Genomic DNA, 69159 nt, shown 5'->3' with positions numbered 1-69159 from the left:
CCTTCAATTTTGCAAAGGCGCCTCCCCTTTACGGAATTCCTGGATCCGCCCCTGTACGTATATATACACTCAACCAAAAAAGTAAGATCTCCCCTAGCATTTTTGGATATATCTCAAAAAGTATTTTACCGATTTTCATAATTCAAACGGGAATGGATAGGGAATTGTATTACTCATAAAATGAATGGCATATTATTGCCACCAGATATCATTATTGGTGTAAAAAAATGCATTTTATGTCAAAATGCATGAAAAAAAAGTTGCACTTTAGAGATTTGCATTGACTTTTACACAAATAGTTGGTCGGCAACTTCTTGGCAGATCTTTGACCTCTCCAGTTTCCTGAAACTTTGCTGTAAGTTTCCTTATGGCATTGGGCGAAACCCCTAGTCTCCTGGCCACCTCCTTAACCGGAACCCCAGCTTCAAGGAAAGCTGTAGCTCTCCCTCTTTCAAAAATTTGCAGACGCGGCATGATGCAAAATGGCCATAAGCACATTAATGTGATCAACCCAAATTGGAATTAAAAAGCACATGGCTTCGACCAACATTTTCATATTGAAAAGGCCTATTGTTTAAAAAGTATGCATAACATCTGTTTAATAGGGAAGCACTTTGTACCTGAAGAAATTCCTGAGAATTAATAACAATTCAAAAAGGTCATTTGCTAACTTGCATAGGAAGTGTACACAATATGCTTCATATAACCTTAAGTGCAACTTTTTTCCATGCATTTTGACATAAAATGCATTTTTTCACACCAATAATGATATCTGGTGGCAATGATATGCCATTCATGTTATGAGTAATAAAATTCCCTATATCCACTTCCGTTTGAATTATGAAAATCAGTAAAAAAAAAAATTGAGATATATCCAAAAATGCTGGGGGGGGGACTTACTTTTTTGGTTGAGTGTATATATATATATATATATATATATATATATATATATATATATACATATATATATATATATATATATATATATATATATATGTATATATGTGTGTGTGTGTGTGTGTGTGTGTGTGTGTGCTGTAGAAACGAATTTTAAGGTTTTAGCATCAAAATCACATCCTGGCCGCTGCTGGAGAATGTGATTACTAATCTGTTTGTATAGCTTTTTCATTTTGCTCTTAAACGGCAAGGTGGTGGGTTTTAATGTCATTAAATAGGTTTTGATCACACACGTATTGATAAATGAATAAATGAATGTAGTGTGTGCACATACATACACACATAGATACATATATGACAATGTAGTGTGTATCTGGCATGTTTACATCTACTTAAGATGGGTCTATACAAAGACTACAGGTTTTCAGTATGTGTAATGTCACATGATAAAATATCGTCGCCTATGGTGTCTGCATTTTTTTATAAGCATGGTCCTTTCAACGTTGGATTCTTGAAATTAACAAGACGAACCGCAGACATAGATGAACACAATGCGTCACAGGGCACCACACTTTTCATTTGGTTTGAAAGTATCCGGTCCATCGACCATGTTTCACCCGCAATCAGTCGATACGTATTGTTTTAAAGTCGGCAATACGCTGGCTCCAGATCTCTGGAGATTTCGCAAGACGAAATGTTGAATTGTGCCTCATTCAACAGAGAAAAATTAGACATGATTTACTTACCTACCAGTCAACAGGAAGTAGATTTTAATAGAGACTTGCGTTTGTATTTTACATCATTTTACATCTATAACAGTACAATACCATAATCCCATTTTGATCGAAGATAACTTGAACTAATCTCATGGACAATAAAATAGTCCACGGAGGAATACAAAGTGTTTAATTCTAACATGACAGATGAAATCGAAGAATTTGATAAGGATCGTTTCTTATAAAGATCATCAAATTCTTGCCGGATAGGTGAACAGAACAGGCCTGCAGGTTGCATTGTATTTAAAAATGAACACGGCGAAAAGCAAACAAACCACAATTGCGGTTTGTTTATGTTTGCTTGCTATGCTGTCCATGTTTGTTTGCATTCGAAGCATCAGACAGGAAAATTGAAAATCGTAAATGTTAAATCCCTAGGAGTAGAAACATCAAGGGTTTTGCGAAACATAGGCATCAAACAAGTTAGCGACGGTAACAATATTATTTCCCACTTTGTTGGGGGGGGGGGGGGGGGGGGTAGCGATCTTTACAATGAGAAGAATATAATACAGTATGTACTATTTTTAGTATTTAAAAGTAATGGAAATTCTGAACTCACGCTGCCGACAACGGAGAAGGGAGCAACACGACAATATGTACATGTGTAATTATGTATATTATATGTATGTATATATAATATATATATATATATATATATATATATATATATATACTATATATATATATATACATAACATATAATGTAAATATATAACATATAATGTATATATATATAATATATATACATATATATAACATATATATAATGATGTATATATATATATATATATATATATGTTGATAAGGTAGTCCACGTGTTGGCAAGATAAAAAGATAAGTAACAAAGCTGCAACAAAGTTCATGCTGTATTCACCAACGGTTTATTTCTTCACATGAAGAAATAAACCGTTGGTGAATACAGCATGAACTTTGTTGCAGCTTTGTTACTTATCTTTTTATATATATATATATATATATATATATATATATATATATATATATATATATATATATATAAGTGCATATAGTGAGAGAGAGAGAGAGAGAGAGAAAGAGAGAGAGAATGGAACAGATATATTGATGATTATAGTAAGCGAATAAAGTAAAGGCCGGTACATCCAATGACCTGGTTTTCCGCATCACTTTATTTTCCGAAGCTTTTAGCCTAATCCGCCTTGATCGCGACTGTGCTTGCCGCAATAAACGAAATCACGAGAAATCAGAATCCGAACATGAAATACTTATTCATATCCCCGACCAGGGCCGATAAGTCTGAAAGATTGGGAAAGTGTAGCGTGGAGAAAGCCACTTCGTTGGACGCATCGGACCTTATTTCCTCACTACATGTTGTACAGTATACTAATCACCTCCAGCCTACGAGTATAAGGGGACGTTGGCACACCTCACATATATAATCATATCTGGCGGTCTTCTTTCGTTATAGCCTAACAAATAAAGTACGTAAAGATACATAGAATATGATGATTTTGGACGTGAATTTTTACTTCGTTGTATATGAAATTTGTTATAACCGTGTTTGTTATAAAGGGAGTGCACTGTACACTAACTGAAAAGATAGACTGCATGAAGACAGAAAGATAGATAGATACTGCTTTAATAGGGATAAATGTGTAAGTTTATTGTCTTAAGGTATATAAGTGTGGTAAAATCATTATCATTGAGTAGCATTGCCATCAACACAAAATGACCGTCGATAGCTTAATCACTGATCATCGTCAGCGTTAATGACAAACCGAGGTAGAATAAGTGACCATCACTCCGTTTCACACAACTCAAATGGCACGTAGTGCGTGCTGCACGGTAAGAAGGCAAATGGGCACCAGATCAAGTTGGCAGATTAAAAAAAAAATAAAATAAAAAATAAAAAGGGCGTAACAAACTCAATCAAACAATAAATGATTAGCATAATTGCACCATCACAAATTGAAAGGTCTCATAATTATAATATTAATCATATAAGCAACGCTCGATAGAAGACCGAAGAAAATGAAACATTTTCACAGAGGATGACATTAGAGAGATAAATCTCAGAGATCCTATAAGATCGAGGGGGGGGGGGGGGGGAGGAGAGACAGAGGGGGGTGGAGACGGCGGGAACCATTCAAATGGGAGAAAGGGGAGATTACTACTCACTATAGTCATACATTGATTAGTACGCTCCTGGTTTATGTACCTCAGTGAAACTAACATGATTGTTAAATTAATCATTATCACAAAATGCAATTCAGACATCCTTCCAGACAAGGTTTTACCATCATCAGACAGGGCGCCGCGGTCAGGCTTCAGGTGAACACATTTCTTGAGTCTTAATGTACTAACGTAGACAAACTCCTTGTCTGTTACATTATCATATTATTCATCTACAGATAATCTCTTTAAGCAGGTAACTGGCACAGAGGATACAGGTCCGTGATTTCAATGAGGCGAACATTGTTTGCTACTAAGCTTTAATAGCATTAAGAGCACTATGAGTTTAATACCTACGATTCCATCTTTTTTCCATTTAGATGTGATATGTAAATGGAAAATGAATGAATAAATAAAAAATCTGGACGCTTTCGCAGGTGGGCGAAACGATCAAGCGTTGGAAGCCATTTGTAAATCATACTTTTTCAACTAGCAGGTAGTAGATGTAGCAGCTTATAATTTATTGGCGAAGTTATAAATAAACGTTTACTTTTGCTGACAAGAGTGTAGATTCAAAAGCTTAAGACAAGCATCTAGTATACATACACAGAAGATAAAAAGCGTTTTGGTATGTTGTATGATGAAAACAGTGCAGAATCACTCACATGAAATGGAGTGAAAGCAACGATAGTTTACTGTGCCATGGTCAGTGGTAATTAAAGAGCTTGCACTGATTTGTCTTGCTTTTAGGTGTTTTTTTTGTAATTACACTTATATCATTTGTTCCGTTTTTTCTCTAACACTGACAGCTTGTGCTTTTACAGCTTTAACTCTGATAACGTATTTCGATTTGAAGCCTATAGAAATCTCATAGAAATAGAATTGCTTACATCCGACCGATACAGGAAGAGCTGTCATAAGAATCGGAGAAGCTGAGTATAAAGCACTAGCCAACATCACCATAAAACAAGAAACGGGAGAAAAATTGATGACCCGCTAGCTATAGGGGAAAAGGACGTTATCCCTGCCATCTATTTCCTACCATTACTTGTATTACGATGGCGACAAGTGAGATCACGAATACTAGAAAACGATTCTCACGGATCCCCGGCTACTAAGAACGATCTTTGTTTGAAATGGGAATCTGGCGCGAAACCGAAGTCAGGCTACGTATACATCAGGTGAGAATAAAGGCACTCAACGGAAACAAGATGCTTTTAGAATGCATTACTGCAAAGGCAAGTGTATAATAATGGGATTTACGGATTTGTAGGAGAGGAAATTCGCATTCTCGTCTTTCCTCTACTTCCTATCCCAAGGAAAATCGAACAAGAAAAATACAAATCTTATGATATCACACACACACACACACACACACACACACACACACACACACACACACACATTCATTATGTATCCTATTCCTCAGTATATTTGACAAATTTTGACAACACAGCATTTATTTGACAGCACAAAGATAGATTCTCAAGAACAACAATCTTGCTTCGCTGGCCATGATGATTGTCAAGTGCGATACGAGAACAACAAACAAGCGATACAAAAGCATAACATATACAACGCTTACAGACTATAATCATCTTGATACAGGAAATAATTTATGTAATACTTATTTTCATCTTTTTGTCAACTTGTAGAGTGACATACTTACCATCATCAACCATATCATAATACTGAAGTGAACGCTAGGTGACAAATCAACTCTTTACCTGTATCACAATCAAGGTGTCGCTTCTTAAGTTTTAAGCAACATTCACACATTGGTTCAAAGTACTGCGTCAATTTTCTCAGTGAGGTGGTGGTTAAGGTCTAAGAATGTGCCTTATGCATGAAGTGTTGAACCACCTTGACTGACGAGTGTATAATAACATTTATTTATATGCACACAACTGATACCTCAAAAGCGTTTCTTGTGCAGCAAAATTTATGCATATAATACACAGAGAACATGGACACAATACTGTGACATCAGTGTTTTTTTGCACATTGTAGATGAGCTAAAAAGAGAACATTTCGTGCAACATTCATCTCACTGTCAACTTGTGAGGACTGTTCTACAGTAGGCCAACCACCCCATAGACATTTTAAGCTCACAACTGAGTGACAAAGGTGAAAAATAAGTGTAAAAGGTTTCGAATAACGATAAGGCTTCATGAATGACAGTCCACAGATTGCATTAACGCTGCTTAATGTATATGCGGGTAACAAAAATTCCTATATGACGGTCGCTAAGGAGTACATAATGACGCACTTCCGATACGGGCTCCAGCGTCATGCATCAACGCAACAGTCTCCGCAACCAGGGAGATGGGCTTTCGATCTCGTAGAATCTCCTCCTGAGGATACACACGAAGATCTTCTTAAAGAGTGGGTGCCTCCAGCCGTAGATGATGGGGTTGATCGCACAGTTTGCGCTGAGGATGATCACAACGTACGCCTCTGACAGGGTGCAGCCGGCATTCGCGACAGACTGAACGATGGACACAAATATGATTATCGGCAGGATGCACACCAGAAAGGCGACTACCACCAGGAACATGTTTGTCGTGATCTTAGACTCGATGTCGTTCCTGCCGAAGCGGAAGCGATGTCGCTCGTGAGGGGGATTCATCATCGTTGAGGTAGAGGAAGTGGTCTGCTGCATGAAGGTGAGGTCAATGAGTGAGGTTGGCGTGGGACACTGGGGATTCCCCACCCCATCTCGGCCACGTGCTACCGCGTTTGAAAGTGTTTGCACGCCGAATGGGTGTCCCTCGAGCCTGGAGTCTGCGTGCGCTGTAGATTCAGACGAGACCTGTTCTGTTTGTGACGGCATTGCTGTGCCAGAGCGCAAGGTCACACTGATTCGGCTTTCCGAATTGATGGTGGCGTGCGCCATGAGCGCAGTGTCACTCACGGAAGAGCAGCAGGCTGCGTCAGCTGCACGAGTGACGAACCCGTGACGACGGGGTAATACCGCTGAAGACGGATGCAGGGTCGTTCTACCTTGTGACGATGTTGGCTGTGGAAGGCCTCGCCTGAAGTTTCTCATTGATGGAGAACTGGAGGCGCAGTAGCGGAGTTCAAGCATCTCGGATGAGGAGCAGGCGTTTGCATTGTTCTCGCAGGAAATGTTTACAGCAACCGTCTGAAAGTGACTTCGGAGATGAAAGAAGACTAAAGTGTACATGATGAGGGTGGCAATGACGACGGTAAGAATAAAAGACACTACAAACACGTCAAAGATTTGACCGGTAACGGTACAGGTATTGACGTCTGATATGTGCGGTGGACAGAGTCCGCTCTTTGCCCCTCCAAAGAGGTGAGCGAGGAGAGTCGAGAGGAACGGCAACCCGTATGAAGTTACAATTGCAAAGGCCACAAAGCGAGTCCCGAAGTGCTGCTGATATGTCTGCGACTTCCTGGTGACGCGTATGAACCGGTTGAAGGCGATGGCCGCTAGGAGCATGACGTTGGCTCCGATGAAGACGTAGCTTGAGGCCGCGGCGACCGCGCAAAAGCGCAGAAACGTGCGAGACGATGCCCCAAGGAGCGCCGCACTCTGGATCGGCAGCGTGGTGCTCGTGATAAGGTCACTGACACTCAGCGCCACAACAAGGGCATTAGCCCGAGTCTGCACCTTCTTGGACATGCTGACGGCGAGGATGACCAGCGAATTCCCTCCGATACCAATTACAGCTATCACCATGTACAGGAGCGCTGCGATCACTTTGCCGACGCTCATCTGCTGGACATATGTCTCGCTGCTTGTTTGTGTTGGAATCGGAATGGTGTAATTGAATTCCTCCAAAAGATATGAAGTCGAATTCATAGTCGGTCAGTTGTCTAACAAGTCGGAGAAAACTTGAAGTAAGAGTGAAGATTATGAAGCAATGTTAGAATTATTTTATCTCCACAGCGCCGCACTGTCTTGGGCCGAGTCCGTGAATGCACTGTGAAGTATTGAGAGAGGGAAATAATGAATATTACAACAGTGACACGCCTATAAGCGTATCCAAGTAAATCATGCAAACCCAAGACACGGGCACGTATGTAGATTAAAGGGTGTGTAAAGTTCTGGTTGAGGTGAGGATTTAGCTTTTAACGTTTTGCGAGATATTCAGAAACCCCTCTATGAGATGTCAAAGAACATGCAATTCTAAGGGGTATCAAAAGTTTATTTGATGAAAATTGGTTTTGAAATGGCTGAGATATACAAAAACAAGGTGAAACAAAGAGATCCTAATAAAAGGCGTGGCTTGTCGCCTTTTATTATTATCACTTTTTTGGATATCTCAGCCATTTGGAGACCAAATTTCATCAAATAAACGTTGAATTCTTCTTTGAATTACATGCTCTTTCATATTTCATAGGAGGTTTCTCATTATCTCACTTAGGAATGTTCAAAACATGAATCCCCACCTCAACCAGTACTGTACAGTCCCTTTAACACTCTCTCAATAGGTGCTAAGACAGCCTGAACGTCTCCCTACAGCAAAAGGTCCTATATTATTGTTTCTAAAGTAAAGACATGGCATAAACATGCCATAAACGATGATGCAAATAACATGATACTCGAGCGTCGACCGACCTAATAGTAAGGATAAAAAAAACCACAGGAGACATAAGCGGTGAGAGATAAGCTAAACTATGAGTGAGAATAAGACTGAGATACAGTAAATTGTAAGGGCTATGGTGTCAGTGTGACCATTTTCCAGTATGTTTTCTATTGTGTTCTTGTAAAACGTCAATGGTGCCGTCTTAATCACGCGCTTGGGACATTAATAAGTAGAACTCCTCATTTGGTTTTAGTTCTCGGGACCGAAATACCAAATTCCGTTATATTTCATTCGTTCTTTATCTCTCTCGCTCTCTCCAAGCCTGAATCAACTCTGCGAGGGTGATTTTAAGTAAACTTATGTCTCTCTAAACCATTTCGCGTAGTTTCGTGGCAAATAATTGACTAAACAATAATGAGCGTAGTTTGTGACAATTCAATGAGATAAAAAAGACAAACATGTTATTCAAACAAACCTGACCAATGTTCACAGTCACATGACCACAGTGCTCACTTCGAGATGACGCCATGTCACGTGACACACTGTCATGCCTTACTATTGGTCACATGTTACTGAAATTTTGATCTGATTCCTCGCGAAAATTGGCTCTTTTTTTACCTCGAGTTTTACTGTTTTCGAGCAAAGCAAGCATTTTCTCTGAAAGACAGTCTTACTCCGATAAGACTGTCTAACAACGGAACGTGTTTTACAACGGAACGTGTCGATTCAAGACAACGCTGCAATCATTTTTGACCATGAAAAATTGAAGTACCTCTTGAATAATACAATATTTAATCTGTTCTAATATTCCAATAACTTTGTCACCGGACTCTACATGACCTACATGTGAAAATAGTTTCAGAAAACACGCCATTTCAAAGGTCTTTCCTTTTAACTTCAAGACGTTGATGTTTTCTTGTGCACCACAGGACAATCGGTGCCAATTTACGTTGACGAGGAACAATTTGTCAATCAGTTGCAATCAGAGTTTGATTAAATACGCAGTACCCGTTGCATGCTGAAATTATAAAAGCCGGCATGTCACATCAAGGCTGTCAGGCGGAAGAGCGGAAGTCTAGTGGATACAACGCCTGTCTAGTAATCAGGAGATGGTGGTTTCAATTCCGACCCGAATATATGCAAATTATTATTTTTTCTATAATAGTTACTACTAAAACATTGAATAATTGGTTTATTTACGTCAATGAAGGGCACTTTGTCAATCAGTTGCATCAAAAAATAACGTTTCACACAAAGTTAACCTTAGCTATCTCTTTTATAACATCCAGTACCTTTTAATTCACTTAGTTTTGTTTTTGTTTTTGTTTTTATAATTCCTTTGCGTTTCAATCAAGCAAAACACATCACTTTGGTTGCAGCTTGGCCGTGCCTCTGAGTACGCAGAAGACACTGTAAGCTTTGAAACCAGCTGCAGTCATCGAAGGCATTTTTGTCCCACACCTTCAATCATACGTTCAGCTGTAAGCTTGCCTGCTTCTTACCTCGCATAGAATTGAAGCTCAATTTCCCTGTCCAATCACACCAGCTACCATTTGCTTAATTGCGTCTCGAGTAAGACAATTTCCACTCTCTTTGGCAGACCACTGCTTGCTCTCACCTACACGAAGCCTAGCGTTGTCTTGGAGTAAACGTTTGCGACGGAGTCACATAGATTGAGCTCAGGAATTGAATGGATTGTCTGACGATCGTCCATTGACCATCAGGAAATCTTAAGGCGTCTGGGCGAGAGTGTCTCGCGACTAAATTGATCTGCCAAGTGTTCAAACATTTCGTATTCTCAAGTTCGATTGATGTTGCCGACCCATCGTATCTAGCATATCGCCCTCTCTTGTCCAACAACATCATCTGACTGTTTCTTTCTCATTCTCTCTCTCCTCTGTCTTCCAAGCAGCGACACACTGTGGTCTTTATTTGTATCATCATTTTCCTTTTTTTTTTTGTTGTTGTTGTTGTTGTAATACGTGCACCTCAGCGTATGTCCGGTGATATCAGATGTGTTACAAAGCAGTCTTTTCTTTCTTTCTTTCCTTCATTCTTTCATTCAGTCATTCATTCATTTTTTTTTGAGGATTCGGAAATACGCTGTATTGGACATAATGATATAGAAGATGATGTATGTAGGCCTATGTATTATCATACAGATAATGATGCACAGGTCAGAGTGGGTTGGTGAGAATTGGATGCGCGAGTTTAACTTTGGAATTATTTAAACTCCCGAGCGCAGGGAGTGGGTTCAGACTGTTTCCAAAATTAAAGGAGAGCATCCAATTCTCACCGATCCACGAAATACGCACGTGCATCATTCGTTTAGTAATGGGCCCGTAAATTCACAAAATTCAACCCTTTTCCCCGGCCGTCATGAGTCCGGTATACCTACAACACTATGCAGGGCTTGGGCCATGCGTTTCGATTTTACCGGACGTATGGCACAGTGTGGATCAATAAAAATTATTGTATGATAGTTGACCAATCAGATTGCAGAGATTCTAAAACCCATTATAAAATTGATGTGTATGATGGGGAGATGAAGAATGTGGTATGTGTTTATGCACATATTCGTTTCATTTTCTCAATTTTTCTCAGGGGAATCGTACTTCCCTCACCAGCGTCCTCCGTGTTGCGTCTTTTATTCCGATTCTCATTTGCCGTCTTGCAAGAATGAGCCAAAACAAGAAATTTTTGAAATGATAGGATTTATATGTCTGTAAAATATAGTGCCACAGTGTTTCTATTTCTTCCTAGTATGCGTAATCCTACTCAAACAGAAACGACAGAGGAGACAAGTGTGATCTTCTAAGCAATGGAAGAGAATGCTCCTGTTAAAAGATTCATAAGCAAATAATATCCCACAAAGCTTACTTACTGAAAAGCGAAAAGTAACTGCAATTGGGAAAAAAAAGACATCGATACAATTTATTGGCAGTGGACATTTTTCGTCATATACCTCGGTGTACCTCAAAGACACTTTTCTCACTGCTCACTATCTCATAAGCTGTTTGGTATACCCATACCATTAGGAAATCTCTGTATGACAAGTACGCAATGATATGGATTATCTTCGCATTCACTTCAGCAAAGTATCGTCATGTCGATGCAGGTCGATGCAACATCACACAAAAAAATATTTTGGGTGGGTATGGAGATAAAATTATACTCTCTCCTCATCGAATTACTTAATAAATGTCCAATGCCAAAACATTCGAAATCTCTCTTTTATTTAATGGTAATTCAGTCATAATATGATGGTAAAATTTATTCTTTTCTAGATGATCATGGATGCCTCTTTCCACCCATCCCTAGAAATGCTGCAATTAAGACAGAGTATAATAACATCGTATTATCTCTATCATATCATGAGCTAATCATAATCTCCCGCCAAGATCACTTCACGAGTAAATGATCGTCTGAAAAACTGCAGGTGAAAACAATGTATATATGCGACCCCCTCCCCCTTTTTTGAAATTCTATGCAATCTTGTTGAGTCCTAAAGTCAACTTGCAAAAAAAAAAAAAATAGCTTTAACCAACACGCTCAGAAAAGTAAGAATAACTTATAATGCATGATGAGGATGCTTAAACTGTAATGAGAGTTGATGGGAGGGGGGTCGAGAAATACATGCTAAAGCTTTATTAAGTGCATACAGGAACTATTTACAAGTAATGTAATGACATGGCTGCAATGTCCGGGAGGAATTGGACTGTGAACTAATGTTATGATTAGCACAATTGCCTCCTCGGTGAAGTCAATAGAGCGTGAAAATTAGTATCTTGCGGGCCATTAGCTATGATCACGTGACGAGAGCTCTGGCAGGAAAGTCACCCAGTATGATCTCCATCCCCTCCCCTCTCTGGTCCTCCCCCTTTCCTCTCTTTCTTTTCACACACACACACACACACACACACACACACACACTCTCTCTCTCTCTCTCTCTCTCTCTCTCTCTCTCTCTGTTTGTTTGTTTGTTTGTTTGTTTGTTTGTTTATAATTTGTTTGTTTTTTATTTCCATCTGCGAGAATGGCTGGATATAGCCCATATTTAGCTGCAATAGCGAGTCTTTCATAGGGTCCATTTGGATATGAGGATGTGACACTTCAACGGGTTAACCACCCTGCTCTTTGCGATGAATAAAATCAATGAAGCGGGATCTTTTCCGTGCATGAGTTGTGACTCTCTCACACACGGGACCTCCATTTTATGTCCTATCCGAAGACAGTGGGACCCGGGAATAGAACCGGGGTCCTCTGAATCGTGAGGCAGACGCGCTACCGCCTCAGCTAACTCACCACCCTCTCTCTCTCTCTGTTTCATTTTCTTTCTTTCTCGCCCCATCCCTCTCCTTTTCTCCTTCTCCCTCTCTCTCTCACTCACTCTCTCATTCACAATAACATACTCCGTTAAAGGGGAGTGAAACCCAAATATATATGTGAATTGAATGAATGCAGCAGTGTTTAGCAGAACACGTCATTAAACGTTTGAGGAAAATCGGACAATCCGTTCTAAAGTTATGAATTTTACAATTCTGGTGCCGCCATCGCTATGAATATACAGTTCGTGACGTCCCAAATATGGAAAGGAGCACAAAGAATATACATTATGAAGAAAATTAAACATAATTTCAATGATTTGATACAATGAAAGACCACTTGACTTAATTCTTTCAGTAAGAATGGGGAAGAATATGACAAGGAGCACATGTCAGTAACAAGTCAAGGAATTATGTGCTTTCATTAAAAGATGATATTTTGTAGAATTCTTTTCCATTCTTTTCATATTTTTTCATATATGTTTTATATATATTATATGTGAATAGATAGGTACATTGATAGATAAAAGATAGATAAATTGTTTTTCTTTTCTTTAATACTCTTGTAGACAAACAAATTAATCTTTGGGAAACGTCTAATCTAAAACGTCTTTAACTTAATCAATATAGGCATTTTAATCGAGAAAGAACACTCTAGCATGCAATAATTGTCTTGATTGTTACACAGGAATTGCAAACCATAGTAATAAATATATGAATAAAACTGAATAGCTATTCATGCTTCAAACGAAAGAATCAAATCACATTGCTGCGATTTTCCTCATGCTTGGAATTCAGTGGGATTAAATGGAAAAGGTACACTACGCCTTATTAGAAACGAAAATGTATTAAGTGATTCAAGCTAGGGTAAAGTTGTATAAACGTCGGCAATATTTCGTTATTCATTAGTCATAATGGTTCGCCAATGCACCTCAGCCGTTTCCCCTAATCAAGCAGTCGAAATGCTAAATCAGATTTCTCCGCATTCCTTGTGACGTCATGGCGTCGGTATTCTTTCGCATATTGGCCTTCCAAGATTTTATTAAGCATAATTGATATTTCTTATTATATGTACTTCTTGTTACTTGTTGTATTAACTCATTTTGATTACATTAATTCATATTTACTGGATGGATATTAGGCGTACATGCACCAAGAGTACATTTATTACATATCAATAATCTATGATAATAGCAATAATAATGATAATAGCAGTAAGTACAGCACTTGTACTGCGTCATCGATCTAGTGGCCTATTCTGGGTCCCAGAGGAACATATAAGGCGAATTACACACATTATTGTACATAATATGAAAGTGGAAAGGACGAGGAAGAGACAGAAATGCATTTATGTAAACATTCCAACAAACATTCAACGAAAACAAGATTCGGACAGAATATAATATGACTTCAGATGCTTTTTAAATGCTTCTATGGATTCTACTGATCGGATCCTAAGTGGAAGAGCATTCCAGAGAGATGGGGCAGCAATGAATATTTGTGTGTGTGTGTGTGTGTGTGTGTGTGTGTGTGTGTGTGTGTGTGTGTGTGTGTGTGTGTGTGTGTGTGTGTGTGTGTGTGTGTGTGTGTGTGTGTGTGTGTGTGTGTGTGTGTGTGTGTGTGTACTTTTTCCTTTGTTTGTTGGTTTTTTGGGGTTGAAGTGGGAAAAGTATATAAATTAAAACACTGTCTCTTCATTTTAAGATTTTAAGTTTGTATGTTGTTGTTGGTTTTGTTTTGTTTATTACGATGTCGCTTCTGTTGTTGTTGTTTTTTTCATGCTCACTTTCGCCATGTTTGTTTGTCTGTTTTTTTAAACAGCATATGGGTCATGAAAATACGAGAAAAATGAACCACGACGATCCATGACAATGACAACTCTACAACAGACAAAAAAGTGAACAAGATATGATGTCAAAACCAGACAAGTCCTACCATGGAATGAATACGAAATAACAGAATGACAATTTCTCGAAACTTTGGTAAAATGACTGAAGACTGAATCCGTAAAAGTTTGATGTTATTGTGGGGGTTTTCCCACATTTTTGATGAACAATCATGAAGTGTCTTGTAGATTCGGTATAACGTTTATTTTCCTCTGCGTTTCTTTCATACGCGTCACAGACTGTCATTTCGAAGTCAATTTCACGGAAAGATATATAAAGATATCAAAGTGTAGGATTTCTTTGTGCATGAGTGATAGTGATGGATGGGTTTTTAATTCTACGAAATTAAGTTGTTTCCAATGAGTCGCTCAATATTTCAATGGCTTAAGCTAGTGTAATGTCATCACTATATCATGCAGCACCATATGCAAGAATACACGGGCAGCAGCGAAATTATTCCAGCCACGCCACATCGGGATTCAAATGTATTACCGCGTTAAGTTGCTCGGATTTCGATTTCCGCTTTGGCTGTTCGTAACAAACAAAGGAGGCGGGGGGGGGGGGGGGGGAGGGGGGGGGAGGGGGAGAGACGACTGTGGGAAAGCTGTGCTTCAGAGTCGCAATCGCGAAAGAGCGTATGTCACGTCTTCAAATAAGATACATGCGCTGGCAGAATGTACTTGATTCCATTGTTGCTCGAACGTGAGTAATTCGTTGTTAAAAAGCACGCTCGCAGTTGCAGTCGGATAGGACCGTGCGATTAGTTTGAAGGGGGGGGGGGGGGGGGTGAGTGGGTTGGTTTCCTTCCACCTTTCTGCTTTTCAGAGGAATGAGTTCTGTATGTCAATGGATGGAGCATTGAATCAGAGGCACATCTGAAGTGAAACCCTTTTCCAAGTCTGCATCTTTTTAAACATGAATAACTTTTAATTCCAACTAATGAATTATGTTTAGCATAGCATATAAAATATCAGCTTGGCAATAGTTATTGAAAGAGCTGTGTGATGGGTAAGAATTATATCGAGTTTTGTAACATCGTTAACACCTGTAGCAAATGCAGCCCTCTTGATCGTTTGCTATTAGATAGCTTTATATATAATAATTAAAAAGGGGGAGTGAAAAAAATCGTTACAATATCACATTATAATATGATTCAATTTCTTCTTCTTTCCTTCTTTTTTATATAATTCGTAACAATGTGTGATAACTGATATTGTAATTACATGATACCATCATTATCGTCGTTATAACCGAAATCATACAGCTGTCAGTAGTAGCTGTAGCAATAGCAGTCGTAAAAGTAGTACTAGTTGAAATGGTATCGCAATCATCATCTTCATTAAAGGGCCTATGTAGTGTCAACTAGTGTCATTACCAATTCCATGTATAAAACAACCGCACAAAAGCCCCTGTCACACTTTACCGGATAGGGCCACAGTACAAAAAACGGGTGACATTTTGCTCATCCGTTGTTCAATAATCGTCAATCCGGTGGACAAAGTACAAAGTTTCCGTTTTAGAGGAGCGTACGTACACGGTATAGGGACCGAACCAAACGAAGAAACACCGAACCTGGGACGATTGTGTACAGGACAGTAAAACGTGCGCAAACGAATGAGAAACGAATATGAACTGCTTGCCCACAGGACAAAACGCACGAGGAACAAATGGGTGACGTACGAGACGTTCATCGAACGTCAGAGATCCATTGACGTTACGGCTATCGGGCTAAACATTTATTACATCATCTTGGAGCGTCCACCAGTCGGCCAGTTCTGCTTCTACTACCTGTACACTCATTTCACTTCACATCTCATATCAGCTCCCATCAATATGCCAAGGGATCGAAGGCCAAGACTTAGCCTTCTTCTCAATATGTTGGCTACTTGTTGTTAGACCTTTGACACCGCTTTCTTCATTTTGGTCCTAAATATCACTGTCATGCAGATTTACATAAAAGTTTCTCACTTTACACAAAATCATTTTCATTCATGCCCGATGCTACTTCACAAATTTAACCTTCTCTATTTTTGTTTCTGATTGACTTTTTTTTTCAGATGTTCTTTATAATGATTGACAGCCGGATGAACGTTGACTTTCTTAAGTAAAGGCACATAATTATTCTTCATTGAACTCATCCATTGTATTTGAAGATCCTGAAGTCATAAAACACTATTTTGACTGCATTCAGAATATCAATGTCAGCAAAACATTTTTCATGTTTGGACATTGACTCAATGTTTGAAGCAGTCTCTAATTTCTTTCTCACAGTTTCTGTGATACATCAAACCAAATGCATCACAGTCACAAGACAGTAAGATGGCTCATTTAGATTTCCTAATGCTATTCGAACCTTGACGTCATGGGTTTTGATTTTGATGGCTTCTACTCATTGTCTCATTTTCAACTCAAAGTTCACTCATAACTTTGAACCTGTGAATATCCAACAGTTTGTCTCAGCCGATGCCCAGTCATATCGAATATACTTCATTGCCCGATGATAGCGAATCTGATCAAGGCTGCCCATTTTGCTGGTAAAACCTGACAGCTAGTGTATTAATTATGCATGCTTCCATAAATTTTATTCAGATCTCTGCAGTTCCTCAGTATTCCTCAACAATCTTACAACAGCCATGATAGTAAACTGACTGAAAATCTTGCGTTTCCGAAAGACTTATTGTCCTGTCACAGAAGGATGAGAACTCCCCCCCCCCCCAAGAAGATAATGGTCTTTCCGACCTTGAAACATATGATGCATTTTGCTTTCTTTTTGATGTGCCTCTCACCTGAAACACAACATTTCATGGTAAATTCTGGGAGATTTAGCAAAGTAGTTCGAATTTGTTTCGCCTTTGTGTCTATATGACAATTGGTCATTCAAACCAAATTGCCTGTGTCTCTCAGGACCAATTTGCCACTTCTTGGACCGCATCTGCCTTCTCTGTTGCTTGCTTTCCCTCCTCCAGGCGGCAATATACTTTTGGAGGGCCACGTTGGCATTCTGCAGCAACCGGACCTTACAGGAGGCCTATAGCGGATCGAAACGCGAGGAAAACGACAAAGTACAGTACAGATACAGGAGAAAACGTGCAACTATAGGACAAGGGTCGGATCACGCTATCCGATTTGAGGAGGAAAAACTTTGTGCATGCACAAAGTTTTCTGGCCGCTCTGACGAACATCCACCGAAAGACAAACGTCCATCCAAAGGATAAAAAGGACATGAAACGCATTTTAACGGATATCAACGGATGCTAAGAATCGACCTTCGGTTCCCATGCGTTTGCCTTATCCGGCAAAGTGTGACAGGGGCATAAGCACTGAGTGAGCCTTTGAGGGAGGTAATTATGGATTCAACGATTCTGCGACGCGCAGACTACGCACTCGCAAGACTTCGTTGTGAAGACATCGAACTTGGCCGCGCCATTCATGTTGCGGACCGGGTTGGCTGCGAGCATAGCGAAACGGTGATATTTTTTCGCATGCTCACCATCGCTATGCAACCACTCTTGCCCGTGGATGTCGTCGGTTGCAGACGGTGAGCAGTGCACTCCGTGCATCCGCTGGCTTGAATGCATGCAGTTGCGATCGCCGCTACCGTCATATACCGATAGCTGATCCAAGGACTATTTTGATCGTGCGATTGTGGAAGCTCAACTCGGACTGCACTGGCCTACAGCACGCTGGTCTTACGACGAGCAAGCAGCTGATGCTCATTTCAGTCAAATCAAAATTCCGGAGGAATTTGATGCAACATTTGCTTAGCTTTTCAGAGACGTAGTCAACAAAGGACCATCATCACATCGCCATACTAGAGGTAAGTTACTTACCAGTTTTGTATAGTGTACTGTACTGTATCATCACCAGAGTCCTTGTGGAACACGGCAATTTCTATGTTGCAATCATAGTTTATCCTTGAACGTATTGTACGAGATGACAGTGCGTTATCAATCTCCACAAATCTAACATAATTATTAGTATCTAATAATTGTGCCTTGCAGTAAACGTGACTGTGAATTTGCATCTCGCATTCAACGATCAGGCGAACTTGTCCTATCCAATGTGTGAAAAGAAAAACACATCACTGACTTCGAGGACAGTTGGTTTTTGATCTTTTTCTGACAACTTTATGACTGAACGAAATCTATCTAACCGATGAGCATATCTTGTCCATCTATGATCAGTTGATTTCATCAATGCTGTTATTGTTAAATCGGCTACTTCTGGTCCTGATTCCATTGATAACTACAGGCCTAATGTAAATGAGTTAATTGGGCTCCAACCCGCCTCCCCATCACCACACTCATTCCTTGCCACAACTCAACAACACCCGAAATTCCAAATTTTGTGATTTCACCCTGTGCACATGAATATTTTGTATTTCATGTTTGGACTTCCTTCTTCGTTCCTACTTTTCAGTATTTTGAATCCTCTCTTTGTTTGGATACTTATGTTATCCGAACGTGTGCTGGCAACTTCTTTACACGGTTTTTCCCCTTTTCTTTTGTAGATAAAAGCATCGCATGATATCGGAATTATATTCCATACTCAATCCTTACTGCTGAAAATGAAAATATGTATGACACAATAATCAATATAGTAACTTCAACAACTCGAAGCATTGCAAACTTTGCATGCGAACACACCTTTTTAGACACATGTATGTAGGCCTATATGATATGCGTTGTATGTTCTTTCCTTGCTCCCTGCTAACATGCCCCTTTCATGTAATTTAGTTTGCAGAGTATGTTATTGGCGATTAGACGCCTAGCCGTGAATTTCATTAGGGCTATTTGCGTAGGTACATGATGTCGTGGGTTGTTGTTGTTGTTTTTTCGTATACAGATTTTCCTTCGTTTTTGACGAATGGGAATTGAAAAGGTTAAATCGAGACATTGACATTTTGGCTGCATGATGTAAAAACGTCTTTGAAGCAAGGACGGCGGCATTTGCTTTTTTTGTGTGTGCTAGAAATCGTTTGTGAATTCCGGGCCCTTTGGACTTAAAAAACAAGCCCCAAAAATCAATCAATAAGAATCAGTACCACAAAACTCAATGCACTCGCATCAAAATAAAAAGTAATAATTCATTGCGCGCCACTCCTCTTGTCTGACACAAGCGGACTGCTTTTAAAATTCAGAACCTACTTATATCCCTAGATGTTTTATGCGTGGGCCACTGTGGCTCTAGAATTCTCCGTTCTTGATTTTGTTTTCAATTTTTGTTTTTGTTTTTGTTTTGCTTAATTTTGTCTTTTAGACAAGTTTGGATTGCGGTGACTGATTATATTAAAATGCACATCTGTATTCATTGTATGAAATGTGGGTGACAAGCATAATATCAAACATTCTTTCATATAAGTTTGACGGCGGTGCAGAATGCTAATGATTTTAAATTACATTATCCTTTTCATTGCTGGTACTTTCTAAGTCTGCTTTTGAGATGGCTGATGCCTTTTAGAGTATTCATTTCATTTAAGTTTTTCATCCCGATACTGAGCGAGTTGAGAGGTAGCTAGCCACAGACATGGTCGTGATTTTCCTGCTAATTTTGCTTAACCTGCAGTAATTTGGATTTCTAATAGATTTAGATCTAGTATAACCCACTTAGTTCAACTTCTGTATTCGAAACGGAGGAAAAGATACAAACTTCTCGTCGTAGTGTTTTATACAGTCACAGTCCCTCCTTTTTGCAAATCACAACTGTCTTTCGTTGTTGTTTGACATGTTTCGGGTTATTTTTCAGTTGTGTGTGTGTGTGTGTGTGTGTGTGTGTGTGTGTGTTTGCCTGGCATTTTCTTGTTGCTTTGTTTCCATAAAATCACAATATCCTCACGAATAGTGAATGTTTGAGGTGCCTGGGAGGGCGTCATTCATTGAGTACCCCATTCTGCTCGGTATAAAGCAGTCTGGAAGGACGACACCGCTGCATATCGCTTTCTCGGTTATGCAGCTCTGGGGGGCGTTTTATCAACGAGTTCGTCGGAGGTTTTCACCGACAAATTTGCTATCAGCCAATCAGACGCAAGGATTTCATTAGCTTTTAACAGTTGTCAGTGTAAATCCTTGCGTCTGATTGGCTGATAGCAAATTTGTCGGTGAAAACTCCGACGAACTCGTTGATGAAACGCCCCCCGATCAACTCATGATTAACTGGAGCACGGAGAATGCTCTCCATGGCTGAAAGAAATGTCACTGATTGATTCATTTCACTGCTATGCCGAAGTTTGCATTCTATTGACATGAATACAGTTCTCAAACATTTTTTTTCCTTGTCATCTTTTAAAGGTGTATGGTATAAAGAACTTGCCTACTTCTTTTTCTAAGAATTTTAAGTATCGGCCGGCTATAATAGATTAACATCGACGAATTAAAGCTCTCAGTCACAAAGACTGATACGTGTCCTCATTTCGTCTTGCACTTTCCCTTGATTTAAACCCTCACGCTCTTCACTCACCACACTTGAAGGATTGCGATCTGTGGTTTGCGTCATAAGTTTCAAGCTTTCCACTTCAGACGTGCTCCATGCAGTAAGTTTTCATCAGTAGAAGACGATGTCATATGAACTGGTACTAGTATGTATGAGCAGACAGAGACTCGATGCAGGCACTCGCATTGTGCAAGGATGATATCCCCCTTCTCCAAGGGGGCGGGGGGGGGGGGGGGGGGGGGAGCGGGTAGCACGAGGCACAATAATGTAGACACTATAATGTGTAGAGTTTCAAGGTTTGCTTGTATGAGTCAAATTCTATACATGCTATTGGGAATGAACTACAATGTACAACAAAAGTTTATCTCAGAAATCAATATAGATAGATCGGCTGTAGATGACAGGTATATCCCAATATCTACGACGGATAGATAGATAGATAGATAGGTACATACATACATACATATATACATTTTACATTTCATTTTGCGATTATTTTCATTTAAAAAAATGCATTTGCAGTAAAACATTTGAAATGTACAAAGTTATAGATAATCGACGCAACTTTGTGATAAATGAAAAAATTATGTGAACGGAAATACATGCATACATACATACATATATACATACATACATAAGTACGTGCGTAATTCCATACAGGCATGGAGATATACTTAGAATAGAGAAATGATATGGTGAGAACCTTATATCATTCCCTGCATGCAGAAGAAAAAAAGAAAGAAAAGAATCTGCATATAGGACCTTGATCACGGTGTGTCAGTTAAAGTCGTGACAGTTCGAGTTGGAGTACTTACGAAAACAAAAACAATAACAACGGCGAGTATATCTTGTGAACGATGATACACCAATCGATATGTCAATCAATCAGTATACCCTCGAAATTGCGGTCATTCTACCTCGAATTCAAGTCGCCAGTCTTGCAGGAGTTTGTTTTACTGGTACTTAATCCACTCTGGAATGTGATTCTTTGTAAATGACCTGTATCTTATCGTCCTAAGAGAGAGAGAGAGAGAGAAAGAAAAAACAAAAGAGAAGGGAATGATGAAATAAAAACAAAAACAATGCCTTAATCGAACTGTCCTTCAGTCAGGCTCATCACATACAGTTGATAACCCGTATCGCAGGCCAGAATCCTCCCCGTGTCTGTCCCATTTGTTAGCTGATTGGCTCAATGTGATAGCCCGCTCCTATACCTTCTGGCTCAAACGGGGCCATCCAGGTATACTAGTAAGTTGAATTCCCCTATATATAATTAGCATGTATGTAATTACTCTTTAATTGGATGGGGCGATAACGCCTGCTTTGATTCTTGGAAGAATTCCGGAAATATGCAATACGCAATTACGGATGTAGAAGGTGGTAGTCTAATTGATGGAAATGGCTCCCGAGCACACCATATATATTACGTTTTTATTCTGCAATGCATTTAATATTAACCAGAACTGATATGTGAGAAGGATCGTCTTGCTGTCCGCATTGGTACGTACAACTTGTATATATGTCTTGACATAGTCCTCAGTAATTAGCAACTGCATGGGAATCGGAAGAATGAGAATAAATTCTAGTGGTTTACAGCAACTTTATATACAGCACCATGTTGTTTAAACATCGCAAGTCGTTCTTAAAGTTGACCGAAATTTATCAAATATAACGTATGATATAGATATATGATTTGATATACATCGTAACACACGATACACAATTACACGATGGTAGTCTTTAACACACAGTGCAATGTATCGCAAAGAAGAGTAGTGACTTTAAGGTATATAGTTATAACAACATTTTTCAGAGTGCTCTATAGAATCGTAACGTCTCCGGGGCTCCCATCGCATGGAATGCCTCAATGCGATGACAAGTCAACGAGACTCCAAATCGTGTCATTTAATCTCATGTCTGACAGACTGCAGCCGCTGCATCTCTCCTCTATCTCATCATAGATCAAGGAACATCGTCCAATGCAAATGACTACTTCTTAATTTCGATGCTGTGCGCCACAGATATCTTGATTTTGCAGAGTAGAAAGGATGCTGCTAAATAAGTAAAATGTAAAATGCATGTAACTATCAGGGGCCTAGCTGTTTCATAGAGATTGTTCGTAAGATTCATCTTACGATTGATGCGATTCAAAAAAAAAGTTACGCTCGACCTGCTATCAAGTCTGTGCTTTAGATCGAGCGTAAGATTCTTCATGAAACAGACTTACGATCAGGTTTGATCGTAAGCTCGATCCTCTAAGTTACGCTCAATAAATTGAGATCAGTATGTGATCAGTTGTAACTCTACATGAAACAGACCCAGGACTCTAAATTCAGGTAGTCAAGTGCGACTGTTAATTATCACTCCTCCCATTTTGTTTTCTTTCCCTCCGTCCTTCTCGTACAATCTAGTGTTGCCCTCCCCAATCCCTCTCTCTCCACTAGTATCTTCCTGTCTAGTTTTCATCTCTTTGTCTTCATATACCTACTCTTTCACCATTCTAGTTCTTATCCTCGTCCGTCTCCCTGTCTGCCTTTTTTATCCCTCTCTTTCAATATCTCAATCTTGGCCGTAAAATTCTGAAGTCACGTTTTCTAGCTTTAACGATGGTTGTCATTGTTAAAGAAACTATCAATATAAATGCATGTTGACTTGCGTATTTTACGGCCTACTCCTTCCTTTCATAGTTTTCGTTATTATAGGTTGTTTGTTTAATAAGACTTCTACATTTTCATCTAGGGACCTATACCATACAAGCTTTGCTTTTCAGTATTAGGTCCCCCATATTTCATGTGTCTAAAAATGTCTTCTCTTTTAATTACGACGCAATGTCAAATCAACCGTCAAAATCACGTGTTTGGCCAAATGACTATCTGTACGTATTGTATATTTTCTAATCCGTCAATAATTGCTAAAGTAATAGGATTGATAATAGACATTGGAATGCACCTTTAATTTCCTAGACTGAGCATAACTTGCATGTTTCTATGCCGATATCAGATTATGATTAACAAAACACATTGCAGGTAAACATGGAAGCTTTCCTTCGTTTTGGGGTAGGTACATTCCACTGTTCTAGTTAATCACATTACATGTAGTATACTTAGGTGATGATTGACAAGTGACATCACTGGCAGAATTTCGGTTTGGTATGGTTTTTTGAAGGCGTATCCAAGAATAATCTGAAGATAAAAGTATAAAAATCATTAAGATGGCACATTTTAGATTTTCTTTCGGCCGCAAAAGTGATGATCAGAGTATTATGAATTAATACAAGTCAACATGGCATTTGCATTGCATAGTCCCTTTAAGATAATTCTGTTTTTGTAACTTTTCTTTCATAGATGTGAGTGTGTGTTTTGTGTGTATTTTTTTTTACAAACTCCCCAAAGTGCCCAAAAGAGCGGAGGACAGTTTTCATGTCATTATACTATATATTGCGTGTCTGGAGAATGACGTGGAAGGGGGGGGGGGGGGGGGGGAGGGGAGGGGGAGGGAAGGGGGGGAGGAATTATATGGCGGCACAAGGGTTGGAGGCGCCAAAAATTCCATCAAAGTAAGAAGTGTGTGGCTCGTGTGAGGACTGATTTTGTGTGTATGTGTGTGCGTGTGTGTGTGTGTGTGTGTGTGTGTGTGTGTGTGTGCGTGCGTGCGTGTGTGTGTATGTGTGTGTGTGTGTGTGTGTATGTGTGTGTTTTCTCTATTGGGAAATTTCCCCGTTTGTTTCTTCCTGTGCTTCGTTTCTCCATTGTGGACATGTCGACGAAAGCACCTGCTCAACGCAGAAAACGAAACGCAAATTACGAAGGATAGGACAAATGCTATTGTAGCGTTTCTATAAATCGCTACTTCCCCGTGGCGGTTAATAGCATGCAATTATTGTGCTCGGGTATTGTGTATTATGTTTTTTTGAAGGGAATAAAGTACTCTAGGGTGAAAAGTCACTCATGGGCCAACTGGCGTGTTATGAAAGCTTGCTTTGTTGGGGTACAGCCCATGAAATTGGCACCGCCAATGGCTTATACCTCTATATGAAAAACTGTGTTGGAGTTGACAGAAGTACAGTTTCAACACTATATACCATTGTATACGGCGTAACGCACGCGATCGAAGGTAAGTTCTTCTCTGTCACTAAAGCGTTCATCACATGCACAATCACTGATTAGAAAATGACTTGTTGTATGTGTCACAGAGCATTTTGAAAACTTTTGATGATCTCTTCAGTGTAACAAACATTATAACCGATGACGGTCGGCCGTCAGTGATAGTCTTGGTCGTACCAAGAAAAAGATAACGCGCAGACGAGGTAAAATTCAGTTCGATTTCCCCTCTCGGAGTTGCTGGGCTTTCTGAACGTTTCACATTTATGAGGAAATTATCTTGTCATCTTGAGATTCAAACCAGCTTTGTAGAATTTAATTTCGTGCAGAGCCAAATGTGGCTTTACTTATTGAAGAATAGTTCTTTGATATACTCTATATGGCTGCACTTATCATTTTCTCAGTGTGTGCATTAATCTCTGCTTTTCTCGATTGAGCACAAGTGTGTCTGCTATATTTTAGTGGCTTACGAGTAAGTGTGATGAATTAAGAGTTAACGGACACCGACAAGATAATAAGCAGATATCATGAGATTTCCCATGTGTTTGTGTTTTCTATTTATGTGAGTGCTTGAATGCTTTTTATTTCAACATGTGTCACTTGTCATCACGTCAGCTTTGTTCAGAAGATGATAATACTAAAATTAGTCTATCGATCCCGGAACCCATAATGTGGAGAATCAGTGGACATGATGGTAAAGCACCGCAGCCCTGAACTTCACGACTGCGCCAACTACATTATAGGCCTATACATAATTGTGTTAACACTGCCATTCGTCCCCTCCCCTTCCTCTCACACATTTTCCTCAAGTTCGGACACGTTGCTTCCTTTCGTAGTCGGATTAAAGTTATTCCTGTTCATCCCATTCTTATCAGCAGGTTAACCGTTTTGAAGAGAAACGTTTCATCTCCAATCCCCTAACTCCATTTGATTAACACCGACAATACAGTGGAAGAATGGACGCATTAATCCCAGAAGTGATTTCGCTCAATTGGCAGGGAAGTTGACAAGGATGTGACTATAGGTGCTAGGCTTGACCGATTTCAAATTAATTAGTGGACAATAAGTTGTACAGCTGGCAATAACCGGTGGGATTCAGCAGTATAGTTTGATGAGAAGCTTAATCTGCAATGTGTTCACTGCTAGACAGTGGATGGTTCTTCTGTTGGTGAATGGTTAGGAATCCAGTCCATTGGTGGCCTGTATGTTACTCGCCACTTTGATTCGCCACTCTTTTTCACTTTAAGCAATGGAGCGCGGAAAGGCGAGCAGGTTACCGACCCCCTCGCCCTTGGTGCGTATTGTACTTCATTACTTTATTGACTTTGACGTATGTGTCACGTGGATGGGGTTGAAACGTATACTGTCTCGAAACATTTGCCTGAAGTACATGTATTAAAGACTAAGAGCCATTAAGAGGGGTGCAAAGCTTTGGAGCGAATGAGTTCAGGGAAGATTACCTCGAGAACAGGACACCTTGAAGTATTTCTTAATCAGATGAGGAGTTGTCACGTCATTCTGTTATGGGGAAAAGGCTTCGTTTTTCTGCTGCGTATCCATGGACACTAGGACAGCGCTAGTCGACAATGTGCAGGTGCATTTCACTTGTCTATTTCCCGTTTTAAAAGTAAGTAAATAATAGGAGGAACAAAGAAAACAGGCTGCAGAAATATAAGCAGTTTTCTCTTCTTTTTATCTTAAAACAAGGTATATATTAGGACAAAGGGAAAACTGTTTGATTTCTCTTGCGTTGTTCGATGAGCTTTTACACTTTAAATTATATCAGTGTTCTTACATTTCCATTTGTATGTATGGACTCAGTTGTGTTGTACTGATGAAGACATTTTTATTTGTAATAAAATCGATGGTTGTTTGCATATTTGTCGACGATGGTGTAAAGGGGAAACAATAAAGCGAGAAGCGCTGCATTTTCATGGCTGTGGTTTATCCTCAATTTTTCCTCAACTCCTTCAAATCTATTGACAGGAATATGCATTACAATGTACGCTGTATAATATTATCATACAAAATTATGCGGCAATCAAAATTGTCAAATGCTGCATGTGGGGCGCCGTCACTCGATCAAACACTGGGCAGGGTGCCGTTGTTGTTGTTGTTGCTGCTGCTGCTGCTGCTGCTGTTGTTGTCACACTTTTTATCACTTTTCTTCCCGCGAGGAGGCGGGGTGCTATGACCACTATGAAGTAGTAATCGATCCGCTTAGGTTGAAGGTAAGGAAAACACGACTGGGGGTTTTCGCAGCCGCCGCCATGCCAGACGGATGCAGTTTCACAGTATAATATGTGAGGAATATCACCCCATTCTTCCATTATTCCTTCCTTCCTTCCTTCCTTTCTTTCTTTCTTTCTTTCTTTCTTTCTTTCTTCTTCTTCCTCTGCTTCTTCTTCTGTCTGGCTCCTGTGTGCTGCTGCTGCTTCGCGAATTTGCAGCGGTATCAGCCTCCACTCCAGCTATCATGTACTTTTAATAGTGACAAAGATTGTGTCTGGGTGTGTGTTGGGGGGGGGGGGTACATAATGTACTATTTTCACAAAACTCAAGTATGAGAATGGATGTCTTATACTTCAGTCGTCATGATAACATGTAACATCGGTTATATCAAGGATCTCTGAAGCTCTTTTGATATTAATATATTGATGTGGAGTTTACATATACCATCGTGTTTGTTTTTGTTTGTTTGTGCGTAAATGCAGAGTGGAGTATTATCGCTGTCCCCTCTCCTACTTTTTTTTACCATTTTAGATATTTTCTCTTACAGAAATTAGAATCCCTGAATCCCCCTTTTCGCAACAGCGCTGTTGATGAAGTACAGGTTATGTACTAGAAGCGTACTTGAATTGAAGACTTTGCGATCTTGTCAAAGAATAATGCAGAGTCTTGGAGTATTAAATGATCAGTTTTCCATAAGTAGTATAGCCTATACAATACGCTTGTCATGATTTCGTGCAGACACGTACTTCTACTTGTTTTTTTCTGAACTCGTCGTCCAGTTAACCTAAGAGATATGTTGTCATTGTGAAGCACTGAATAATACGTTAGGTCATCATTAGGCGTTCCGTACATTTTGCAAGGATGAACGTGATGATGTGATGGATGTGAAAATTTATTATGTCAAGGCTCACATTTTGTTCGTACCATTTATTTCATTCCATTTTAAATAAATATATCCAACAAATACAATGCATACACACAAGTTACTTCTTCATTTCCTAATGCAAGATGAAACGAAACCCTTGTTTGAAATTATTGTGAAATGAACATAGAGCTTGAGAAAAAGGTCAGGGACCTTGTGCCTGGATAAAAGTCCAGTTAGACATTAAAGTAATATAGTGGCAGCTGTTAGTTATATTTACTGCACACTAAATTACAACAAGAATCAAATCACATTTGGGGGATTGGAAATAGTGAGAAGATAACATAATCGTATAGTTTTAACTCCGTTTGTCTGTTTGTGTGTATACGTGTGTGCATGTGTGATTGTGACTGTATGTTATGAGGCGCCATGGGTTCATGCAAAACCGGGCCACCTACAGGAATGAAAAGACGCCATTGCATTATTAAAATGATGTCTATTCGGATTTTTTCTTCTAATTAAATGAGGCAATATGAGCTACCGCATTCTTTGTGAGGATCAGTCGCAAGGCACAAAGCACAACGTCGCAATAAAAATGCACCTTGAATCAGAGGTCGTTTGCCTGTGGTATTTTCACCCCCATATAGAGGTGAATATTTAGTCACAATATTGGTACTTGGCCAATGTATGAGTATATATAGGCTACGTTTGGATTGAATGCTTGATGGATAGAGGGTATTTATGTGGCCTTTGGCCCGAAGGTCGAATGATCTCGAGATCGACTCCCGCAAAGTTTTTGAAACGGCAGCTGGACATCGAGAATTAAGATGTTTTCACGACGTCAGACTAATTGAATTATGATATTGGATCTGCACTAAGGAGGAAAATAATACGCCCTGATGCATTATTCAAAGAGAAAAGTTCATGACCTAGGCTCCGATCGTTAAACAGAGTATTGAAAAGTGAAGAAAGACCGGGTGTAAAATAACATCCAGTTTAAAAATTAAAAAAAGGTCGTGTTTATTGAAAGCGCGGCGTAGGTCTCTCCCCCGCTGCGCCCGAGCTCTATGGCATTGCTCTTGTCTGCTGTCGTGTTTCACGGCGTTTTTGCAGTGAATTTTGATATTTTCTCCCTCGAGTGGTTTAAGCACCCGTCGAATTAGCCCCAAGCACAAATTATCTCACCCGAGAGAAGCACGTGAGGTGTCACTCACTGCTCCGTCGATTCGGTTTTTACTTCTCTGTTTTCGTCGTTAGCGCTAGCTATACGATAGGTGGCACTTGAGATGAGGTGTGTTTATGTTCGCGGAGGTGCCGCAATCGGGTACAGATGTGATACTCCAGGGGGAAATCGGGAGTAACTTGTCAGCTGTACTTGAGATCATGAGATCTAGTCACGTGACAAAGCATTATATATATATTTTCTTTTTAATCAAGATATTTTTTTCATCATTTTTCCATCATTTTTGCTCTAAACGAAATATTAAATCATTATGAGGTTTTGATCATCCGGTCAGTGTATCATACGGCCAAAAGACAGAAAAATTCATGCTTTGAAGTAATAATATAAACTAAAGTGTAGTTTGAAACAAGGTTAATTTCAAATATTTTCATAATTTCGTATTCAAATTATGAATTCAAATGTAAGTGATTTGACCGGCTGTCAGATTTCTCAAAACGAATGCCTCGTGCGAGTTATCCGTATATTCGTACAATACATATTATGCACAAAATTATTACAATATGTGTGGTTATTTCACAATTAGTCTCAAAAGTAACGTTTGTATATGACATTTATGTGAAAGGTAGGTGTGTGCGTAAATGCATATTTGTATTCTTTTATCTCTCAATCTTCTTACCCTCTTTCCCCATCATATATATAAATGTATATATATATATATATATATATATATATATATATATATATATATATATTTATTTATTTATTTATTTATTTATTTATATGTATATTCGTCTCTCCCTCTCTGAATGTAGTTATATCCAAAATGAACAAGTGATTCAAAGTAACTTTTATTTCTGTTTAATGTATCTTCTGTTCTGCAGGTATAAGGCTCAACAGTCGAATTGTGGACATCGTCTTCTGACATCGACAGAATATTCTGCCCGCCAATTTTTTCTTGATGCTGGCATCAAATGGTATTCGAAAATGCGCATCCACCAAACGCAACCTTGATAACGGAACAAACAGCGACATTGGCGTCTAGTCGGCAAAAGAGTTGAAATAAAGCCTCGATACATTACTGCAGTTACCGTCCCCCAGGGCGACTGTTTTCCTCTGCAATCAACAAAATAAAGGAAGAAACCCATCTTCAGATCCTCTTAAGATTTTTTTTCCCTCACTTTACTCCGCCTAACTGTTGAATTCTGTGGCAAGTCCGTTCCGGTAACACAAGTAGGTCCTACTGCGCTGCTCCCCTGTGAAACTAAATGACGGCGGATCTAGCACGTTGGAGCATTGAGACCCAGCCGATCATCACCATGTGCGGGTACCAACAAAATCGGCGCTCCCCGGAGGAGCGCACGGCCGTGGAGAACTTGAAGGCGGGCGACAAAATGGCGGCCGACGCTCGGATTGTCGTGATCGGCGAGAAGAAAGTAGGCAAATCAGGTAAGCACTGTGTTTTTCTAAAAGCTCTCACTTTCGAGTATGAATGTCGCGGCCATCACACATGGTGAAATATATATACGTTAAGCTAAAAATAGCGCGTATATGTACAAGGCGAATCTACCACAGTGGAGGCCAAGTGTAGGTCACCAAAGAGAAATATTAGACACAATTAGAAGCTCCAGGAGAACTTAACATTTGGCAATTGTCGATTTTTCCCCATTTTGGAAAAAAAAAATCATCAATATTAAGGGTTTTGTGCAAAACAAAATGAAAATTTTCCTCTGTACTTATGAAAAGTATGTAAACGTTACCGGGGGACTAGTTTTCATAACATTTCTCTCATTATCAATAAAATTCTCATCATCTTAGTGTTACTATAACCAGTGATTATATACTTTTGTTTAAACCATTATCATTGCAATTTTCTGTTGATGTTATAAACTTTAGGTTTATCACTGTCAAACTCATTACAATTTATGGTCTGCATGTGTGCGCGGGTAGTTGTGGGCGTAGATGGCTTTGGTTCTCTTCAAGGAAACTAGCGTGTCAAAACATTGTACTTAGCAGGAAGAAGAAATAATAAATCGACATTAAAGTGCATAAAAGAATTAAAATACCGCGACGCTGCCATGATCAGCGAAATAAAGCCGAAAATATGCGGGGAGAGCATCGAACTCTATCTCTATTTATACTCCTCGATTGCTCCCGAAAGAAGCAAATAAAGCAGCAAGCATCCATCTCTTATCCCCATCTCTTTTAAAGAAATGAGAACCAATAAATGATTAGATAGGATGAAAAAAAAATTATCAGTAAAAAAATAGATATGAAGTGCAAGGAAGAGAGAGAGCTCAAACGTGCACGCTAAAGAAAGGAGATTCGTCTCTTCCCTCCGGGGCTGCGACGCCGACAATTTGCTTGGATTAAATTGATCGAAATTTGCAAATGGTGCCCACATTGGAGCACTGCAGTCGGCTGGCGGGCATCCTCTCGGTGTACTCAACATTTTCTCCTGCATAAGAAAGGATGAAGTGGCGCAAGGAAAACTCAGTGCTGATGTGATGGCCAATGTTGTCATTTTGTCCTTTTTTTTTGTCTTTTTTTTTGCCTTTAATGTAAATTTTCTGGAAAGGAGAGAACAACAGCATAGAAATAATGGAATCATCAAACACTATACGTTAAATTGTTAAAGTACTTATTATGATTGATCAGATAGTTGTATAGGATAAGTAAAGAATAACTATATAGATGAATAAAGATAGATGAATCACCATAAGAATAAACAGAAAGCGCCTTTTACGCCATATTAATCTTAAAGTAAGAATCTTAGACTTATCTTTGCTTAATCTTACACAGAAACTACTATGGTCGTATACCTGTCATTGGTATATCTGGCATGTTCATCATTGTATATGTGTTATTTCCATGTCATTAGTGTGTACTAAAACTGTATTATTCTGCATTTGCAAATCTAAGTACATAATTTTATTATTTGCACAGTATCAACTTGTGATATTATGCCATCGCAGAAAGCATTCTTTCGCATTCTGTCTTTTAGCTGTCATTAGTATTTGATTTAATCCGAAGAAGACGCTTCGTGCTGCCTTACCTTCAGCTTACATTCATATTTCTATTGTGTGTAGTCAATATTTCGGCTGTGAAAAAAAAAAAATCATTTGTATTTCGGGACTTCGAAAGCTTTACTTCCTTCCTTTGCTTTCCGTCTCATCCTATCCTATCCCACTCTGTATCCCGTTCAGCCACAATTTTATGGAAAGTGCATCTGCGATGATGTGAGGAAAACCCTGAAGATTATACGAACACGCCGGCATCGAGTCAACGATGTCAGTGGATGTATTGTGTGAGGAATCTGTTGCAAGAAAGAGTACTCATTATTCATCATCAGAGTGTGCGTTGTGCGCACGATTCTAGGCTTGTGATACATTATGAGATAGAGGCTAATATCTTGCGTATACAATGTATATATATATATATATATATATATATATATATATATATACCGGGTGTCCCAAAAAAAGCGGAACGGTGGATTATAAGTACCTTGCGGTCTAAAAGTTATATATCTTTTGACATCATTAAAAAGAGCATCTTCCGCAGAAGACTATGATACCAAAATCATTAAATTTGGTTCAGTGCTTTTTATTCTACGCCAATTTCTGAAAATGCAGTCATTGTCAAATATCGCCGGATTTTTTGCAACTTATGAGATAATAATTTGAGTGCGATACGCGATCCATACGGTGAATATTGTGTAATCTCGGTGATCCATGTCAACAAAAGATACGCTTTCACATTGGGCACGGGCCAGGAAAAAACAGTGTGTGTGTGTGTGTGTGTGTGTGTGTGTGTGTGTGTGTGTGTGTGTCTGTGTGTGTGTGTGTGTGTGTGTGCGCGCGCGCCCAATATGAAAGCGTTATCTTTTGTTGACATGGATCAACGAGCTTACACAATTCACCGTATGGAACGCGTGTCGCACCCAAATTATTATCTCATAAGTCGCAAAAAATTGAAAATGACTGCATTTACAGAAATTGGCGTAGAATAAAAAGTACTTAACCAAATTTAATGATTTTGGTATCATGGTCTTCTGCGGACAATGCTCTTTCTAATGATGTCAAAAAATGTATCACTTTTAGAACGCAAGGTACTGAAAATCCACCGTTCCGCTTTTTTTGGGACACCCGGTATATATATATATATATGGTGCGATATTGAGGTAATGACGAAGGGCATTTTTATTGAGCTTTCGATAGAGCTTTTTGAGATGTATTTGTCTTTTCGGCAGACGTGTGTGTGTAAGCAGGCGGAGTGGGTGCCTGTTTCCACACCACCCACACCATGCAGTTCGACACACACGAATCGGAAGAATGAAAATTCTGTTCTATATGCAAAATAGAGCTGAATAAAGACTGTGACCTCATTGATGCCATAGACGAGTAAACGACAGAATCTTTGCGTCCTGTAGCCTCGTGCAAGAAATCAGTGTGCAATTAAGCCCATAAAAGCGAAGGGCAAGACAATCATTCACGAAATCAGTATAGCCTTAAAACGGTGCTTTGGAAAGGGTTAATATGCGTGCTTTGTCTTAAGTGTTGGGACATTATGCATCAAACACACATGCCCCCTGGGTGGATAGGAAACTCAATGACAATGCAGCACAATATCTCAGTTTGGCGCCAAACCGAACCAAACGCGCCTAATGATCAGTGTCACTCTGTAGATGTTATATTTTAAAGTATTATTTTGAGTGTGAGTGTGACCCTAGGCGTCTACTGTCTAGGCAGAGATGCAAGCACGATTTCGACAAGGAATGCTCCTTTGTGCGATTTCTTCTCCTGGGATCGTCTGTGTTTACGTACTCGCCAGACATGTAGTAAAAATCTGATTATAGCAACCACTGCAGCAGGTTGTTGCCTATACGCGCTGTAGTTAAAGTGAATATCAATTAACTCGTTATCTGAAAACCAACTCGACATTACATGTTTAAACGGACGCTGAATTCAAGATAACGAATTATGACGTCATTTTGAGGTTTCCGAATAAATAAAATCAGGAACAAAGTCGCATTACTCATGGTAATTAAAGTGCACTAAACAATGACAATTAAGTCTGCGATATATATCTATATTGGCATCACAAAGACCAAGTTGCGTATAATGTAACTGCAGAACCATTATAAAAGCTACGTAAAAGTACGCACGTACCTTAAAGTCATCTACTTATATTGGGAATGTATTTATCCCCGCAGTAACTTATTTACAAAAATAAACTCGGCGGAATATTACCGAGACTAGACGCTCGGCCTTTTTTTCCTTGTGATGTAGACAATTCAGTGTCATTAAAGATAAAAGCATTTCCACTCTGAGTTGAAATTTCCGTATTCTTTTTTTTATCTGACCTGACCATCTCATCTTTCCGGTATCAAGGGGCAAAATGCCTAAAATCAACAGAAAACATTCACTGGCGTAAGTACCCTTTATGTATCCCCGGAGGGACGGTGAATCAAATTATTATCATATCGTCATCGAATCATTTGCATAAAAGGAACTGATCTGAGAGCATCAGTTCCAAGATTCATTGTGGATTTAATGAAATTCATATGATTCATTTAGATACAAACGCGAGATAGATTCAATGTTGAACGGTCGCGGCAACAACAACTGGTAATGAAAACTTCCAGGCATACATGCAGGGATTCCGTGCCCATAGCAAAGTTGCAGAGTGCAATGCCATCTCATTGCCGCATTTTGTTTATTCAAATCGATTAAAATCAAGCAAGGAGAATGGAAGAAGATTGATCAAGTCTTGACTTACAGATATCCATCATGAAAGTTCTTGATATTGGTCGAAACTACATGAATATGTAAATTAGGTTTATCGTACCACATTGTCTGTCTTATGTAGGTTTCAAAACAAAGATTAAGAACATATTTCTGTTAGGCACAAGGCGACTACTAGCTCCTTCACTACTAAAATTGCCACGCCTTTCAATTTCCATTATGACTGTAAGCGATGATACAAATTTAACTTCTATCATAGCGACAATCTATGTGTATAATAATTATGTCAATGAGAGACTTTAGATATGCTGGTAATCTTATCACCTTGATTATTTTTGCCCATGAAGTAGCGACTGGCATCACTGTTTTGTGAAAACTTTAGAAACTTATGTTACTCTGTGTCTGATTTTCGGTGAAGCGTCTTGTTTGAGTTTACTCCGTGAACTCAAATACTTTAACCCTTTGTATACTTTGAATGCCGATTGGTACAGCAAACCTCATAGCGTTGTACACGCTGTCCAAAGTCCCTGGCACAGAAAGGGTTAGACTTGCGATCGCATGGGTCGATAGACATCTCCGATAAAGACGCGGAATGCAGTCCGGTTAGTCCCGTTAGTGGGATGGCAGGGATGTGTCGTTACAGCTTCGTGAATGTACTGTATAATGTACATAATGTATGTTGCTATGAGCTGTAACACTACTTTTGATCTACATACTGTAGGCGACAAATGTTTTGAGGGTGTGTCTTGAAATGATTACATAGGATCTCTTGCCTATTTCGACAGTTCTCGAAAGTATGAGAAACTACAACTTAGCACCTTTCTTCTCAACATCTCGTCAAAAGTACTTTCATCAGTCAAGCTAACTTATAGTTAAGGGTTGCAGGGTTTTCTTGGAATTTTCACGATGGTTAAACATGAATGTTCTTCATAGGCGCAAGCGCAACCTTTGCATGGCCTCGTGATAGCTAATTAACCACCATCCACGGCTAGAAACGGCACGTGCATAAAGTAAATTACGGAGCAACTTAAGGCCGAGCGTTGATTCCGGGAGTAATCCTCTGGAAGCAATTAGTTCAGAGGAAGGGTTTTGATGGCCGCTGTTTGAGTTAATCACTTCTTTAGTTCATTCAAACTATCTTAACCTCCCATGTTGAAGGAAATGACAATGCTCCAAAGACTTGCTGTAGGCCACTCGTACGTTGTTCCTTGAGCGCAAGCGCACGGACTTGTCATAAAGCAAGAGAACAGACCATACAAATCACTGTATTAGTGTACGCAGTGCGCATGCTCACTGTCAGTCAATGACAACGAATGGAAGTAGCTACCACATATGCACTAAGAATATCTTCATAAAGGTAGTGGCATCTCACCTTACCTCATTTTTATCGTTTAAACGAAAAAATACGGAATACAGAACACACGATTTGAGGAAGAAGCAGGAGCATATCGAAAGGGAGAAGCTAAAATTAGGGGAAGACCATGGGGAGATGTGGATGAGAAGAATAAATTTCGTGATGCAAATGGAGGAAAACGGTTTGGTAAAGTGGATAGCCCATTGCTATATTCTGTTAAAAGAATATGTTTGAATAACCAGTAATTTGAGTCGGAAACTTAACTTTTACCGTTAGCCTTGTGCATCTTTATGTATTTCTTGCTAATCACTGCAGAGGAAAATTTGAAGCTTGAAAATCGTGTGATCACAAAGCGGCCTCGACCAATTCTATTTTTGCAGCAATGTTACGGTTGAAACTAATGACATGATCCATGTAATCGACGCTTGAGCAGTTAGCCTTCCGTGCGGAAAGAATTCAGGTCCAATTAACTCGTCCGAGTGATCGGAATTTCATATGATGAGCTGATCAAGGTGTTCATAGATGTGAAAAAGGCGTAATATTGAGATACATATGGAGGAGCTATTTTCACTCCTCAACAAGATTTCGATGTTATTTTTATCATAATTGGTCTTGTATATTTGTTCAGAATTTTGATGTCAGCGTCCATGATGACGAGCAGCTGATTTAGAACAATGTCTTTCACGTGCGGAAAAAGAAAAGAAAAGGGAAAACAATTAGAAATCATTTGCCTAAGCTAATGAGACTGTGATTAGATGATTATACTGTATTCTCACGCACGCGATCGGTGCATACACTCGCTCATTTCATACTGCATTATTTATGACCATGGCAACATCTTTATAGTTATTTTTGGCATGAAGATAATTATAGGATCTAAGACATGGAGTTTTCACGGAGCAATAATTTTACCCTTTCATCCAGCCATAAAAAGATTGGACAACTTGAGGCACGGGTAATCACGTTGTGAACAAAAGTCTCGTGCTTTCAGCTTAGCTAAATCAATTCATCATCCAACAGCAAGACCAAGTTTTACTTGAAGACACCATCCTCCATCTTTCTTCCCTTTGACACCAGTGTTCACCGACTCAATTCAGCAAAGAAAAGAATCATTTTCCCGGTGTTTAAGTCTCTGTATAATGCCGTGTTTAGTGGTTAGAGGAAAAGTTGTATTAGCAGTTGAGGTCCGTATAGTTTTAGCTTTTAGTCCGACGTATCTTTTAATCTGTCCGTCAAAAAGAAGTCCTTTGCGGTTAATTGGCTGTTATTGATCATGTTGATGGAGGACGATTAAGTGGAGGACTGATTAAGTTTGATAATCCAGTTTTTATTTTTTTTTATTAGCGCATCTAATTGACTAAAATGTTAAGCGTGTCGATGAACTTGCGGTAAGCTCCCGAAGAAGATAAAAGAATACTGCGAGGACTCTATTGGATCGGATAGCATTTTCCAGGATTTCTTGGGAAGTTCGTTACCACTTAATTCTCACTCCTTTATTCACGATTGTCTTCTTCCAGCACCGTTCGAAGAGACCGCAGATTGCCTTACTTGAGTTCATCGCAAGATTACCTGCGCTCTTCTTTATTTCCATTTGTCTCTTATCCTGTCATGAATTTCAGATTAATAGATGGTACTCAAACTCCTTCGCACTCTGCTGTGGCGTTCTCTCATTGTGAAAAAGACTGAAAAAAAAGAAACAACAACCAAAGTTACAAGGTCCTTTTCCAAGAAACATCAAAGCTTTCTTTGACCACAACATTACGGCCGTCACATGGTAAAAGGGTCTGTCTTGAAAATTGTGACTTTCTGTGAAAATTTCAATATTTAGTTAATTCTGGGCGCTCTTTCCATTTGTGACATCGGCTTGTCTCAAAAACGCTTCGTTTTTTAAGATATTTCTGACCCTTTTACATGTTTTGCTTGATTTCTACGTCAAAATGGGCTATCTTAAGATAGAGATAAATGATCGCTATACACTATCGGTGATATTTTACATGGCAAAAAGGGGAATCTTCGAGATAGACGGTTTTACTACAGAAATCTTCCCATCACACATCGGGTGGTTTTATGGCAAAGTCGGCTATCTTCAAGTTAGACCCTTTTACCGTGAAATATCGGTCACCGTTATTCTACCGTCTAACTCGTAGTTAGCAGATTCCAACGCATTTGTAACCACGTGACCTACCACGGTCGGTAATTACTGATAAAGATGATGAAAGCCATTTATCGACATTACATCGCCGTGATCAAGTCGACACATCTCATGTCATATTATATACATAAACAAAATAAAGTAACAAACTGAGAAAACTTTGTTTCCATTGCCACGGCATATTATGAGTTAAAGACAAGGATTGTACATGGTTGTGTGTGTGTGTGTGGGGGGGGGGGGTATGTATATGCTTTAACCCGGCCTGTGTTGCTACTTCGACGATCGTCACTATGCCCTGTCCAAAGGTCATCCATCCATCTGATGGACTCATGCCCGTATAGATGACTGACAGTTGAAACAAATGGCGCTTGCGCATCAGGGTGACCAATTAATTATATCAATGGGCAAACAAAATGTACGGTAAATGGCATGCATGCCATCGGAGTGGTCAAAGAAACCAAGATAGGACTTCGCTGAATAAAAAAAAAAGCAGAAACGAAATGGAAGGACTTCATCTTTGTCATCTTTCAAACCACTCCGGTTGGGAATTGTACTAACATTTCTGCTTAAACGGATGGGATGGGGGTGGTATATGGGACAAAATCATAATTCGGGCAGCATATGGCAGCATATGGCTGATGGCAGCATATAGATTCCACCTTCCCTATCAATTCAGATGGCGCTCTTTTACGTTGTACGTGTCACTAAACAATGCGTGTGGCGATCCATCGGAATGCTAACTACGATTAGAAGACGTACGTTTAATTTCTTTCTTTTTTTCTTTTTTGTTCCTTCTTTTTTTTTTTGCCTCGCATGAAGTTCATTTGCATCTTTTATATACGCACGGCCATTAACGTCAAGTTGGGGCATTGCAAATAGAGCTGATTGGGGTTGACTATGAGTCGAATGACATTAATAAGATAAGGACCACAGACCGAACTGAAGCTCTTTCCACTTTTATTGCAAGACGGGCAAAATTGAACATGTTGCTGCATGAGTGTTATTCATAAATATTAGCCACAACGTGATCGTCTAATTCTGACTGTATGAATGCATTGTGAAGATAATACTTTTTTTTTTCTTATTCATTTCTATCGTTTCCTTTTGGGGGGAGATGAGGAGGAGGCTACGGGTCAATTAGGGGATCGTCGAACACAAACAAATCTAGCCAGCGTCGGTGAACTAGGACAGCCATTTACCGACAACAAAATTAATGCAATAATTTGATACCTTAATCGTTTTACCCTTTGTGCGTTTGGATTCTAAAGAAAATAATGGCAAGAGTGAATTATTGCAACGTCTACCACAGTCAGCTAAAAGCATTTCACCACTTAATTGATTTGTTGTGGTCTCATAGTGTCTAACAAAGAGAGCAGATTTGTGCATGATGCTATTGAAACTCTTGCTCGTGATAATAAGAACCATTGTAATGTAACCAGCCACAACGGATTTCAGTCTTGCAATGTTTTGGGGTTTTTTTTTAAACCATAAGACACGAGTTTTTGTGTTGGACACAAGCGCCGTTTGTATCGAAACTGGTATCTGTAGATTTTCTCATTGCCGACTAAATGCCTTCTCAAATGAACACGAACGATGGCCGTAGGCTGCTGCTTTCAGCACAATGCAATTTCGCCTTGTTTAAAGAGCACTCTCAAAAGGCGGCAGCATAGATTCGTATAAGACTCCGCGGTTTCACCTTTTAATGTGTTGGATATTCTAGAGGGACACGAGAAACAGAAGCAACCGCAAAAGTTTTGAAGAGCTTTCGTATTCCTTCGTTTGATTGGAAGCCTAAAGGGAATTTGACCGATACACAGGAATGGAGAGAAAGAAATGGGAATTTATCGAGCGAGTAATAAAGATGTAATGCCGTGATATTTGTGGCTGTGTTGTGTCACGACAGCTCTTTACTTGATGATTGATAGGTCTCCCCTCATCAGAATTGTGCTTTGGTCTCTGTTAGTTCAAACCACAGAGCTTTACTTCCATGATTATGTTCAAACCCTTGTAGCCACCAACGCTGACCAAGGTATACTAGTATACATTACAGACAGGTATAAGCTTCTACTCTGGTGCTGAAAGGGTTAGTTACTCGCAGACATTTAGACGGTCAGTTCGGGTCAGTGAAGACTATCCCTTGGAGAGCTGACCGTCTGCGCTGTGTAGGTTTGACCATATAGAGTGGCCCATGGATACGGAAAGATAGGGACACTTAAAACAAAGAATAAGAAAACTCCTTTCTGAGATTTTTCATTCAGATTTTGTTGTTGCTGTTGAGCCACCATAAGACCCAATGTAAGCTTTGCAATATTCAACTTATTTCGTGTAATACCCAAGCGTGATTCACTGAAAGAGTAAATCGTGACCCCAGAGAAATTCAATTCATGATTCTAACTTGACGGACAACACCATTGAAGAGATATCCCCTGAAACATAAACACCAACGTATAAGTGTATAAAGGGAGGTTATTAAGATGTGTACAGGACTTTCCATCCCATCTTACACCCCGACAGATTCATCAGAGAAATTGATTCGCAGAATATATCGGCATAATCTTAAACATAAAACATTTGTATCTTCAATCGTTTCTTCATCTTCGGAACTATGGTAAAAAGGGTCGCCGTGTCATCAAATTGACGAAAAATTGTTTATTTGTTTATCCGTACTTTGCCCGCTATAATTTGTCAATTATCACTCTAAATACACCAGGATGACTCGTGAAAATTATATGTAGTCTGAGAGGGAGCATTAAATACGATTTAAGTAGTCTCTGATGGTGTATAAGAAAAGGTTTCGCCGAGGTAAGGAGAACTCTGACACAATTATTTATTGAAACAAAAGTGTAGGTGATGAGTGATGTTGGTAAGACATCGGATGCATCGTGTGGGCGCTCCCCCTGGAGTAGGAAGATGAAATAATGGTATACAGGAGGAACAGAAGGAGCAGGAGGAGAGGGTATATTATAAGGATATCTAAGGATGAAATGATTGGAGTGAATGTTATAAACGACAGCGTGTCTTTATATGATCGAATCAGCCCAGCGACATTTTCCCCTCCCCCTCTCTGAGTCTTCTTCACAGATTTATGGTTGCTGAAATTTAAGAGTATTTTCTACTCTGTGTTCATAGTTGGCCCCAATAGATAAGGTCAAAGCAGAAGCAAAATTAATGAGAATGATATGGATAATGTTGAAAACTCTTCGTGCATGATCATTCATGAAACAGAGATATTACCATCAACTGCATTTGAAGGTAATTTGCATTTCAATTCAGTAATCTGTATTTCAATCCATCACTGTAAAACAATAGATAATACAAAATATACATTTATGAATTGATATTATCATAAATAATATCATTGTCATAACACATAAGTACTATACAAAATATATAGACGGATAATTTTATAGCTGGAAAAAATGCAAACTTCAAAAAAAAAAATCAATTAAGCGATTTTCTCTCTTTCTCTTCCTCCTTAAAAACAACAACAACAACAACGATGGAAAAGAGTGATCCATTGAAAGCGCTGCTTATGATACGTTGCTCACTTGGAAAAAAACCCACGCACACAATACATAGCAATAGCATATGTATGCAAAATCAATCCTGTTATATACCGTAAAGGAATTTGATTAATGGTATAAGATACTAATTGTATGAAGTATGTTGTACGCAGTACTTGTTTTAAAGTACAAAAAAGGCATGAAACTTGAAATGATATCAAATATTACGGTATAAACGCAATCATTCAGCCGCGCATGACGTGATGATTGCCCTGAAATCACAAATCTGTAACTGACCACCACATAAACATCACCAGATATTTCTTCGAGGGCTAAAATTGAAAAGAAAACATATGGATATATATTGCATTGTATATCTTTCACATCAAAATGATTTTTTGTGTTTCAGTCACCTCAACAATGATTGATTTTACGGGCGAAGGCGTTGATTTAGTCAAGGTATATTACCTACCATAAAAAAAGAAGAAAATTATGTAATTCGGTGATATTTGTGAGCCTATGCCTAATAAGAGTATTCTGAGCTAATGACATCACCCTCTCAGCTACGTTACATCTGTGCTACGCCTATATTGCGCGATTGCAACAGCATCACTTTCCGTTGAAAACATGTGCATAGCTTTCTACCTTTTTTGCGTGAATTTCGTCTCTTTGTGCTGGTCTAATTTTTTTTTGGCGTGAATTTCGTCTCTTTTTGCTGGTCTAATTTTACCTTAGTACAACATCTCGTTTCAAAAGTTATTCAACGTGATGTGTAATCGTACCTAATACTGAAGACACACGATCATTAATTTCCTTAAGCCTCGCGAGTTCTCCGTGAAATGAATATGATTTTGTCAAATGAATCGATCCAAATCAGATAGGAATAGCACCGACAATTCAATAATGTGAAGGATAGGTGTTGTAATTGAGCCTTACGTCCGATGTGAAATGCCTGCAGCAAAGTGAAATTTGTTTAATGCAAAGCATTTTTTCTTTCTTTCTTTTTTCTTTCCTTGTTTCTTTTTTTCCCTTGTTTCTTTTTTCATTTTCTTTCTTTTTTTCTTTCCTTTTTGCTTTTTGACACTGCAAAATTGAAGTAATTGCTTCCTTCATGGCAAGGTTCGACCGAGAATGATTGTCCAATTTTGCATTTGAGCATAGTCTTTTTACAAGGAGATCTTTTAATTTGCTGTATGGGAATGCTATGGTTCTTACAAGTGTCAAGTTTTATATTTTGCGACAGAAATGATTTTTTTTTTTTTTTTTTTTTTTTACGTAGAGCGCACCCTTGAGGTTGCTGTTGTGTCATGATGTTCTGATTTAAAATGTAAAATTTAATGTAAATGAAGGTCAAAATTCATTGATAATGCTTGTAATCTAGTTCTTTGTGGCCAAAATTTGTATTTCAGAGTGCAGTGAACAGATTAAGCTTTTTGTAAACTCGACCTGAGAGCAGCGGCTCAAAAAACAACAACAACAATAACCCATGACCACACGTAATGTTATTTCTTCATAGCACCCACGAATTATATGCATCAGGTGGGGAAGACACTATTATAGGACATATAAATTTGGTTATACCAAGCATGACATAGATTAAAAGGTTGGTTTACTGTATTTTCTTTTCCTTAAATCAATACTTCTGTGAGGCTCCGTGAGAAGGCGGAAGTGGCGGAAAATACGAATAGGCCTATCTAATGTGTTACACCACCTTACTGTTCAGCGATGCAGTGGACCAAAATGAAGATGTATATGTTTGTGCATTTGGCGCATGTTTCTCAGTAAAACTAGCGCCATTTCGTCCGGGGGGGGGGGGGGGAGATATTCTAATATTTGCGAAAAAAAAAACTTTTAACCTTTTCCCCCTTAAACGTTTTCCGTTGAAGCACGACGCGACGAGGGAAATCTCCATTTGCTTGACCTTCGAGTCAGGCAGCGCTCCCCGCAGAATCGGGTCTAGGAAACCTTGAGGAAAGTTTGGCGACGTTCCTTATCGATTACTCGATGGCGGAAAGTGAACATTCGTTTTGCTTAAGACGGAGAAGTGTAGCAAGGGAGATTGCAACGGGACATTGCTTATCATTTCGAGCTTTTGAAACGACTTTAAATCGCCTCCACAAAAAATCCCACGATATATCTGCATTTACGCGTGCAAAAAGTAGATAGTTGTTATTTATTTATTTATTTATTTTTTTGGAAGTGGTGCGTTTCCAAGACGTGGAGAACTTTGTTGCCTGCCTTTCGAATTTGTGGAAGTTGAAAGAATATGATGGAAACGTGTATATATCGCGTGAGATCACCATCTAACACGACAACTCAAGGACAAGAAGCACGGACTTTCATTGCGTGGTGGAAGATTTCACACTGTGCTTGAGATGAAGATAAAGAGGTTGATAACGTCATCCATATTCACACCCCGTGCATGTCAAGATAAGGAGATGGATGCTCTAGAACACAACTAATCAGGATTACATGCAGGTTTTGATTTCCAGCAGCTGATCCCACTTCCAATCGGGGTATCCATCAAAATGGCAAAGGCAGAGTCGCTTATTTTCTCCGAACTCACGGATGACTTGTTTATCATTTTCCCAAATGTCTTCCAGAGTGAAACCGTTCCGCCGCGTATGTTTGCCCCCCCCCCCTCTCTCTCTCTCCCCTCTCTCACTGTCTCCAGCTGTTCGCTTTGTATTTTTGCCTCACCTTGGAAAGATGAGGTAAATATGACGAGGGTGATCGGAAAACGAGTCAAAAGCTATTTCAAAACATTTTAAAGGGACTGTACAGTTGTGGTCGAGGTGAGGATTTAGCTTTTAACGTTTTGCGAGATATTCAGAAACCACTCTATGAGATGTCAAAGAGCATGCAATTCTAAGGGGTATCAAAAGTTTGTTTGATGAAAATCGGTTTTGAAATGGCTGAGATATCCAAAAACAAGGTGAAACAAAGAGATCCTAATAAAAAGCGTGGCCTGTAGTCTTTTATTATTATCAGTTTTTTGGATATCTCAGCCATTTGAAAACCAATTTTCATCAAATAAACGTTGAATCCTTCTTAAAATTGCATGCTCTTTCATATTTCATAATAGGTTTCTCATTATCTCACTTAGGAATGTAAAAAAACATGAATCCCCACCTCAACCAGTACTGTACAGCCCCTTTAAAGTAAGTTCATTATTAGATAGAGTAAAATGAGGGGGGGGGGAGAGATTACTTCTGAAGTTATGATGAAAAAATCGAACATTTTCTTATTATTCTTTTGTTCTTCGCAGGTTGAATCGTAAATATCTCAATTTGACAAGAATGGATTTAACTCATTTTTCTGTCAAACTCTTCATGTAGTAAATAGTATAGGAGGGTAACTTTTGCTGCTGCTGCTGTTGTTGTTGTTTTTACTGTTTTGCCCTCTAACATGAAGCTGTTCATTAGCCATAATTGTATTGTCCCTGATGATGCCACACTCCAGCGTGGTGCGCCACGTGAGTTTGGAGACATTTGACCAGGCATTTGACGCCATCGTCAACAAGTGTGACTGCACGGAATGAAAAAAAAAACAACAACAAATTTCATTTTTTTTTCCCTGGTGTGCAGGAAAGGCTCACTGCAGGACAAAATGAACATTGACAAAGAGACCTCAGAGGATTGAAAACGTCATAAATAGTTTAATAAGCCGTGAAACGCAACCAGGTTTGAGGGGGGGGGGGGGAGGGATTATTCAGCCTGTAATTCATCCTTACTGCAATGAATACCCCAGTCGTCCATAATCATTTTCATCGCGCCTTCCACGCTTAGATGGCGAGATAATGGCACAAAAAATAGAATAGTAATGGGATCGTACAATTCGCGACAGCTAGATCGATAAATTAGGCTGTCGCCCAAAGCGGCTAATTCTGAAAATTTCGTGAGACACAAGGTGGGTAGTGCTGTCTTATCGAAATATAGATCGAGTGACGATGCTAGACGAATGACGGATCTTTGAATAAAAATGTAGGGGATGGTTTTTTGCGAGGGGGAGAGTTTTGATGGAGCACAACGAAGCAAAGCTGGCAAGATGAGGAGACTGTAAATGAAAAAAAAAGATAAAATAAAAAGGAGATGGTTAGAAATTGTATTGTATAATTATGTATGCATAGAACGCAGCGAGCGAGTGTACGAGAGCAACCAGCACCCGCACATGCACACACCCTACAAGCACTTGTGTTCAACATGCTCATGTATAAAGGACCTGATTATGTGTGTTGTCAGATACATACATAAGCGGATAGATAGATAGATTGATAGATCTGTGAAAGAAATGGAAAAATTCTTCAAGTCCCGCATGTATTTCGTTATGCGCGCGAGAAAGCCGTACATTGTTCAACAATATTGAAATGCTCATCGCAAGGTAGAAATAAAGTTTCGCTCGGTTTCTCTTGCGTCATTATGACGTCATGAGTACGCTCCAGAGAGAGAGAGAGCGCGGGGGGGGGGGGAGATGAGCACAACATTGCCGTCGAAGCACACAATAGGGGAAAGTAGCCTGCGTTAGTATACTTATACCCCTACCAAGGGACACTTCTGCCCGACTTTTCGCGGGTTCCTGCCAAACGGTAGGTGAACAGACGAGTGTTCTTTAGGGTGTTTTCGAAAGGTAGGGATCGTACTGGCCCGTGACCAAATGGACAGTAAATGGGACCGGGATTGAATTTTTTGCGACGACTATTAGTCCTGCACTTGTATGCATATGCTGTTCATACTGTAAAGATATAGAGAGAAATAGATGATGATGCAAGTGTATCAGCAGTAGATATGAAGTTTGGGATAAGGCGGTGGCTGCTGGCATGATTTCACCATGAGACTACGATTTTGCGACACGTAATGAAGATTGTGGCAGATCTGGTCTTGATGATATTCATAATTAGAATCTACAGCCGATGTGCAGTATAATAATATGTATACACTGCATTCGTTGCGGTGGTTGTGCACATAATTGAAAATGTGTTCGGGCTCACATTACAGTGAAGACTGTGTTATTTTTGTGTTCTTTATCTATTTTTATAGGGTTAAAAAACCACTATCAGCCACAAGGCTTTTTTTTTCAGTAAGTCCGTATATCAGTTTACAGCATAAAACAAATCAATATGATGCAGTACACAAAAAAAAAAACTCACAGCAAGAGAAAAAACAATATAAACACAAAAAGGGAACAAGGAACAACAGATTGACTAAAGTGGAAAGCTTTTTCGTTTTAACAGGTGTACTGTGATGCCGAAGAAATAAGTATTAGCCCATAGCATGTGGTGAGTATTACATTACCTACGCACGCTGCATGGCTCTCAGTATCAATGGCCAAACCGTGTCCAAGTTAAACTCTCTTCGTATACCATTAAGTGCAGCGGCCTGTGATTGCTTTGGACGGGATTGTGCTTCTTTGCTCATGCGCACGCGCATCCTTACCCGCTATCACGTTTTCTTCCGAAGAGCCGAGATTATATCGAATTATCGTCAGAGCTACATTGCAGGGATAGAATGCTACGCCTGGCGAAACAGGTATCCATTGACTCCCTATATCGACTGGTGCCCATGCTTCGCTTCCTAGGAATCGTCCTCTTCCGAAAGTGCAGCTGAAGGATCATGAGCAGCGGGGACATTTTCATGGAATTGTTTTATCTTTTTTCCCCATCGACATCGATTCACCATGCATGGCTCATTGATAATGACTAATAAATGCATGCACATTACTCCAGTTATAGATTTAATTTTCTCGTAAATTGTTTTCCACCACTTTGAAGGACAAACCCTAATACATTAATGATTGCCATTTCGGTCATGAGTTTCCGGCGAAAGTTTCTCACAATCTTTTTGGGTTATAGTCTCGATCTTTTCTGTGCCAGTGAATACGATGGGTAGGGCAGAATAACAAGAAAGCAATGATAAGGAGACATGCTGTCCCTCCGTGTAGAAGTTTAAAAAGTTTGCGACGCTTAATTCTATAGTTTGAGGCTGCGTAAGTAACGCATCGACGGCAGATCAAAGCATTATCTCTCTCCCTCTCTCCCCCTCTCTCCTTCTCCCTCATTCTCTCTCTCTCTCTATTTACTTGCCTCTCTTTCCGTTCATACCTCCGTCTCCTTCCATACGAATGACATTTCTCTATCACTTTCTCTTTTTTTTCTTGCATCGCTTTTGAATCCACATCGTTCGACAGATACCTATTCCTTCTCTCTATTTTCCACCCTCTGCCATGGCCACAATAGCTCCTCAGCAATCACCTAATCGTCATAAGAGAGCTTTCGAGAGCATCCAAACCATTTGGCGCCCCTTTCCCTTTCACTCTAGTCCCTCTTCCCTTTCTTTTCCCGCTCCCCGTCACTACCCGCCCCTGTTCCCCCGACTAGCTCCCATGGAGCAGCCGTGCACCATTCCCGCTAGAAGAGTTTATTCCCACATCACGCATCAGCCTCGGAGGTGATACCATTATCGTAATTCGAGTCAGGTGGCAAGGCGATCAGGCCGGCCTATCATCCACGCGCTCATCACCCTCGTCGCCTTCAGATTCAAGGTCGCAATCTTGGGAAGACGTTCTCACGGCTCTCTTCATCCTGTGGAGGGGTTCTCCGGGACTGTCAAATGGGATTACTCCAACCGCCCTCTTTGAACGAAATAACATCATAAACAGGCAAAGAGAGGGGAGAGAGGAGAAGACACGAACACGTGTTGTGCCCAATCTGTGATGAGTAATTCGCTACCTTCTATAAGGGTATCACTGTCTAGCTTCCTAATCTCCTTTTCATACGTTGCGTGTTGCATTTTAATGGCAACTGCCTGGATCCGTCAGCACTCTCCTATAACCTTTAAGATAATTATGTGGTGTGGTTTGCACTATAAGGAGAATCCCGAATATTTATATTTCCATATTGTAGCTGTCTTGAAAGAAAGAGTTTATTTATGCAAAGAGGAGAGTCTTCTCTCATATCCATCTAGATGACGTCATCATCATCACCACCTCCATCATTATAGTCTTCATTTTTTTCATCGTCCTCAGTCTAATATGGTCGTGTTTCTATAATCTAAAAATTCCGTTAAGTTAGCGAAAATATTCCTTCGCTTCATAGACCAAAAGGTATTATCATGACAGAATTATGACATGACACTACTGAATTCAGCGGCGTAGTGGGAACTTGAGGGCCCATCATATCGTTCTTATGAATTTGCAATTTGCAACTTTTAATTGGGTCCTATTTCAATGTCTGCGATTTAATTGTTGTAAGTCAAAACAATTATACGCTGTGCGCACTCTCCTGTTATTTGAATGTTATTCCCGGGTAGTTTCGTTGCTGATTTAGGCATAGGCCTATACGTTCTTCATATTATACCTACTGCGTTGTTTGTGTCCATTGGATTGGCATTTACGGCTTTTGACCGTTTTGGATGATTCGAGGTCTGTACGTTGTACTTCTCAGCTCTTCTCTCCGTACACGAAGTCGTATTCCTTTATTAACACTGTTTTATGAACTGTCAAACCAAACATTGAGCCAATGCTTTATTTTGAACTGTTTATTCTCCTGGGAAGCTGAAAACACAACCGAGGATTACTGGCAGAATGTACTGCCTGTCCAGTATAGAAATCTGTCCATCACGGATTGTATATAGCTGTACTCAGTATACGAGTATAAACTAATTATGTGCGAAATGTTTGGAGTGCTATTATGCTACAACAGCGCCACAGTGTTTTCTCTATCTTTTTCTCATTAATTCTTCCTCTTCTCCATTATTATCAACATCTCCCTGTTCCTTCTTTCACTTCGTAGTTTTGCTTTTCTCTTTCTTTGTCTCTTTTGCTATGTTTTCCACTTATTCTGCTTCCTTGTCTTCAATTCTATTTGTGTTCTTCTTCTTTTCTTTTTCTTCTATTCCTCTCCACGAACTGGGCGGGCATGCACTATATACAAGGGTGCTCTGGTGAACAGCGCACACTTTCTCACTTTACAACGCATACACTGGCATACATCGCTCGCTATCTCCTTGCAAAGAAATTGTAAAGCAAACATGCATAACTAAAAGAGCACTCTCATAAATTGAAGTTCGGTTTGTTCATGGATTAGTTCCATGTATGTAGCTATTCACACACACACACACACACACACACACACACACAAAGAAAAATGTAACCTGTACTCTTGTCGAATGACGCAAGCGTTAATCATTCGCGTCCCAATTTTGTTCTTGGAACAAAACTGGGGGACAAAAAAAGAAGAAGAAGAACACGCTAAACGTTTCGCCTGTATCTTGTGTAGTAGAAAATCTACCGAGCAAACTTAATGAAGCCAGCTGCAGTATAGGGGCTGCCCAGGGGAGAACTTCAGCTATCTCTAGGCGGAGATAACAAATTTAGAGGCTGAGTAAAGATGCGGCTGTCTGAATTTTATGATTTACGCGAACAATTTGTCTTCTCCGTTACTGGTAGAAGCGTTGGATTTGGCACGAAGCTTTCAGAAATATCAAAGCATTCAGTAAATCCGCCGTATATTATACGGTGTCTGTGGTGCAAGCGCACATACCAGGTAGGCGCGCATAAAATTCCCGGGAATAACATTAATCACTGCCATTCACGAACGAAAGAACTCAGTGATGTTTGTTTTCTTTCTACAACTCTCTCCTCTCCTATTCTCATCCCCCTCCGTCCCTCTCTCTTCTTTCTATCTCTCTGCTCCCGCTCCTGCCCCCCTCCCTCTCTCTCTAGTCCCTTCGGTCTCAACCCCCCCCCCCCGTCTTTTAATTCTTTATCTCCTCGTTGTTTTCAGTGTTCAATAATAACGCGGTATAATGGAAGTATATAATACGAGAACTCTAATCACGTCTATTCGTCATAACAAGAAGATTACTTCTGTGTAGATGTCGCTGATCAGCAATATGTTGGGCGTTACGCGCATGCTGTGGCACACTCTAAGGTTGCTAATTATCCATGGACCCTCGTGGCTGTGCATGAATTTTATGATTTTTTTTTCTTAATTCATTTAGCGTTGCGTCGACAAATCATGTCGCGAGACCTTGCAACCGGCTAAGCTTCGATCATTTGGAGAATAAAATGAAGCTTCTCGCAAGGTCAATCAGATGTTAGTGCGGCTAGACAATTATCTTATACGGTCAAACAGCGCAGTCTTGGACAATCGCACGGGGCGTATAGCTTGGACGTTAACAACAATGCGCCTTGAGATATCTGTCCATCATGCGATGAATCGGATTAGACATATATTATCAATGAAGAAACAAACTCCTCAGGAATGGGAGTCTATATATAGCGAAGATGGAAACAAACATGCTACTATCAGCTGACAATTGGTTTTAGACTAATTAAGGGGACAAATTTAGGGGATATTCTCAGTGAAGATGAAAAATATGCTATACTATACTAGCTGATCATTTGTTTTGGAGAGTTTACCAGAATTTTTCTTCTTTAATGTTGGAAGTAATCAAGCACAGTGAACAAACAAAATATTTTTCTGTTTTGCTTTCTAAACCATTTCATACTTGATGTAATATCAGAGGATGATTTCAAATTTAATTAATTAGGTATTTGGTAAATACGTTCTCACGGCCGACCTGAAAATCTAGGTGGTTAGATAAATATTTGTCGATAGATAATTATGTAATTGAACGCGACGGTGCTCTCTGAAGAAATCGAGGCACGTCGAGTATTCTGTGAACAAATTACAGAGAATTATATAAATGAGATGTCTCCGGGTCGAGCCTTTTTCCGGGTCCAGAGGGAGATGTGCATGGTGTCGTGGCCGACTTGTGCATACCACGACATGATTTTCACCCAAAAAGTATATACAACAATTGTGATACATATCACTTAGCTAACTACGCTCTCCCTGTTATACTGCCGCCACCTCCACCGCCAAACACTACTTTATTCCTCATTAGTCTAGTTTTCTCGTGACCATGAGTTGTTTTTTTTTTTACCTCTTCTTTGTACAGGGAGATATCTAAGAGTACTCTTTGAACTTTTTTTGTGGCTATGCAAAGAGTGCTTACAAAAATAAGGAAATCCATTTAATCTCAAATATCGGGGTGCATTTCAGTTAGATTACACTGGATTATAGAAGGTTTTTCTATTAGTCTCGGGTATCGAGAGCTGCAGGAATTTAGCTTGATCTTTATTCCAAACGTAAAGCCGGAAAGCAGATAAGTGTGTTTTGTGGCTATATGTTCGTCTTTTTGCGGCTTGGTCATAAAACCATTTGCCTTTCCTGAACTAAAAACTCGCTCCCCGCAAGTTCTGTACTTACCTTTCAATCTGATCAATCTTGCAGGATAACACGCACGTCAACAATATCGAATGCTCCTATTTATCATGTATGGGTGCATGAGGAAGAAAGACGTATAAGAAACAAACAAACAAACAAAGAAACAGAATACCACTTCCGTACGCTTAGATGGACTAATTGCCAATGCCTGATTAGATGTAAGAATAGTCTATGAATTTATGTCCTTTTGTGACTCAAGTTGGCTCTGGGTATATTGGAAATACTCTGATGATACCCATTACTGTTACCTAGACAATTAGTGTTGGACAATCCGCTGCACTTGAAAATAGTGATGCCGTTTGGATCGTTGGGAGGGGGTAAGCACTGGACAGGGCTGCAGTAAAAGGGACTATAATGCAGGAGATCACAGAGTGCTACACATCGCATACTCTCTTTTCGGTGATGCCACTGCCTGACGAGATCGCAGGCCAAATTGAAGCGGTTGCCCTAAAAATTGACATACCGCCTTCTGCGAATCAAGAGTATAGATCATGCGCGCGGAGAAGAAACCGAGTTAGGCAGTCAAACTAATGGATATATCAATCAGGGTCGATAGAAAATGCACTTCAGAGATAAAAACGGTGATACACACACGCGCACACACACAAAGCGAGAGTAGGGGAGAAGTTGAGAGCAATGATTGCATTCATATACGCTCATTTTCTTCGGAATCGTAACGTTAGTTTACTTTGCAGGAAAGCTTCTGGGATCTAGAATATAAAGATCTTCATATATGGACAAATCTAGAATTGGGGGGGGGGGGTGAGGACTTACTTCCGAAGTGAAAGTACTCTGAAATGGGAGTGCAATGTGTGGATATACATCAAACCACCAGCGTTGGTCTATCTATTCAACCTCCACACGGCAGGCACCGACAGAAAATAAAACATCCACTTACGCCGGAAACCGACGGCAAACCGGTTCGGACGGCCTAAAAGCCCTTTGCATCATTTTTTTTTTTTTTACAAACCAACCCATATACAGTTCGGAAGAAAACAGTAGAATTGGGCAAAAGTCTCGACTTTGCGTGGTAGGATTCGCGATAGCTGCTTCCGCATCAGAATTTGACTAAGGTTAACCTTTCATAGTGTTAGTGTGCACAATTAATCTTCTACTGGTAATGGAGCGTCTTGAAGATGGAGGCAAAGTATTGTACACATGACCCCACGACCAGTGGGAGCTAGAATCTTACAAGTGAAAAGCATGATAACAAGGATATTATACCACAATCATATAAGACACAGATAATTCCTAAGGGACTCACCGATACCTTTCGTACCATCACTTCATTGAATGAAGTTTTTTATTTTTAATTCATGATATCTGAAATGATATGATATGAAATGATATTGTTTGATATCATAGATAAGAAATTTGAATTCCTAATTATTATTACAATACGAATGTCTGGTGATGAGTGTCTATGTACTTCTACAATTGTATTTAGCTAGGAAGTGGAGAAAATAAAAATGGTTCCTATCGAAGTTTATTGTACATTAAAACGATCCATTCACCAATACGACAATATTATGATATGCCACACGATACGCGCATTGATCTACGCAAACACATTGCATTCCTATTAAAGCTAAAACATCACTCTCGCGCTCGATGGACACCGCTACGTCCCGATATAATTATCGAAATCGACTTAATCGACAATAAAACATCTCACGGCAACCGTGATTGGGTACAGCTCTGAGAATATAATACTTCAGGCGAAGCATTTTGGCTAATGTTTCGCGTTTTCGTTGTTACCAATACTGAAATTGTGTTATTATGGCGCGATCTTTCACACATTTTTAGCGCGTAAAGGTGTACATACATAGTATGTTTCACTTCAATTTTACATTCTTTGGATAGAGTCATGGCAAGTAATACTTGCATATTCGTAGGGCACTGTTGCGCGGAATTGGATCGTGTACCTGTGGTATTACCAACACGCCCGCACAAAATTTGTTAATGAAACTTAAAGATCGTTTGCGAATTTCATCGAGGGCTGCCTTTCTATCTTGGAAAGAGAAAGATAAGTGCAGCTTCGCCGTCTTCCGCTCCAGTTTCGGCAGAGCTGCTCAAATCGTTCGAACGCAAATATCACTACTTTTCCCCGATGTCATTCCGTTAGCATATTTGCTCTGCGAAAATACTTTGCCTTCCGTGGGTGCATGGCGCTATGAGTTAGTACGTGAGTGTAGTGCGTGTATGTGTGTGTGTGTGTGTGTGAATGTGAGTTTGTCTTTCTGTCTGTTTGAATGGGAAAGGAGGAGGATATTGTCTCATTACCCTGTGCGATTTTTGACTGAGTAATCGTCGCAAAAGTTGATAAAGATTATTATTTTTTTCTTTATATTAAGATTTAGGTAGCCACGATGAACACATTCCAGGCCAGGCCTATACAATAAAAGTGGAATTTCAGATGCCATCACCTTTGTGTGGATAAGGGCATAATCATTTGAGTCTGAGCAAGCTCATCGTTATAACCATAGATTAATTTGCACTTTTCATTTCTCATGGCATGTCGCTGCTCGATTTACCACTTCATTTATTTTTTTTTAACACATCCTCATGGAAGACCAGGAATGACAGTCATCGTCACTACTGAAAATTGGCTGTACCCTCCGTTGACGTTTTTTCCTTGAACTCTTTAAATGCAAACATTTTCCTACTGCATTGAATATGTTGATTTTTAACTATGGAAATAAAACGAACAAACAAACTTCAGTAGTACCAGTCAGTCAGCGTCGGGATGCTTCCAGTGATGACGGAGGCGTTACGACATAAACTTTTCCAGTTTGATATAGTATTGCGCACCTGAGACACGTTAAAAATACATACTAATTATAGAATACGAAATCAGAACGGATAACCGCCAAAGGGCGGAACAACCACAACATAAACTTAAGGTTATGCAAACCTCATTAGACAAGTGTTAGAGAGGAGATAAACAAGCCACAGCTGGTGAACTATACTGGTCAATCAGGATGTTAGATTTTGACGTCAAAACCTTTCGCAATTAATGGTTGCCAAAAATTCCACCTGTACACTCGAAAAGAAGACATTACGTATTTTTTTCCGTAGCTTACTATTACAATTAGATGGTGAGTAAAGCCAGTGACGATAAAGACATGTTATTTTCATGATATTTTTGCAATAATTTCTTATATATGAATGTATATACATATATATATATATATATATATACATATATATACATACATATATGTACAGGATTATGTAAGATTATATAGGTGTACCAAATTGGTGGATTGCTGTCAGTTATAGAAATGTTGTCAATCGTTAAAGATATGCATGAAAAGTTGTGTAAGACATGATCTTCGATGCGATAGATAGTTTAGAAGGGACATGGGTGAAAAAAGACACATTGTAGGTAGTTTGGTTACATATTCATTCCCGATCAATGCCATACATAATGCACCTGTTTTCATCATCATGGTGAGCTTGTATTTTGTACCGTTTATGTTTGAAACCCACAACTTTTGCACTGCGATGTCGTTACGGGAACCGAAGCATATAGAGGCGACATTATACAAAATCCAACGAAACGGATGCGGCGACGCGTACAAAAAGATAACAAACTCAGCAAGCGACGTAATGAAATTATGGCGGATCGAGTTTGTCTAATCAGGCTGCGACATATGACGATCTCTCCGCCATTACCAACTCGGCCTGTGAGCCCGAGCGCCACCCGAGCGTGCGCCCCCATTTTCGACCCAGAATTTCATCCCGGCTGGAGGCGATCCGAAAAAAATCAGAGAGGTGAAGAGAGAATGGGGAAGGTAAACGAGCAGAAAAAAAAAGAGGAGGAGAAAGAAAAAAAAGAAGGAGGAAGGAAGGAGATGGAGATCGGGAAGAGGGTGCAGAGCAATTGAAACCGGGAGGACGGAAGTTAAGTCCCTGGTTGAGGCTTGGATGACGTTGCTCACAAGGTCTTTGGGAACGACCATCAAGATAATCAGTTGAAATTCTTCACTACGAGATCCGAGATGCGATTCTCGGAAGAAAGTTGGGCATATTATTTAAACACCAATCTGAACTTTAGGATGCGGAAACGGAAGTATGTTTTTTTTTTAGTTGTAAAATGTGCTGTGGCTCCACTTGTTATGTTGCATCGGCACGAATGAAATACTTTGAAACTGTTCATGAAATTTCGAAGAGGCACGTTATTGACGCAGTACTCATGTCCTGATGGGTTATTCATCAAAATGATAGAAAAAAAAATGTCATTCATCAAAATTCAGAAAGGAAGAAAACGTGAAAAGGAACAATTCCCCTCTCTCGCTACAAGATAATATTTGAACCCGGCGCCGAGTCGATCTGCAGCTGTGTGTGTGTGTAGTGAGTAATTTTTACTCTTTCTGTAAAGACTTTGCCGAGACAGGTTGAGGGGACACTATTTCCCAAGAACTAGACCGTTAAATGATCGCGGTTTTGTTCCGCACGTTCAACACCAACGCAACATGCTCGGCTTTCGATCCGAAATCCTCGTTTTCAGCTGTGAATGTCTAAATATTGGTAAACAACTCCTCCAATCGAAAAAGTGCCTGCGGGGGTAGAAGGAAAGAGACTCAGAAAGGGGTCGGACGAGCGTCTTTACCCCCTCAATGTCCTTGGGAGGGTGGGAGAGCGGGGAGGGACGGTGACGAAGGAGAATCCCAAATAACATCCATGCGAATTGACACACTTTTTGCGCGGTACCGCTTTCTGCAGAGAGCCGTCGGAAATAACTTGAAGAATCGGTAATCAATAAACGCTGCCGAACGAATTTTACATCGCCATCGTCAAAACGCACGAGGAAGACGAAAATGTCGAGATTTGCATCTTCTCGTTCTTACATCTCTCGCGGGAAAGAGAGGGAGAGAGAGAGGAAGAGAGCGGGTATGTTCACTCCCTCCCCCTCCCCCCGTCAATCATGCGTTCATGTACCTGGCTGTATTTGATCGTTCAATTAAGGAAGAATGCCCGGAGAAAAAGAATCTCTCTATTTTGAAACTCACACCGATGGCCTTATCGAATGCCATTCCTGAGATTTTCCCCTTATTCTAAAGACCAATTGTATAGGGAGAAAGATACTTGTGTGATTGTCGATTTTCTGTTTTGTCAAACGCTCTGGAGGACCTCCAGGCGCTGTTGTGATGTGCGTTTTATAAGAGAAAAGATAGAGGCTTGTGCGTCAGCCACACTGAAGGTTTGACGATAATAATATTTGAACGGCAGCATATCACATTATCATCTTTACCGGCGTTCGAGAACAATAACCAAGTACCCGCAATTCACTTTTCAAATTGGCGGTTTCGTGTGACTAATAGCTTGTTGTCTACCTCCACAGGTCAAGCGCTCAGAAAATTGTTTCACATCAGCGTTAGATCCTATTCTGGGACTTATCTCAGACCAGTTAAAGAAATAGCGAGGAGAATTCGGCTGTTGTTATTGTGTGTGAGACACAAAGACTATGATAGACACCTCCAGAATATACACATGCACAAATTTCTCAAGGCACGCATGAAAAACGATCATTATCTTTAAATAGCGACTTGTACGTTCATGAGACGCGCGGCTAGATTCTGGAAAGTTTGTCCGAGCGTGTCGATTTCGTTGGCATAGAATATTGTACCGTGACGTTACCATTTTCATATGTATTATTAAGTCTCACACGGATCACGTTCCTTCGAAAACGGGCATAATTTTGTCTTGGTTTCGATGTTGAGTTGGCACAGATCCTAGCAATCCATGCTATGAAGCGACTGTCTGCGATGATTGGTGTCGGGTGCTGCAACAACAATTTCATCGGCACGATTCACGGATCTCACTTTCCTTGTTTGTTTGTTTTTTTTTTTGTGTGTGTGTGTTGGGGGAGGAGAGTTATAGAGGTATATATTTCCGTTTAATGTCCCTGAGCTCTTTGGATAATTTGCCTTGCGGCATGATAATTCCGTGCCTTAATCCAACAAATCCCAGAAATCTGCTTTCTCTGCGTTTGGTACGGTATCTTTTAATAATATTTTCTACTATTCACCTTCATTGTATCAGAAGAAAGGTTATGAATAGTCGAACCCTTTGTTTTTCAAACAGGCCTGTAGCTGTGTGCTTCTGTTGCAGGATTTCAAAAGCGCCTTAATTTCCTTATTATAAACGACTTTAAAACTTATGGTTTACAAGTTTGGAGTTCCCCTTTCTCTCTCTCTCTCAAATTGGCAATTTGTTCATGAATTTCTTTCTGATGTCATTCAGACTAATTTGATATAACGAGTTCCTTCTGATGTTCTCCAACGTAGTATATGCAGTCAAATTTCATTATCCAATTCAATAACAAGAAGGTGATTTCTGTCTTAACCTTCCCCCTGGACATGTTAGGTTTGTTAAAAGAACAGAGAGTGAAGACCTCATCAGATACTCCACCTAATGATCATTTATTTTGGAGCATACCTGGATGACAAAATGATTACAACAAGCACGCCTTGGTATCATCGCAGCGCACATGCTGTTGTCATGGTAACGAGTGCAAGTCCGTCACGATCTCCAAAAGGTCATCATCTTCCTAGAATTCGCCGTTAGATCTCGCTTTCATGCCTATCAAATAGGTTGTCACTCTGCCGACGTGATCCCTCCAGAATGTATCCTATGATGAAAAGTGTAATCCATCTTTTTCGTGCATTAGTATTCCGCCTAGGTTATTAGCAATATAGTAAGGACGAAGAGTAAAGCACCGTGCATGTTATATATGTATATATATATATATATATATATATATATATATATATATATATATATATATATATACATATATATATTTTTTTCTTATAGATTGTCTAGACACAAATCACGCTTCCTCTATTGATTTGTATTGATAGGTCCAGGGTTAAGTTTGTGGATAGAATTTATGTTTGGCTTAGCGTGCAGATATTTCATGGGACCTATTGTCGCAGGAGCAAATGTCATGAAACCGATTTGATAATGTACAAACACATAGTTTACTAATATATAGATTATACTTCTAAATTATTATCTAATATGTGTATTGTGTATAAGTGTGTGGGGTGTGGTGCTGTACGTCTGTATACCATCAATTCTTAAATTTCGCAATTCGTCTGTATTATAATATTCTATGCTGTGTGTGTGTACCACGTACACATTATGTATATATTATTATGTATGATATATCTGTGTACAGTTAAACACTTACCTGCTATATAATTATGGTCTACGTAGTGACGTAATATATCTTTCTAGAGAGTGATTGAGATTGGACACTACATATTCAGGGAAGATAGAGGCAATGCGATTCAAGAGCGGGGGGGGGGGACGTGACCTCTGGTTTAGGCCTCAAGATGTAATCTGAGGGTTGATAGTGTCCTTCCTCTGCCCTCATTCGTCTCTATCTCTTTTTTGTTTTTTTGTGATACGTGAACGCCGAATCGGAGGTAAAAGTGTGCAAATTGTGAAAAAACGATACGTTATCCAGGCATGCCAAGAGAAGCGCGAAACGGTACGAGGTTGATTGCAGTGTGACGTCCATACCCTTCGTACACAATCGGCGTACGTGAAGTGGGCCGACTATTAACACCTTACTCGCATCCTCCCCCTCCCCCCCCCCCCCTCTCTCTCTCTCTGCAACGTGGGTGCTTTAAATAATCAACACGAGCTGGTCAAGATCTGTTTGTGCGTGCATATGGTTCTTTTGTGTTCGCGATTAATTTACGTTTGTCAGTGCGAGGCGGTGACAAATTTTATGGCCGATCAGCTGACGCAGAATCTGTACATTGATTCAAGATATTGAGCACTTGACTGGAAGGAGTTTGAGATCAAAGCACTTTAGGTGCTCTACTTTTAGAATCCGATGAGACATCTATCTGTTTATGCTTGTCTATCAAAATTGAATTTGTGCATTTTGCTTTACCCGATATTAAAATGTTGTTTGTGTCATTGAAATAGAAGTACAAAAAAAAAAGAAAAAGTGAATTCTTTTCAGATCGGAAAGAAAAAGAGACAATCGTGACTATCGGTGTTATTACGTCAATACCATACCTTCGCCACCATAATAAGTATATTTATGTAAATCATGTTTTATATAATGTATATACCTGTTTTCAAAGTGCCATATGACATAATGCAATGTCCAGAAGAAAATGTTACCTTCTACAAAAGTATTATACAAATACACTATCAAACTGCGTACATTATACTTGACCCAGTCATAACTGACTAACTGTCACTTTATTTTCTCTGATTCAATCTAAACGATTTTTCTTATGAGAGACAAAATAGTGCACTTATTGAGTATTTGTATTGTGTGTTATGCATTGTGCATTATGTCTTATGTATCATGTATTCCGTATTATGCATTATGTATTATATTATGATGTATTATGTACTGTGCATTATGTATTATGTAGTATTTAGTATGTATTATGTATCCTAAATCTCAACTTCCTTTTCTATTTCTCTTTTCTCTTGTGTCATCGTATCGTGTAGCTGTCACAGTGAGGTTTCTGACCCGGAGGTACATTGGAGAATACGAAAGTGATTCCGGTGAGTACATCTACAGCCGCATCTCGATATTACTTTTTTTTCCTTCATTCTGATAGAACTTTCTCTATCTCTTTCTCTCCCTCTCTTTCTCTTTTTCGATGTCTTTCTCTCTACCCCCCCCCCTCTCTCTCTCTTTGTAGCAATATCGAAAAAGTAATGTCAATGTACATATAGTATCAGTATGGTAATAGTTGGTGAATATTGAAATCAATGTTTCTAAGGTTTTAGCCATTACGGGCTCTTGAGATTAGTGACCTCAAGTGATACTGAAAACGAATAAGAAATGAGTTGATGATGATTATGAATGATGAATTGACTTGTACATTTTCGTGTTTTCCCCTAAAATCACCCACCATTTGATATACTCTTGACATCTCTTCATGTTGACAAGTAAAAATACCATGTGAATAACATGGGAGAAGCAAAATAAATATTATCGACTCGAGACAAGCATTTATTTTTTCGCCTGACAGCCATTGATGTCTGAAATTACACAAAATAATATACTTGATCTGACATTGCCTTAAAAGGTCCCTGCAATCCAAATGTATGTTGACCTCTATTGGTGCCTTTTCGTCTATACATGACCAAATGACTGAATACCTCATGAAAAAATGCATCATATATTTTCTTTTTTTATATCATTTTTCTGCATCCTGCTAAGTGCAGGAAGTAATAGCAAGGGACCTTTTTTATACATGATAATTCACAAATAGTGCAATTCACATCATCTGTTAAGGGGTTTAACACTTCACGCTCAAGGTTTTCGTCTTTTATCGGTTGCAACTTACATATCAATCCGATATGGCGAATGCAGGCAGATCAGACGTTTTCCATTTCGGAGTAGCTCAGGGGTATTTGACATGGTCCTTTAATTCAGGATCTTCCCGGTAGTACCCGTGAGTACTATATCTCAGGAGAACAATATACATAATGTGGCATGACGGGTGGAGAGGATGAGGGGAAGAGGCTCTTAATAGGTGTCTGGCCTTATATCAAGTAACACAAAAATCGTTGCCAACCGTCCCCTATAATCTCAGCTATACCACTGCTGTCTGGCGTCGTGGTAGCTACATCATTTTTTTCTTTTCTTTTTCTTTTTTGGGGTGGGGGTGGGGTAAGGGGGCTGGGGGATAATGTTTTATACCATTGAAAGTAATGTCTTTGCATCTCTCTCAAAGTAGGTACGTGATATGCCTAGAATGCGAACACGTAATTGTCGTAACGACATGCAATGCGCCCTGTGATGCGATTGTTGAAGATCTATTGGAGCTTGTAACGTAATATTATTTGCTATAACATCCACTGCATGCGTAACCTGGGCAGATATAATTTAATGTGTCATTCCGCAAATGACGCCATGAATCGGGGTCTTATCAGTACCATTGCCTGAGGGCAATATGATTCTTCTTCGACAAATTAGGGCGTGATGCTCCGTGAAATTGTAATGCGTAATCCCTCAGAGTAGCTAATGGCGAGTCTTCTGTATGTGATCTAAAACACGAAGACACTGGAAGATGGAAGCAAAGACTGAGGAAGTGGCGAGCTCATCTCTCTCCTCACGGAAAGGGGAAGAGAAATAAGATTTTAAAAAAAAGGAAAGCGAAAACAAAGAAGTATATAGTAGACGACAACAACGAAACAATAATGACACAGAAACACGAGCAGGCAATACACGGTTTATACAATGTATCCGATTTTAATACTTCACTACGTTAATACGGGTTCGAAGTTAGATATATATGTTTTATTAGATTCATTCTCCTTTTTCTCTGTTAACTAGTTTATTCGAATGATTCGGGACCTGATCAAGTAGAATAGCGCAGATGTCATAAATAGGGAGGTGGTTTCAAATGACTTTCGTGTGATTGTGTGTGTGTGTGTGTGTTTGTTGGAGGTTTTGTATTTGTTTTTTGTAAGCAGAGACTGTAAATGTGCTTACATATTTATCTGAACCCCCTTGCAGTCTTTTCTGGTGTCTTACAAGTTCTTGATGAGGAAATCACTGAAAAATAACAGTTTACAGTGATTTTCAATTTCTCCGGGTTAACAAACACATCAACACTAACATAATATGTTTAAATACCAAAGGTGTATAGTGCTGGAATAAAAGGGTACACCTTTGTAAAAAGGATGTTACCCCGAAGGCAACCTATGGAGCCTTTGTCATCATACAGTTTAGGATTAACAAAAACAGAAACAAAATTTTCATGCTGTGCTTGTCGTTGCGATCTGTCGGAAGATTCCTTCCCGCTCAAACGCTGTGCTGGCTGTGTAAATAAGCCGTCTGCGAGAGAGCAGTGGGTGAGCAAATAGACCAGTATCGGGACCATTTATGAGCAGAAATATCAAGCCAAAATAAAGATAGCAACAAACAAAAAAAAAAGAAAGAAATCATATCAAAAATGTATAAACAAATATACGCTTTCGTGATTAGGGAAGGGATTCTGGCTGTGGTTAGATTTTTGAAGTCTGGTTTGCTTTGTAATTATTTTCGTAGGGGACTGCTATGATTATGATACTTGTTTACCTTATGACATATCAAAATTTGATTATCATCTTTCATAATGGAGAAATTGAGATAACAAAAGTATGAAAATGTTTCTTACGTGTATTGAAGGTTTCGTGGTGGGAAGCTGAGTTCTAAACAATCGTGTGTTTATCGTACACTGATGAGAAATGGGGAAACCTGAAAACCCCTCAGTACGAGCTTACTCTTGGTGGTACATTAATGCTGGGTGGATAAGCGATTTGCAGTTGCATGCACCCTGCATGCACCAAAATGTCACATGATCACATGTGATCACCCGTCAAGTTCAATTCAGATCCAGTACACATTTTCAGTACGTGCATTGCAGCCTAGTCTGAAGTTACGTCCATCGTAATAGGCTGTAAAGAGCTTGCGTGCCATATGAGCGGAACTCACATACAACATACTAGTAGTCGTTCCAATGCAGATGCATGTATACCGTGTTTCATTTCGGCACGGATTTATGTAACACACGTTTAAGTACGGATCCCACACAATTTACAATCTAGTGCAGCTCCCGGCACGTACTAGTACTTTACGTTTCGGTATTGTTTCCACATGTAGGCAGCTTAGCAAGCAGAACACACTAATGTTCCTTTTTATGTGGCAACATAGCACATTCATTTACGCAAGAATACATGAAAAATACCGAGAGAGAAAAGTCACTGTTCGCTTCATGCCTTTTTGATTTTGTTGCCCATGCATTTCTTCATATGTCACCAAATTCTAGAACACTGATGGATAGTGAGCAATACGGCCTTTAAGTTCCTTTTAACATTGATGACATGACTCGAACATCTGAATTCCACAACGCTTCTCTACGAGAAGAACGAATTCTCAGAGAGAGAGAGAGAAAAAAAACTGTCAGGCTATTAAAATCTACGGGTTCTTTTCAAGCTAAGGCGTGAAGAATGACGATGTCTGCGGGCCATCCTGTGGAGACAGAAACGTGTTCGAAGAGGCGTTACTTAGACGCGGACATCAGTACTTGATCTTACACAAACAAACCCTCGATAGCGATTGTGCCAGCAAATCAAAACATACCTCTCCTTTTATAGGCACCCCCCCCCCTCCCCTCGGCGATACTAGCTTAGCATTTACAAAGGCGGCACCTATATACCGACGATGTTTTACAGTGCTTCTTCCTTGATTTTCCGAGCCGTCGCCTCACAAAATATCAACCTGCTGTCCAAGTTAGATATGAACTTGTTTCAACTCCCACTCTCCCCGCTCCTTCAGTCCTTCCCGCCCCGCTCCTTCAGTCCTTCCCGCTAAGTACGCCTACACTATAAGACCATGTGATGCAGACCAGACTGAGAAAGTTTGAGCTGAATTATTATTCGTTGTATTCTGCTTGTCACAGGACATCTGCGAATCTCTACCCACCCCCTCTCCCCCACTATCTCTCTCTCTCTCTCTCTCTCTTTCTCTCTCTCTCTCTCTCTCTCTCTCTTCCTCTCCTTTCACACTTAAACAAAAGGTCGCCCAGAAAGAAATGATTCTGGTTCACTACAGAAACAATTTTTGTCACTAAACAAATAATATTGACGATAAACAATTCCATTGCACGTGTCGTGACATGCGTGCTATTTAAGATACATAAACACCTGTTCTTACCTGAGTCCTAGTCACATTTCCGTTCCTAGGATACAGTTTATAGAATGTAAATAAAGTATACTTGTATTCATCACCTTTCCTCTCTGTGGGTGTAGATGGATAATATTTGGTCATCAAAAGAACGGGAAAGCTGGGTGAGAAAGATTGAGGTGGAGAAAGAAAGAAAGAAGTGATAAGGGGGCCGACAAATCAGCTCTCCCCATCCCTAGCTCTTTATCTCTGGGATATTAAAACACCTGTCAGATTTATCCTTGGTATGAACAGGCTGCGTTTATTTCGGGAACATTCCCCGGGTGCACCACAAGCCAGGAGCCAAACCCGCTCGGGCTTCTTCTGAAGATTTTAAGCCTTTATACTGCGCGCTGGCCTCGGGCTCTATAGCGCCCTCCAGTGACGTATTATGCCTATCGATTTAAATGTATTTCCTTCATTCTTCCGCTCACTCGCTATACCTCTCTGTCTCTCTATCCGTCTATATCTATGCATTATCTGTTATCTATCTTCACACACACACACACACACACTCTCTCTCTCTCTCTCTCTCTCTCTCTCTCTCACTCTCTTTGTTGACTAAGGGGAGTGACATCGCTCGGGTATACCTTAATAAGATTATGATTAAGAACGACTAACTTTATGTACGGTTGGATCCATATTTTCTTGCCTGGCATCCGCCGCGCGGAATTTCCGGTTCACTCGAGGCAACGGGACGGCGCTCGTCCGACTAATCTTGCCGAACCCTACACTGCAATCAGATCACGTGACTTTAGCAGGAAGGAATATTCATAAAACCAAAATGTTGGTGGCATTATGGGGCTTTCGAGCGAAGACCGTATAAGGAGAGGAGATTTAGAATCAGAGTACAGAGTGTACAATCCTGGATGATTGTATAATGTGCTATATTAAAAGAAGGAGCTTAGATGTCTCGTAAGAGAAATCGATTACCGCAGTCACACACATAGCAAACTGAACAAGATAGAATCATAATTCTTGAAAGCGTGGTGTGCACGATTGTTTGCATAAGCCGACAAAGATCGATTACTGCTGAAGAAAACGTTCCAGAACATACAATTTCTCTATACATTGTCTCGATGTACCATCACGGGAAGGCAGAAGAAAGAAAAAAAAAAGGGGGGGGTGATGGGAGTGAGGTTTGGAGAAACAAAAGTAAGTCTTGTCATAAATGACTCATAGTACTGATTGTCCTGGAAGAAATGTCAAGTCATTCAGGCATGTTGGTTGTTTGAGAGTTGTGCCTGTGGGAACTAACCAACAGACAGGATTGACTAGTTGAGGAGTTAACTGGACGCCGCTGAGGGTATGCTGGGATGAGGAGAGGCGGGGGGACCGGTGCTGTTGAGACATTTTGTCACACATCCACACACACACACACACACACACACACACACACACACACACACACACGCAGACAGACAGGCACACACACCAACAAAAAAGTACACACACAAGCATCTGCCAAATCTTAATATATCCGTCCCTCACGATTCATTTCCCTGGTTTTCACGCCGCACGACCGTCAACCTTCAATGGAATATTCATTTCGCTCCTATCTTAACTCCTCTTTCTATCAAATCATTCTTTTCCTCTTTTCCATCTTCAGCTTCTTCTTGATAGATAAAAAATCTTCCTTACATGATAAAGCTTTATTTTTCTAGTTTGTTCCATGCTGTGAATACCACTGAGTAGTTGCATTACAACAATCCTATGTTTATTCATACCATTCTTTACTTCTCATTTCTATTTTGTGCAGATCTCCTGTACAAGCAAACTGTGCTTCAAAGTGACATGCAGATGAATATGGAAGTCTTGGATACTTGTACAAGGGTAAGTATTTTCTACTATTTTTTTCAAGTAGTGACACAGGCTTTTCCAATCTTGTCGGTGCTATACCTTCGCCACTCATCACTGTATTTTTCATTCGCCCAAAAATCTTCCCATCTCAAGCATAAGTGATAATAAGAGAGATGTCTCTCATAAAGCTTTAAAACGCCAGAAGGGCGTAAAACGTTTGATTGAAATTCCAGGTGCGTTGTATAGGTCTCTTGAATATATTTGATACTGTCGTCCCACTCTAGCCAAAGGGGCTTGTTAAACAGCGTTGATCTTTTCTGATTTCTCGTTGACTTTGTGCATATGAGCGAATCCGTTAGGCACATCTGCAGGCTAATTTGTCTCGATTATGCCTGATTTTTCCGGCAAAAAGGTTAAATATTGTCCAATTATTCACCTTGAGGGGAGAGAAAAACAACAGTGTCAAGAAAGCTCCAACAACCATGTGCGTCAGGTTCCCGCTGTTGATTAGCCGTTATTTCTCTCTTCGGCTTGCAGATATCTTGATATTATGGCCAATAGCAACTAACTATCTAACATCGCAAACATTAATTTAGCTGAATTTACAATTTTGGTCAATCATAAAACGTCATCGCGTTCATTATGGCTTTCCCTACAGAGGAGAGAGGTTGTTTTCGTGGTCAATCGGCGCCCAGTTCTCCCACAGATTAGGGGGTATTTCCTGTCATCATTATTTCCTTTCCACTAGATGCACCTGTGAGTGATTTCAAACTAAAGCTGGGGCTTAGCCGAAGGAAAGCTGACCGATACGTCAAGCTGCAGGTCTCCTAAGCTTAGCTGACTCCAGATGCTAGCTCTTATTGATCCTCCTAAAAATAAAAACACATAAAAAAAATCCCAATGGTAACGAGTGTCATATTCTAAGGACGATAATAGGATGCAAATTTAAAATCTGTCATCCTCAAGTTGACAATATGATGACTCTATCGGTAGGGAGATTATAAGGGAAGTTTAGCTTCCAAAATGCTGCTCACTTTTCCAAACAAACAAACACACTCACACACACACACACACACACGTAATGTTTAAAAAAACGTGGGGATTGAGATGTTTGCAAACACACACACAAATCAGGATTTATAATTTCATTTTCTTAATTGACTGTATTGATATTGTATTCACATCAGCACGACATACTAACAAGTTTGTCATGCGTAACCTGGTTGATACGTGCGATTCATGGCTGTTTATGGCTGAATATGAGAATTCAGACAGCACGTAAAGAATAATCATATCGTTTCATCAGTAATTATCATGAAGTATGTTGCGTACGGTGTGAGGAGAAGCAGCCATGAAAAAAGGCCTATTCTTGTATGCATGCGCACGGCACCCAAGAAGCGAATTAGGTTGTGAATTCATTACCCGTGGGTTAAATTCATACACATATACTAGTCGGGTTCAGCCACAAAGAGGCACATGGAAAGTAACATTGTATTGTATTTTATCCCACTTTAGGTCGACCTACTAAAGCACCGAGATGATCACGTGAGATGGGGCAACGCCTTCGTCATCACCTACAGCGTCTGCAATCGAGACACATTCCGCCCGGTGGAGGCCCAGATCCGCTGGTTACAGCGCTGCAAGGCCCCTTGTTCCGTCCCCATCGCCATCGTGGGCAACATGGTTGACCTGGAGCACAGGCGCGAGGTCAACCCCGAGGAGGGGCGTGACCTCGCCGAGGAGTACGGATGCCACTTCTTCGAGGTGTCGGCCGCCGAGGGCAGCGCGGAGGTGCGCGAGGCATTCCTGACAGTGCTACGCGAGCTGCATGAGGCCAAGAAGACGAAGACTCAGATAAAGCGCAGGCGCAGTAGCGTGACGCGGAATGTCGCCAACAAAGTGATGCAAGCTGTCTTTGGCTCGCCCAGGCGGTCGCGGAAGATTTCACTCCCTTGATCGCGGCTTAATCCGGAAGCATGCCTCTTCCAAACTATGTTGTCCATACGTTTTTTTTTTTCGAGCTTGGTTCACGACGGAGAAGGCACCACCTCTGATGTGACGAGATGGTCCGAGCACTGCGTCTTGATGCTTGACCCGAGGTCATGGCTTGGATGGAAAATTTTCGTCACGCATCCAGGGTGTGACGAGCACGTCCTGACCGTGTGATTACAACAGCACTGTGTCATTCATGTCATTTGCATTCACCTTGCTGAAATTTATT

At 39.9% G+C, this 69159-nt stretch overlaps 1 protein-coding gene across 1 annotated transcript; it reads left to right on the top strand.

Annotated features, from left to right (window-relative positions):
- The first annotated feature begins 30659 nt into the window (after positions 1–30659).
- Positions 30660–68894, top strand: LOC139720706 (ras-related and estrogen-regulated growth inhibitor-like). The gene is made up of 4 exons (XM_071632061.1): positions 30660–30840; positions 60926–60982; positions 66898–66971; positions 68454–68894. The coding sequence occupies exons 1-4, from the start codon at positions 30660–30662 to the stop codon at positions 68892–68894; spliced, it is 753 nt and encodes a 250-aa protein (XP_071488162.1).
- Positions 68895–69159: the final 265 nt, after the last annotated feature.

The sequence above is a fragment of the Diadema antillarum genome, unplaced genomic scaffold (assembly GCF_040938485.1).
Source record: "Diadema antillarum isolate AM-2024a unplaced genomic scaffold, OU_Dant_1.0 scf00000132, whole genome shotgun sequence".
Taxonomy (NCBI): domain Eukaryota; kingdom Metazoa; phylum Echinodermata; class Echinoidea; order Diadematoida; family Diadematidae; genus Diadema; species Diadema antillarum.
Note: the sequence above shows the minus strand (reverse complement) of the source record. Positions and strands in the feature narration are given on the sequence as shown.

Bases quoted from the DNA above. Each gene is read 5' to 3' on its own strand.
- LOC139720706 (XM_071632061.1), top strand. From the start codon at position 30,660: ATGACGGCGGATCTAGCACGTTGGAGCATTGAGACCCAGCCGATCATC. The intron at 30,841-60,925 runs GTAAGCACTGTG...CGTATCGTGTAG, and splicing joins GAAGAAAGTAGGCAAATCAG to CTGTCACAGTGAGGTTTCTG. The intron at 60,983-66,897 runs GTGAGTACATCT...TATTTTGTGCAG, and splicing joins AGAATACGAAAGTGATTCCG to ATCTCCTGTACAAGCAAACT.